Source organism: Durio zibethinus, chromosome 16 (genome assembly GCF_047325235.1).
Source record: "Durio zibethinus cultivar Kanyao isolate XHJ-2024 chromosome 16, ASM4732523v1, whole genome shotgun sequence".
Taxonomy (NCBI): domain Eukaryota; kingdom Viridiplantae; phylum Streptophyta; class Magnoliopsida; order Malvales; family Malvaceae; genus Durio; species Durio zibethinus.
In genome coordinates, this window is record NC_143177.1 from 5,413,194 (window position 1) to 5,485,282 (window position 72,089).

Here is a 72,089-nt window from a genome sequence, read left to right on the forward strand (position 1 = left end):
ATAGATAAGGAATTGGAGAATGGTTTTGTAGCTTTTTGGAAAAATGATGGACACTTCATTTGGTGTTACAAAAAGGTAGATTGGTTTAAAATAAAAAATATGCCTCTTTTATTTCCTTTTTCACTTCTATATTAGACATACGTATGAACTTCATGACTTGTATGAAAGTTGCATTTGAATGCTAATTGAGAAAGCCTTTTTTTTCTTTTTTTGTACCAAGTTATTTTTAAAATAATTTTTTTTCTTTTCGTAATAAAAAGTCTAAAAAAAAAATTGGTGGTCGTTATTATGAATCTATCCAAATAAACTATTTTCGTGTTCTTTTCATGTCTCAAAATCACTTGAAAAACCTTAATGATTCAAAGGATACAAGTTTGAACTTTGTGATACCTCTTATCAAGGCAATAAACACTAAAATGATCTATTTAAAAAAAAAACTTCTGAGTTCCTTGAAAATCAGACAAATATGATGTTTTTTTATCTAGATGTTCATGATTTGATAGGTGTTAAAACTATGCTTCAAACAAAAAATCATTTAGATAGCCATGAATACATAAACACATCATTTTTTCATCTAAGGGGCATACTGACAGAAGAACATATTTTTTAGTTGCCCCAAGATTACCTAGTTTAGGGTACTAGGAAATTTCATGATGATGTGTGCAATTAGGACCCAAATACACCCTTTCAACATCATTTTCATTGTCTAATAAACCTTGTTGACTTATCAAGATAAGATAAAGATTAGTTGTCATATAAGTTGTGAAAACAAAAAAAAAACAGAGAAAAAAAAAAACAAAAGGAAAAAATGTCAATGGTTATATCGTGTACTCTAGATATTCAAACAATCCCAAAAAGAGAAAGTGAAACAAAAACAAAACAAAAAAAAAAAGAGAGGTGATAAAAACAAAATTCTAGGTTATTTAAGGAATCACTCTTCAACACAAGTGATCAGGCTTGAAATGACAAGCAGCCATCTTTTTTCATCCTTTCATAAACAAAAAATTATCCATTTGCTATCCCTTTGAGCCTAGTGAATTCTTCATAAATGAACCTTGATCAAGGATCATATTCTACATAAGAGAAAAATACAAAACAAGATCTATTTAATGAAGTCATGCTTCAATAATAAAAGAAGAATGCCTTAAGTTATAAGAGCAAATGTCAAACAAATTGAGTTTTAAAAGTTTTAAACATATTATAGCAAATGTTGAAATGTACAAGAAAGAGCAAAAGCAAAAGCAATATAAAAAAAAAAGTAAAAAAAAAGAGACAAAAAAAAGAGAAAAAAATAGATGATTGGATGTTACGACTGAAGAAATAAAAAGGATGAATGCCCAAAAAAAAGTCCTTCAAGTAATGTGAAATGATCCTTAGTCTGATCACCTTCAAACACATGTTTTGGGCCTATTTATCCATTCCTTCATAACTCTAAACCCTGACCTATGTTATATACATTGAAAAGTTCATTTCAATCAAACATGGATACTTGAACTAAAGAGTTTGTTTATTGTAGAATCATTCATGACCAACATCGCTTTTGTCCATTTTCTTTTTCATAAGAGCATGATGAAATCATAAAAAATAAAAAAATAAAGAACAAAAAAAAGAGAAAGATGAAAAAATGAAGCTCTAGGGTGAAAACTCGAAAATGAACAATCCAAAGCGAAAATAGGATTACAACATGAAAACTCATCGCAACCAATGATTGAAATGTGTGCAAGGGAAAGGTTATCATAAAAATTCTTGACCTTTTCCAATATGATTTTGAATTTACCACAGCTAGTCTTAACATCTATTAAAATCTCACATTGTGATACTAAAATGGGTGTTAAATATGATTTAACCACAAAAAAACCTCCCAAAAGAATTTGTTGTTGAGCCTAGATAAAAATTAAATTTTTCATCTTAATTTGACAATTAATCATCCAAACCATTTGAAAAGATAAAATTTTCATTTTATTCAAATATATGCATAATAATGATTATCATTTTTTTAGAGACTTAAGAGTCACATTATTTTATAAAGGTTGACTAAGGCAAATTTTTTTGTAAGAATTTTATCATTAAAATAAAATGTTTTTAGGGAAGAAAAATAAAATTTTGAAAAAAAAAACTTTGAGAAAAATAAGGGGCACTATGGAAAACACCTTTTAATATAAAAGTATGTTTAATCAATTGAGTTTTACCATAATTTGATGGCTTATTTTCTTTAATTCCCTTTCAGCAAGCTCGAGTTGATCATATGCATGTTTGATTAAAATATGAAAAAATTAAAAAAAAGTCGAGAAATCCAAATTGTAAAGAAAGAAAGCAAAATTGATGAAAATTGAATAGCAAAGAAAGGATTTGAAAAAGAGATAAAAGATTCAAGTTTGAAAGAAAAAAAACTTTGAAAATTTAAAAAAAAAAAAGATTTTGAGTAGTTTCATATCTTGACTTGGCTATTTTTAAAAAGAAAATTTTGAAAATTTGAATCTTTTAACTTTGCATTTTCATCATTAGCTTGTCCTTCATTGATAAAGCATGTGTGCATTGGCATTTTAAGAAAAGACATTTGCATTTCATGTGCCTCATCACAAGAAAAACATTTACATTTGCATAATGGCATATGCATCATAGAAGAAGTATTTGTAGGGGCATTTACATAAAAAGAATATTGGCATTTGCATTACAAAAAGTCACATATATCTATATCAAGCATTCGCATAGACATTAGACATTTGTATCATAGTTGTTTTTATCAACTTTGTAAATATTAGAAAAAAAAAAAGAGGTACAAACATATTCAAACAATCAAGAATTTTTAGAAATTTCAATGAGACAAAATAAGAGCTTTAAACCCAATCTAGCTGGCAAGAAAGTTGTTAACTTAATGAAATCGATATTAGTCAAAAAATATTGTGATAAATTATTTTCAAAGTTCTTAATGGTGATATTTGAGTATTAAAGTATGAATTTCATTTTCTTGGTGGTGATATCCAAGACATTTTCAAAATCCCTCGATGGTGATATCCGAGTTTAAAGTTTGAATTTGCATTCTTTCTCTACATTTACATTTTTTTCAGTGGTGATATCCAAAGTCATTTGCATCTTCTCAGTGGTGATATCTAGGTGTTAAAACTTGAATTACACTTTCTCAATGATGATATTCAAGTTCTTTTAGTAGCGATATCTGAAGTCAATTACATCGTCTTAATGGTGATATTTGAGTGTTAAAGCTTGAATTACATTTTTTTCTTGATGGTGATATTTGAGTTTTCTTCAGTAGCAATATTCAAAGTCATTTACATTTTTTTGATAGTGATATCGAAGTTTAAAGTTTGAATTTGCATTCTTTCTCTACATTTGCATTATCTTGATAGTGATATCCGAGTGTTAAAAAGTCATTTGCATCTTCTTAGTGGTGATATTCGAGTGTTAAAGCTTGAATTGATTTTCTTGAAAGTGATATTCAAGTTTCCTCCAATGGCGATATCCAAAGTTATTTGCACCTTCTCGGTGGTGATATCCGAGTTGTTAAGGCTTGAATTATATTTTCTCGATGGTGATATTCGAGTGTTCTTGATGGTGATATCCAAGTGTTGAAGCTTGAATTGCATTTTCTCGATGGTGATATTCAAGTTTCCTTTAGTGGCGATATTCGAAGTCAATTGCATCTTCTCGATAGTGATATTCAAGTTTTCTTTGATGGAGATATCCAAAGTTATTTGCATATTCTTGGTGGTGATATTCGAGTGTTAAAACTTGAATTGCATTTTCTTAATGGTGATATTCAAGTTTTCTTCGGTGGCAATATATAAAAGTCATTTGCATATTTTTGATGGTGATATCCAAGTGTTAAAACTTGAATTGCATTTTCTCGATGGTGATATTCGAGTTTTGTTCCGTGGTGATATCTGAAGTCATATGTATTTTCTCGATGTGATATCTGAGTGTTAAAAATCATTTGCATTTTCTCGATGGTGATTTCGAGTGTTAAAAAAATCATTTGCATTTTCTTCAATGGCGATATCCGAAGTCATTCACATCTTCTTGGTGGCGATATCAAGATCATTTATTCTTTAATGGTGATATTCGAAGTTATTTCTTTATGGTTTAATTTATTTTCATTGAGCCTATACCTTTTAAAGTTATTGAGCCTTTGCTTAGATGAGCCTTTTCAAGATTAAATTTTTAAAGTTATTAATCCTCTAATTAAATGAGCCTTTTCAAGATGAAACTTTTAAAATTATTGAACCTCTGCTTAGAAAAGCTTTTTTCAATAAGAAAATTTTTTTAAAAATTGTTAAGCCTCTGCTTAGAAGAGCTTTTTCGAGATGAAAATTTTTTTAAAGTTGTTGACTTTCTACTTAGAGGAGCATTTTCAAGATAAAAATTTTTTTTTTAAAGTTGTTAAGCCTTTACTTAGAGGAGAATTTTAAAAAAAAATTTATTGAATCTCTACTTAGATGAGCTTTTTCAATATAAGAATTTTTAAAATTGTTGAGCCTCTGCTTAGATGAGCTTTTTTTAAGATGAGATTTTTTAAGTTGTTGAACCTCTACCTAAATGAGCCTTTTTAAGATAAGAATTTTCAAAGTTATTGAACCTCAACTTAGATGAGTTTTTTCAAGATGATAATTTTTTATAAGTTGTTAAACCTCTGCTTGGATGACCCTTTTCCAAGATTAAAATTTTTAAAGTTGTTGAGCATCTACTTAGAGAAGCTTTTTCAATATGAGAATTTCCAATATGAGCCTTTCTTTTTCAAATTTTAATTGTTTAAAAGTTGTTAAGCCTCAAGTAAAAAGAGTATTTCAATTTGATAAGAAAAGTCTTTTGATTAGTTTAAATCCAAAAAAAAAAAAGATCTCTTCAGATTTCGAACAAAATTGTTGTTTTTATCTTTACCTTATTCTTGATTCTCAGCAATGCGTAAAAAGGGACAGTTGTAGACACTAAATTTGTCTGAATTTTTAATTAGGTCTCAGTTTAATGTTTGCCAAATATCGGGTTCTCAGACTGAGGCCCTATTTGGATTAGGCTCGAGGTCCATTTTCATTCTTTAAGCCCAAAGCCTACCTTTTTTTTATTTTATTCTTACATTAATATTAATTTATTAATTAAACAAAAAATTCAAAAAAATATAAAAAAATGAAAGCTAAAAAAAAAAAAAAAAAAAAAAAAAAAAACAAAAGGGGTGGTGGCAGTGGGTGCCATGCATGGCACTATTGCCACCCTCTGTTCACCCCTATTCACCACCTACCCTAACTGACCCTATAAAGCTACCCAACATCTCATCAGAAAAAAAGAGAAAGCCCTCAGAACCTGGATCCTATCTCAGCTCAACCCTAGCACCCCGTGCCTAGCCTCAGTTTCTAGCCTTCGTGAACAAGGCTCTTGGAAATCACACCCACACACACCCATCCTCCTTGAGAGACTTAGAGACCACAACCGTTCTAGACCTCTTCATCTGCGCATCTAAACCAAGCCCAAGCATAACCCGTGCATGATCCCAACCATAGTACCCACTACCTGCAAGCACCTGCATCAGACTTACCCTTTTTTCAACTTCATCAAAACCTAGCCCCTCCTCTAAGATGGTCCCAAACCTATATACCCACCAATCCTAAAACCTATACCCCTTCTAAACTGACAACCACCAAAAAAAAAAGCAAAAAGACAATCTTTGCTGAATCGACAGCACCAAAGAGCTACTTACAAAAAAAGTAAATATATATCAATTTTGGTTTATATTTATATATATAAAAAAAAAAAAAACACTGAAACTTTCATTCTCGATCTATGTCGATCAAGGTTATTACTGGATCTAAAAAGAATGCGTTGAGGAGAATTTTTTGAAAGTTTTTGACATTTTTTTACCACCGACGATAAATGTTGACAGGGACACTGAACGATGGCTAGCACGATGACATGGCGATTGGAGGTTGGATACCGGATGTTGGTGGAACACTCGGAGCTCTCCCTAGAGCTCTAAAATTTTTTATGCTAAAAAGGATAAAATGAGCTGAAAAAAATTTAGTTTTATATAGAAGAGTAAAGCCCAAAACGACGTTATTTAAAGCCAAGAGGATCCGTGCATGGATCCGGACCCAACCCAAGATTCACACGACCCATCCCAGTGACCCATCCTTCAACCAACCCTGAACCAGTTCAACTAAACCACTCACTAAACTGTCTCTCAGTCAATTCAACCGAAATGAATAGTAAAACTAACCAAATCGACGTTGATTGGATCGTTGACTAGTCCGATTCAGTTATTTTTATTTTTGTATTTTTTAAAATTTTTTAATTTTTTATATTATTATTTTTATTATTTTGGGTTTTTTTTTACTATTTATGCATGATAAATTTTTAAATTTGTTAGAATAAATATTTGATTGTTTTTAATAATAATAAAAATGGAAACAATAAAAAATAAATAAATAAAAATAAAGTATATATATAGTTAAAATTTTTGATAATTTTGTTAATTTTAAAATAAACTTTATAATAATAATACAAAAATAAAAAATATAAGAAAAAAAATTTTTATCCAATGATGAGATTCAAAGATATTTTAAGTAATGATACCTATGAAATATCTAGTTGAGAAGATTTTTTTAAAATACTACCAGTATATTGGAATATTTATAAAAAAATTTTAATATAATAAAAAATTTTCTTTTTTGTTATAAAATAGTAAATAAAAATTAACTAATAAATTAAAAATAAAGTGACAAAAAATGAGGAAAAAAAATTATCCAATGACAGGATTCTAATAGTATTTCAAATAGAGATGCTTTAAGAAATTCTTAGGTGAGAAGATTTTTTTTTTAATATTACCAATGTATTGAAATATTTATCGAAAATCTTCATTATAATAAAAATTCTTCTTTTCTTCAAAAATTTTAAATAATAAAAATCAATAAAATAAATAAATTTTTTAAAAGAGTAAAATAAAAATGCACATCGACATATTATCATTCACATTGCATGCATAACATAACTTTTATGAAAAAGTAAATTTGAGCCTTCGACGATGAGATTCTAAGGTATTTCAAAAAGTGATACCTAAAAAATTTCTAGGTGAGAAAGAGTTATTCTAATGTTACCAACGTACTGAAACAGTTTAAGAATTATTTCAATAAAAAGGTTATAATTTATTTTTCTCGAATAAAATTTGAACAATAATAAAATAAAAATAAAGAAAAAACCAAAATTGTAGTAAACAAAAGAAGAGAAGGAAATTACTTTTTAAACAATGAAATTAAGACTATTTTTGTCGGGATTAATGGATAACATGTAATTAATTTGTACCAATTTAAATGGGTATTGTGGGGGTGCTAATCATTCCTTACGCGTAATCGACTCCCAAACCTAAACTATTTCACAAACTATAAAATTCTCTTTTTAATAAATTTTAATTAATTTTAAAATCTTATTAAAATGATGTATTTTAATTGGTGTCCAATCACACCTAACCAAAAAAGATTGGTGGCGACTCTATTTTTTGTTTTTTTTATTTTTGTTTTCAAATTCATCATGCAGCCCCAAAATCGTTACAACAAATAAAATTAAAAAGTCACAACCTTAGAATTAAATCTTTATAAATAGATTGTTGTGAACTCATTTAAGACATTCAAAATTTTCATTTTCATCTTATCTTTTCTCCCATTTATTTCAAGATAAAGGCTTGTTTTTGTGGCATTATTTGTTGTAGAAATTCTTGTTCAAAACAAGATACTTTTGTCTTTCATCAGTAGGCTTTTAGTGACTCGATTTTTCTAATACAAAGTAAAACAAATATAGGTTTAATTGTATTTTAAAGGCTATTTGATACAACCCTTTTTGGGTACCATTATTGAAGAGGTGAAATAAACCTTAAAGACAATGACATTAGTTGCATCCCTTGAAATCATATTTTGGTCGTGATTAAAATTCCATTTGCTCTACTCAATTTGCAAAAGAGAGGCTAAAAAAAATCAGAAGTTCTACAACATAGTACTAACAAGAACCATATTAACACCCTTTTAAAAAGGTTTGAGATTATATTTGTACAATTTAAAAATAAACAATAGGCCATGGATATTTGTCTACTTTCGCATCTTCATATTTGTCATTCTATTTCATCTGCACAAGAAAAGGAGAGTATTCATTTTCTATTCATCCAAAATAAATAAATAAAGAAAGCATGTGGCACGATCACTACAACTATGCTTCAATATTGCTCAAAAGAATACATTTTAAATTCAAGATTATGATTTAATTTTTAAAAAACATGAGAGAAATTAAGATATTCGAATTAATACAAGCTAAAAGCACCTTTAGTTAAAAGGAAGTATTTGAAACTCTAGGTAAATCGAAGTAGTCAGTTACTAATACTAATAGCAGGTCAACTTGTTTGTAATTCTGAATTATTACTATAAGTAGCATAAAAAATCGAAATAACAAAGAGTAATACCATTAAATTTTGCATTGGAACATAGATGTTTTTAGCCGGTTACTAATTGCAGGGCAACAAAGAGTAACTACATCGAGGCAGCCCACAAACATCTTATTTATTTATTATTTTAATAAATAAAATTTGCTACGACAACAAAGAATAATAATTCCAAATCCATCACTTTAATTTGTAATTCACTTTTATTTTTATGCAAAATTTAATGGAAGAATTGTTTAAAATATTTTCAAAATAAAAAAAATAATATGATTAAGTTTAATAAAAAAATCATATTAAGTTATTAAATAACTTAAGGTACGATTGCAAGATGAATAATATGATTCTAGAGGTAAAAGATTTAAATAAAGAAGATTGATCATATAGATGCACATAGAAATTGATTGCCTTAAAGCTTTTAGGAAAAGCAGTCTAATGCTTTTACAAACAGAAGCTAAATATAGTTTCTGTATAAAATAGCAATCCATTGCCAACATAAAGCAAACGACTACTATAGTTGGATATGAGTGGAATCTGTTTCAAACTCTAATGGTATCAAATGCTATTGATTGATAGTTTTTTGAAAAATTGTTTGAGATTATGGCAGATGACTGCTAATTAAGAGAAGTCAATTGCCCTAGAAGATATTATAATTGGAACCATTTTGGAAATTGATATGAGTCGACTATTATATGAAGCAGTTTATTGTTCATGTATCAAATGCATCGGTAAGTTGTAAAGAGTTAACTACTTTGATTAGGGATGGCATCAGGTCGGGTTCGACTCGTCTCGAACCTGACCCGAAATTTTTTAATACCTGAACCTGACCCGATCCGACTCGAAATTAATAAAATATTATTTTTTAAAATATAAAATATTATTTTTTAAATATAAATATTTAAAAATATCATTAAATAAATATATATAATTAATTAATTAAAAAATAATTTTTTAATAATGTTGGGTCGGATAGGGTCGGTTTTAGGCATACTCGAACTTGACCCGACCCCAATTGTTACCTAATTTTACTCGATCCGACTCCGACCCGAAACCCGAAATTCAAAAAAAAAACCCGACCCTATAGGGTCGGGTCGGGCCGAAATCTGTCGGGGACGGGCTTGATTGCCGTCCCTAACTTTGATGAGGAGTTGATTACCCTGCTCCAGATTGCATTATGGAAATTGAAAATATAAAGGGGTAGTCGGTTGCTTTCTTGGTGGAATCAACTGCTCTGTATGAAAAATTAGAATTTCCTAAAACGTGAAAAATAGTCTATTTCGATATGAAAGTTTAATCAATTTAATAAATCAATTTATCCTTAATTATTCAAAAAGACATTTTCTTAATAAAAGAAAGTGATCTTTAATTGAAACAATATAATCAAAGTCGCAACCTTAAAATTAAATCTCTATAAATAAATATTGTTGTGAGCTCATTTAAGACATTCAAAAAATTCAATTTCTTCTTATCTTTTCTCCCATTTATTTCAAGATAAAAGCTTGTTTTTTTGACATGATTTGCTACAGAAAATCTTGTTAAAGACAAGGTATTTCTATCTTTCATAGACTTTTAATGGTTTGGTTTTTCTAGTGCAAAGTAAACCAAAAATAAATTTTATTATATCTTAAAAACTATTTGATACAACTTTTTTTGCATACTATTATTGTTAAGGTGAAAAAAACTTGAACCAAATGCTCCCCAAGAACAATGATCTTAGTAGCACCCCTTGAAATCATTTTTATTCGTGATTGAAGTTCCGTTTGCTCTACTAAATTTGCCAAAGATAGGCTAAAAACAATCACAAGTTGTGCATCACAGTACATATTATTGTTTGAATTCTCAAAGCCTTGATTTACTATATTTGTTCAATTTAAAAATTAAAGATCAAAATAAATTCCATATAAAAAGATTAGGTCTACAAATGCACTTTACTTCCCTTCTAATATCATATTACTGGTATTGAGATTTAGTAGCCAGTGGCCTTTTATTAGTAAAATCAGGAAAATGGACATACACGGGAAATCAAGGAACCAACTCAAAATTTGTTCATACTATTAGCAGCCAGTGGCCTACATCCCAAACAAGGAATCCACCATTCAATAAACTCCAAAAAATTTTGGTGGCAAACCTTAGAAGTGGAGTGGAGAATTAATAGCTTCTTGAAATATGATTCCCAAGTCAAAAAGTTTAAAAATAATTGAGGGAAATTGCTCAACAATTAATTAGATTTTAAGATTCAAACATGAAAATTTTAGGTTTCAATCTTGAAATTAGTGACATGAAAGTGAAATTTTATGAATTTAACCAATAATTTAATAAAATCAATTACTAAACGGAGTTTATATAATTTAATATATTACTCACAACATCGTTTTTTCCTTTTTCTACATTACTGGTAGTTTTAGAGTGTATTTATTGAATAGCCATTGACCATAAATATATCAACGGAAGTGAAATCTGCATCAGCAGCCAAAGTAGAAAATTTTTCTACTGGGCGGTATGGGATGACACAATTGAGGATTAGTTGTTGCCTTGGATGTGGTAATTATTCATTGTAGTTTTTTTTTTCAACACCTGTTTCTTTTTCTAGCACGAGGAACGAAGGATCTACGACAACAATTGCAAACAATTACATTCTTTGTTTTGAAATTTTGAAAAGGTTTTCACCATGTTGCTTATCTCAAGCATTTCAGCGGCCTTGGCAATTGCTAATGTCGGCAAGAAAGGAAATCCTAATGCAGGTTGGTTACCCATCTTGACCAAGTCACCAAGTACTGCAACCAAGTAAAAGGGGCATTAGATGTTGGCTTCATCACTGTCATTATCAACATTTTGGCTCCTCCTCTATTCTGTTGAAAAGTCTTAATTACACACAGGTTCAAGTATGGGCTTTCTTGTTCTATCTTTTGGATTATTTTTATTTCAAATATCTTTTTGTTAATTATACTAAGCCTGTTGTGCATCCTCAACCGAATATCAGAATGTGTCAGAATTTAGATGATATGCCCTATTCACTAGCTAGGAAAAGACAGGTCTTTGATCCCCTTATTAACACCATAATTCTTCATCATCCATATGTTGAGCAAAGGATCCTGTGATTTATCAGATATAAGTAAACAGTTCTCTGACACCCCTAATTGCATGCAACCATGATAGTAGTAGCTGTTTACGTCGATCAATAAATCCCAAACCAGGAATTTCAAGCAGAGATAGTGCAGGAGAATTGGATCCCAATTCTCATATTCAATTTTAAAAGCACAAATCCATATAGGGAATTTCTCATCGTTCATTTTAAAAAAGCAAATCTAGTTAAGAGCTTCACTGCAAGGCATCTTTGCAAATCAAGCGTTCATAATGTGCGACTGGTACATCTTCTGTTGTTCTCCAAGAGTTATTCCAAGCGTATTAAACCTCACATATTGCTTTATTTCAAATATCCATACTACTATATGTAACCATTCTAATCCCTTGGACAAAACCTAAACCCTGATAAAGAGCTATAATCGATTTGCTGCCTTTATATTTGGCATTGAGAGAGTAAAAATCTTCTGGATAATTGATTGACAAACAAAGCAAGCCAATGAATGAAGCCACCACCAGGGATGGTACACCAACAGTACCATGCATATTTTATCAGCATTGAACCTTGACATTTTCCTCTTGCTGAAGTCTTTTTCAAATTCAATCAACTAATAGCGAGGGAATCTGCAAAGCATTAGGTTTACTGACAATTGGCAAGGTGAATTTGAGTAAAACAAGGGTCTAAGAGTACATTGCGCCATTCATTGCAAACGTGCAGTTTTACAATGGATTTGTTTTTGACAGGAAACCTTGAAAGTATGTTGACAGTGATATGAGATGGTAGTTTCAAAATATTTTCATCAGCTTTTGATGGCTTGTGTCACTTGCCTCCTATTCCCATTAGTATAATTCCCTCTTAAATTTAGCAGGCAAAAGGAGGAAAAAAATCTGATTAAAAAGGGTAGTTATTTTATTTCTACAATGTGGCAGATCAACAACAAGGAGGACATCATACAAACCATTACAACTGTTACTGCCGCTAGCTGAACCGTCAAAGACAAAATAAAACCTAGTCTTTTTTGGTTGACCTTTGTAAACGTAAGGAAGCATTGCAAATAAGTAGAACAAGATGTGTCAAAAGACGACAAGAGAAAGATTGAATAACCTTGAAGTATTGAGTGCAACAGCAAATGGTGGTAGATGATCAAGCAAGATTGAATAGGAAAGAGAATAAGGCCAAGGAAAAGATTTAGGAATAGAGATTTGCAGAGAGAATTGAGTGATTTTGCCAAAAGTCTCAAAAAATCTCTTAATAAACTTTGAAAACTCTTATTTATAAGTTCAAGAATGACAGTTATAAAATGTGTTAATGTATTAAATATGAATAATAGTCAATAATGAAGGAATTGATTGTTACAAAAAGTGTTAATATATTGGTTCGTAAGAGTTTAATTAACTTTTTGATGATAAATATAGTAAATATAGAAGTTTATTATCTGTTTTAAAAGAAAAGCAAGAGTGCTCATATTTCAAAGAAAAATTAAAAAAAAACATTTTAACTATCTCCATATCTAATCATCAAATCAAACTCTTTAGAACATTCAAATAGTAAAAATAAGCTAAGGACCTTGTCATATTTAGGAATGATTTTCACTTTTTCTTTTTGTAGAGTAACAGTGAGTAAAGTATATTTTGAGGAATAACTCTTAGTAAAACAACTTTTGATGAAAGAGTTTTTAATAAAAGTGTTGATGTTGTTTATTAAAAAAGTTGTTCTAAAAATAATTGTTCTATGAAAGTGTTGTTTCGTGAAAAAATTATTCTTTAAATAATTATTTCGTAAATAGTTATTATATAAAAGAATTATTTCATAAATAATTGTTCGTAAAATAATTTTCATTAAAATAACGTTATCACTAATTTTGATTTATTCTTAATTTTAACAACTTTAAAAAAATTTTAAAAAATAAAATATTAATAATCAAAATCAAGTATTTACGTCCTTTAAGAAAATAATCTAGTGTTACAGGTATGATAGGGTATCTCATTCAGCCTATCAAAAGTATTACTCAAACTTAAATACATTTACATAACTTGAATTGGACAGTGAATTAATGATCATGATGTTTCAACTTATTCAACCTCTTCACAGTACTTATTATATCATACACATAGACTGACCAACATTGATATGGCCCTACTTCTATCATTGCTTCTATTCACCAAAAATTTACATCTAAAACGGATTTAAACGTCTTCTCAATCTCTCTACTCCTTTAAACCCATGGCAAAATTCAAAAAGCTTAAACAGAAAGAGGAATCAAAACTATACGAAACAACTAATCCACCGTCCAGCAAACCAAAACTACATATTGGTAGTATGCAGTAAGTCAAGTACTTATCAAATTCAAAACATTGAAATAACTTATCTGGGTATTGCTGAAACCATATCAACAAACCAAAAGAGCAAATCAACACCTAAAATCATTGAAACAAAACAAAACTACATGAAAACCCAATACAAAAGAAAAATGAAATAATCGAATAGAAAACAGAACCATAAGTATACTAATATAGTTGAAAACAACAACAGGAAATAGGAAAAACAAATGAAAGAAGATAAATTGAAATTATCAAAAAAAAAAAAAAAAAAACCAAACAATTTCAATTCAATGTCAATGTCAACAAATTATACACCAATTGTTCAAATCCTAAAGATTACATTCTATTATTGTAATAGATTTTTTTTTTGGTGTGATTGGAGTAGGAGAGAGGATGGTTTGAAAGAGATAACTAATTTAATATGAGATACAACCATAAACAAATAGAAATAAAAAATAAAACGTCATAAAAACAAATGTGAAAGATAATATTAAAAAATGAGAACAGAAACAAAATGGAGGGCTAAATGTGCAAAAAATAATAATACAAATATGAAAATAGAAACAAAATGGAGGGGTACATGTGAAAAAAGAAGAAAATGGTCGGCGAAGGCTCATCCTTATCTAATTCCAACACAAAAATCCCCTATTTCGGCAACGTTTCTCGACTCCCGCATATAAAAATTAAAGGAAGTTTACAAAAGTGAAAAAACTTGAAGGAAATTTCCTTTTATTTGCTTCGCGGACAAGCTAGCTAAAACAGTAATCTTTCTCTTTGTTATCATTTTGTTTTTCTTCACCTCTTCTCGAAATAGAAATAAAGGGCGAAAATCTTTACTTCTTCTTTCTGTCTTGAGAAAACTAATTTTACTGTTTCGATCTGTGATAAGTCTGTTTTGGGGAAAATGGCTTCTGGATCATCGGGTCGGGCCAACTTGGGTGGTTCCAAAGGGTTCGATTTCGGGTCCGATGATATTCTTTGCTCGTATGAGGACTATGGGATCCAGGAATCGTCTAATGGTAGCCACGCCGAATCCGTAATCGGTACCAACAGCTCCACCAAGGTATATGTTGACGCTTTAACTGGGATATTTGTAGGACTTTCCTCTCTTTTTTGGAGGGGGATTTGATCTGATTAGGGTTTAATCGAGAGGTTGATATATATATATATATATATATATATATTCAAAGTAAAAGAGCTTTGTTTCTGTGGCAAATTTAAAAGAGCTTTGTTTCTGTGGCAAATTTAGGATTTTTTTAATCAGAGATCTGGTTGATCGATTGTTGACCTTAAATTACTAAAGTTTGGGATTTTCCATTTTTTATTGAAAATAATTGTAATTTTACGGGAAGATATAAGTGTATAAAATGAATTTTGACATTCTATATTCCTTTCTCTTTTATTGCTTTAGCTTATTTATGTTTGCTGGGGTGTTGGTGGTTGTAGGGATTTTCTTTATTTTAGAAACAGAAAAAAATATTGACAACTTGTCTCATTAAATTTGATTGTGACATATTGAGCTGAGATTAATTAGAGATGAAGTTAGGCAAATAGTTATAATTTTATCAGGGTATTTGTTCTTGGGGTTACAAAGCTTTTACATGATATGGTTCCATAAACTTCCTCCCTTTTGGTGAGAAATAGAAAACGTTGGTTCTATGGTATTGCTTACATGATTTTATAACGGGTACAAGAAAATGAAGAAATTGTTTCCCACTTGCAGAAAGCAAAACCTTGTGATGGCTCAAGCTTAATATAAATAGAATGGAGAGAAACTTCATTGTACGCATCCATGCATGTTACAAGTTATATCACATTTTCACGTGGTATATTGTAGTATTTCTAAGTTTGAATTTGGGAGAACATATTTTGATCCAACAGTTAACTACGTTGGTTTTTACTCAAATAAATACTCGTACCTTAATGACATTCTAGAGTTATTGAAAAATCAGCTATGGATATGTGGTTTGGCTAATGTTGTTGGAGAGGGAGGTCAAATATACCGTTTTTGGGTTTTTATTATTGTCTTTACGGTTGCATTACATATTCTATCTATTCTGGGGAAAAATGAGGCAAGCTTTTTTTTCTTGTACAAATTTTTTCCCCATTGTGTTCCCAGCCAAGTGGTGTTTATTGGTGCCTTTTGCTTCAAGAGTAAATAATTAATCGTTTTTGTCATACCGACCTCTGCAGGATTTTCACAAAGGCAGAGGGGCACGATCAATATTTCCACCTAATGCATACAGCCAGCCAGAAGATTCTTTGGCTGATGTGACTGCTACTGTTGAAAAAACCATGAAAAAATATGCAGACAACCTCATGCGCTTTCTTGAGGGAATAAGTTCAAGATTGTCACAGTTGGAGTTATATTGCTACAATCTCGATAAATCGATCGGAGAAATGCGATCTGATTTAGTTCGTGATCATGGAGATGCAGATTCAAAGCTTAAATCTATTGAGAAACATCTCCAAGAGGTCAGTTCCCCTAGAACTTTCTACAGTTTCTGGTAAGGTGGATTTTCAGCAATTAGTGGCTCTAAGATACACCACATCTATACCCTCAGTCCTGACTTTTTGGTTTTTTTTTTTTTAACCCTTTGAAACCTTGAGATGCTTTATGGTCCTTATTTTACTTTACAGCAACATGTATTTACCTTTGGCTATCTATCATCTAACATAGAGCAATAGAATGCATAAGAAGTACATTAATATGGATCAGAAAAAGTGCTAGTATTGAGTCCCAAGTGTTATATCAAATGGATTTAAAACTTCAGTTTCTGTTGTTGTTAACAGTAAAATTTGCTTCATAAAAATTTTTCTTGAAACAATGAATATTTTAGGCTCAGATGCAGGTTCATTATGCAAGGATCTGCATGTTTTCAAATTTCTAAAAGCAAATGCCCTGCAGAGAAACCACTCTGGGATTACATACATGATCTATTTTCATGGCCTATTTAAGAAAGACTAGATATGTATTACAGAATTGAGCTCAGATTTTCTGCCAGCTGGGCTTCAGTCCCATTATCTTGCTTGTTTTTTTTTTCTTGATGATTACATTAATAATAGTGTGTTGGAACCATTCTATTTCGTGCAAGTTATTTACTTCTTAAGCATTCAATGCACATTATAGGTCCACAGGTCTGTGCAGATCCTCAGAGATAAGCAGGAGTTAGCTGATACTCAGAAGCAGTTGGCTAAATTACAACTTGTGCAGAAGGAGTCTTCTTCCAGTCATTCACAATCCACTGAGGAGAGGGCATCACCACCTGCCTCTGATTCTAAAAAGACTGATCACATATCTGAGATGCGAAACCAGCAATTAGCTCTGGCTCTGCCTCATCAAGTAGCACCACCACAAAACCCGGTGGTGCCACACTCTCAAGCCCCACCTCAGAATTTGACCCAACAAACCTACTATATACCTTCAAACCAATTATCCAACGCCCAAGCTGCAGCCCCTAACCAACCTCCACTTCCAGCACAAGCCCCAGCACCAGCACCAGCACCAACCCAACACCCTCAGAGTCAATATATAGCTTCTGATCCTCAATACCGAACTCCTCAGATACAAGACATCTCTAGGATGCTACCACAGCCTACACAGTCCCAAGTAAATCAGGTACCACCTGTCCAATCATTCCCTCAGTATCAACAGCAATGGTCACAGCAATTGCCACAGCAAGTATTGCCGCAGCAGCAGTCCTCCATGCAACCACAGATGAGGCCCCCATCAACACTGGCTTACCCACCTTACCCACCTTCTCAATCAACAAACCCATCTACGCCAGAGGCATTACCAAACAGCATGCCTATGCAAGTTCCATATTCTTCTGGAGTTCCTCAACCTGTGTCTAGCCGTGCTGATACCATTCCTTATGGATATGGAGTGCCTGGCAGAACAGCTCCCCAGCAACCTCCTCAGCAAATGAAGGGCACTTTTGGAGCACAACCAGCTGATGTGTACATGTCTACTGGCTCCCACCCTCCCCTTCCTCCAGGAAGTGCATATATGATGTATGGTAGTGAAGGTGGTAGAACGCATCACCCACCCCAACAGCCTCACTTCTCACAGGGTGGGTATCCCCAAGCAAACGTCTCTATTCAGACGCAACCTGGCACTGGCCCCAATGTTATGATTAGGAACACCAGCCATTCACAGTTAATTCGCAACCCTCCCTACAATGATTTGATTGAAAATTTGGTGAGCATGGGTTTCAGGGGTGATCATGTTGCCAGTGTGATTCAGAGGATGGAGGAGAGTGGCCTGCCGGTGGATCATAATGCTGTGCTTGATAGGTTGAATGTGCATTCCTCTGGAGGTTCTCAAAGAGGAGGATGGTAAAGGCGATTGCATACTTGAATCGACCTTGAATATTGTTTGAATAAAGGGTCGTTTTTCTCCTTGTATATCCTGGGAGGAATATGAGTATTTGTATGTTACCTCCTAATGCAACTTCTGGTGGAAAGTGTTACGTTATTTGGGTTAATTGCAGTATATCACTCTGCCCTTTTACCCTGTTTATCTTAATGCTTGTGGTGATGCTGTTGAATGTAAATTTTGTAGTACTTTCTCCACTCTTCAATCTGCAGAAACGGCAGTCACTCAATCATCAACAGCTTTGCAAATATCGTCGGAGTACATATCTATTTGCATATATAGAAATAAAGACACCCGTGGGCAATATCATTAGAGTGAACGTGATAAAGTAATTGGTTGATGTTTATGTATATATTTCGCGAATTGCCGGAACTTGAACTCCGATCTCTGGGGTGAAAGCCGACTAACCAACTAGACTAAAGAATGTCAATCATTCAGAAAAATGAAAACAAATGATATTAAAGGATTAAACTCTTTGTAAAACTTTTGTTAGAAATTAAACCCAAATTTCTGTTTTTGATCGGACAATTACTCTTAATTGTAAAGCTGGAGATAACATGACAATTCTACTTGTGTGCTAGTGGGTTGTTGGGTACAAGTTTTTTTGCAGATATCTGAGTGCTTTAAAAAGGTTTTTTTTTTTTTTAATAAACAAGTCTAAAAATAGCGAGAATCCTGCCATCTTAGACTAAAGCTGGAACAAGTGTATTAAGCAAGAAAGAATAATGAATCAATCAAAGCAGGCCAGGTTCTGATCACCTAATAATAAAGGACCTAACCTTCGACTTTTTCTAATTGGAAAGCTCCCCGATCCTAGTGCCGTTTATTAGATTTTTTTTGAAGTACAGTAATTTGAGGATATAAAAAAGACAATAAATAGAGGGATAAATATAAAAATGTTTTGAATTATACACTTTCTGGTTAGTTGATAGATAAAAAAATAAAAATTTTTAATTTAGTATTTGAATTTTTGTTTCTTCATCAATTTAGTACCTTAGATTAATATGTTTAATTCACTTATTGATGTGACATAAATATTTAATTAAATCTTGATATATTTTCAAAAAATTTAATTAACATTATATTATCAATTATCATATTAGTATTAAATAAAAAATTCAAAAAAATATTTAAAAATTCAAAGAAAATTTTTAAAATTTTTTAAAAAATCTAAAATATTTTAAAAAATTATAAAAAATTAAAAAATGAAATATATTTCAAATTGTAAAATTTAAAAATATATATATATGACAACTTAAAAAGTTTTTAAAAATCTCAAAATTTTAATAAAAATTTTTAAAAAATTCAAAAAAATCTAAAATTAAAAAAATAAAAATTTTAATAGGAATAAATTTTTGTTAAAATAAAATATTCAAAAAAACTTAAAAAATAAAAAATAATGTAATTTTTTTAAAAAAATCTAAAAATTCATCAAATAAATTCTTAAAAATTTTAAAAAATTAAAAAAATAAAAAATTTCAAAAAATTGAAATATTCTAAAAAATTATAAAAAAAAATTTCTTGAAAAATAAAGAATTAAAGAAATTAAATTTTTAGTAAAAAATTAATAAAAATTCATAACCTACATTAAAAAAATTAAAATTATAAGATAAAAAAAGAAAAACTTTCATAATTTTTAATTTTTTTAAAATTTTTGCTTTTTGAAAAAAAATAGATTTTTTATTTTAAAATTGTTTAATGTTTTTTGTGAATTTTTTTCAATTTGAAGAAAAATTTATTTTTATTATTTTATTTTTGAAATTTGCAGATTTTTTTGCATTTTTTGAATTTTTCATTAAAATTTTGAGTTTTTTTAGTTTTCATAAAATTTTAAATTCTTTTAAATATTTCAATTTTTCATTTTTTTTATAATTTTTTAAAAAAATTTTAAAAAAATTTTTAAAAATTTTCTTCTTAGCATTGACCTTATAATTGATGATGTGATGTTGATTGAAATTTTTTATGTTTATTAATATTTTATTAAATGCTTATATCACGTTAGTAAGTTGATTGAATATATTAATTTTAAATACCAAAATAATTAATGAATGAAAGTAAAAATATTAAATAGATAATATTATTTTTTGAGATATTAAACTGATAAAAAAATATATAATTTAGGAGTCAATTTTATATTTAATTTATAAATACAAAATTTAAAATTTATTAAATATTATTTTTTAAAAATAATCGAATATATATTTTTTGAACTAAACTAAATCTGAATCTCTTATGAATTGGATTTCAATTCTAATAATATTATTAATTATAATAATAATAATAATAATAATGTTAGTAGCGTGTGATTTGGTGCCTTGACAAACTTGTAATTGGGTTGTGAAGGAATCAAATATATCTTTCTCACCTAAATCATAAAAATCCGCTATTAATAAGAAAATGAAGAAAAGTAAGGTGATGACTTTATTGCACAAACCAGTTTAGCTGGCACCTTCTTTAATAGTATTTTATTAATTCTTAATTGAAATAAAAAAATAATTTATTACTTCTACGAAATGTTGATAGGAAAAGGTAATCATTTCTTCTAAGTAACACCATGTGTTAGTGGGGGTACCATTTGCATATTTACCTAACATTATGCCTTCTCTTTCTCCAAGGCCTTGAGCCTTAACTACTAAAAATGGCGTATTATAATTATAGGTTGACTCAATTAATTAAAATATATATTTTTTTGATAAAAAATTTTAAGTTTAAGTTTTATTAGCGATTATTTATTAAAATTATTTTAAATATATGATTTATAATTATTTATTTTAAATTATTAAATATGACATATTTTATTTTAATTTAAAAGAATTAAATAATTTATCTATTTCAAATTTTTTCTTTAAAAAAAATCTTATTATTTATTCTTTTATTATTGTTTTCTTCTTTTTATTCTAATTTCAATTACAATTACTTATATAATAATAACAATAATAATAATAATAATAATAATTATTATTATTATTATAACACTCATTTCGTCTCATCTTATACGTTATTTTGTTTTCAAATTTTCACTTTTATTAAAATTTTAATTTTTCATAAAATTAACTTTCAATAATTTAAAATACACTAAAAATAAAAAATTATACTAATATAAACTCTAATATCAAATTTTTGGTACATTCAAACAAATGAACCAAAAATAAAAATATATAAGAAATATTACTTTTCATGTCAGTAAAAGGAATAAATGTTACAATAGTACTCATAAGCTATACAGGTTTAACTTAAATAAAACTTAAATTAGATTCGATTATTATTCAATCAAGCTTGAACTTTAGTAGTTTGATTTATTGATCAAATCGAATTTGAGTTTTTTTATACTAGACTCAAGTAGCTCGCGAACTTAATCGAGCTTTTATATTTTTAATATATTTTTATTATTTTAATAAATAAAAATATTTCACACTCAAATTCAAATTTGAGCATAAATAATCGAACTTTTATTGAATATAAGAATTAAATTTATTTTTATATATTAATCGAACTTAATCAAATGAGCTTGATTTCTATCTCGAGTTAAGTTTCAACTAAAAAAATAAAATTTGATCATATTTAAACCGAGTTTCAAATTTCAAATTTCGAGTTGAACTCAAACTCAAACTTAATACTATATCAATTTAAATTCGACTGATTACACCCCTAATGTCAATGAGTCTTTTAACTTAGTGGCAACGAAGAAGCCTTAAAAATATGAAATTTTAAGTTTTTGTTTGTCTCGAAAATTGACTTCTAAATTTATATTTTTTGAGAAAATAGAGATTTTATATTATTTAGATGGGTAAAAAAATTTTGTTTTTTTTATTTGATTGTTTTATAAAAAATTTATTTTTTAAATAATATTGACATAAAATATTAAAAAAAATTATGATTAAAATATATTGAAATTATTTACTATAAAAATTATTAATATTCAAAAAATTTATATTTTAATAATAATATTTAATATTAAAATATTATACTAATATAAAACACTTAAAATTAATTTAGTTATTATTTGTTTTAAAATTTTAAAATATTTAAAATAATATAATTATTCTTAAAATATTATTTTATTAATATAATAATAGTAATATTTATTATTTAATATTAATTATTAAAACAATATAATATATTATTATTTATTATTAAAATAATAAAATAATACTATTTATTATTGAAATATTAAAAATATTTATGTTTAATAATATAAATATTTAAAACATTTAAAATTAAAATATCAAAAAACTTTTAATGTAAATATTTTAATGGTCTTCTTGCCAATATTCTTGTAATGTTCTTGTAGATGACAAAACAACAAGATATAGGCCTGAACTCAATAATATTAGTTAGAGACTAGCTTTTAGGCACCAATACAATAATGATTAAATTAAAAGCAGGTAGCAATTCCTCTTGTTCAAAAAAGTATGCTATAGCTTCAATGACATCTTCTCCACTATTGTCCATGCTGTTTTAAAAAAAATGTGCATTATATCCATCAGGCCCTGGTGTTTTATCGTTGTGCTAAGCAAAGATTGCCTGCTTTATTTCTTCTATAGTAACATTTTGTGATAATGCTACTTGCTACATTTTAGTTAATAAAAACTTGTAAAATACTAGCCAGTAGTTTCTTTGTACATCCTTCCACGTCTGTGTCAGTTGTACCCAACAATTTCTTGAAAAACCCTATTTCGTCATATGAGATTTGTGAAAATGTCTCCAACCTATTTCTTTCACTATCATATAATATCTTTGTTTCACTTTTCCTCTACTTAGTAACTATTAACTTATGAAAAAAGTTTGTATTCTGATCACTTTCTTAAATCCATCTAATCCTAAAATTTTGCCTCCATAAACTTTCTTCATCTGCTAGTAATTCATAAAGCTCTTGTGAAAGTTTCTTTTCTTTATTAACAATAGCTGCATGTAAATATGTGAGTGCAGCTATTTATGCTTTTGCCAACTCTTTCCTCTTTGTTTTCACTCTTTCTACAAGATCTCCGTATTGTGAGAAATTAAATTTCTGAGTTCCTATTTCAACCTTTTTAATTTCTAGTTTAGGATGGCCATAAGCTTACCATTCACAAGTATTTTCCAAGATTCCTCCACTATCTTTAGGAAATAAGGGTGCTTTGTCCAAAAATTGAAGAACTTAAATGGCTTTGGTGGGGATTGCTTTGGCACATTTGTGTTTATCAAGCTAAACAATGATCAAAAAGCTCTGGTGGTAGAAATTATACAACTAAATCTGGCAACTTTGTGAGCCATATGTCATTGATTAAGACTTGGTAAAGAGAGTATGATTAATCCATGTAAATAAAGACCTTGTGTCAAGGTGGTCCATGACATCCAACATCTGCAAGCAGTCCCAAAATTACCTCATGCCTGTACTCACAACTTGAAAGCCATCAAAATCAGAGCTTTCAGAAGAAGTGGTCTACAATAATCACCAACCAAGATCCACAAGCTCATAACAACCATGCTTTGTAGTGTAATTAAGTTAGTCCATAACCTCCTACAGTCTCATTTATTATCATTTATTATTACTACAATATATAGCTGTAACATAAATCTTTTGTGTCCCATATAAAATGCTGCATGTAATACTTTAATTTGTAGCCTCCATTAGGTCCACTTTCATTTTAGACTTTCATATCATCCAAAATTTACCATTATAGGCATATTAGGAGTTATGTGTAATTGTTACGCTCTCAGATTAAGACGTAATACGGTCGTATTACCTTAAAAAAAATATTAAAGTAATACGAAACCTTCTTTTTTAAATATTCTAAAATTCCTCAATAAAACAATCTACCAAGTAAAATATATATCTTTAATCCAACTGATAATACATCTTTATATATCCAAATACAAACTATATAAAATACAACATTATTTCTTAAGATCTTATTGGCCAACATATTCTCCGACGACTAAGTAATCTTTTTCATTTCATCTTCTAGCTTCATACAAGACTAATCAAACTTATCACTTAGTCATCTGTAAAGAAAAAGTAAAAAGGGAATGAGCAAACTATAGCTCAGTAAGTATAGGCTCACACACCTTACCAGATCAAACATCATTTTTTTACACACACCTTACCAGATCAAGCATCATTTTCTTACACATCATATAGATCATTCAAAACATTCATCAAATCATAATATCAAAACATTTTAAGATCATTGTTTTGTCAAATATTTTATAAATTCATAAATCAATGTCAAAATATGTCACTTCATAAATCATTACAAAATATGCTATCATTCAAATATCATAATCAAACCAAATCATGGATCAATTATTAAAATCATTATAAATCATCATTATCATTCATTTATCATTAGCTACGGTCACTGCTATAACCCGTGACATTGACCGTATCGACAATTTCATTCTCATGATCATTGCTAACTATTATAACCCGTTAGCCAAAGCTTACACTAACTACTATTACCCATTAGCCAGGGCTTACACTAACTACTATTACCCGTTAGCTAGGATCGTATGATCATGTCTTTGCTAACTACTATTACCCATTAGTCAGGGTTGTAGAACTAGTTCTGGTATCGATGATCCCACTTATCAGCGATATAAAAACGTAGCTATCACAAAATCATTCTTTAAACATGAATAATTTTTTTATTTTATTCATAAGTATGATCCATCATTTACATAGCGAAAACACAAAATAATCATATGCTTGATCCTATTTTCATATATCGAAAATAAAGAAATAAAACATTTATTCATTTGGAAACATACATATATACATAGATTCAAAAATAGGTAAAGTATGTGAGATTCTACTTACCTCCATTCGATTCCACCATGTAGTTTTTTTTCTAAAATAATTAATGGTCTATCCAAGATCATTTCAATATATCAGAATTTAATTAACCCTTTTTGAGATCATTTATACAAAAATTAACTAAGTTACACAAAGGGTTAACTTAACTAATTAATATTGGTAGCCTGACCTCTTTTAATTAAAATAGTCATATCTCAATATATCCAAATCAGAATTATGATCTCTTTAATGCGTTAGATACTAGACTTGATAAGCTTTCTAACCATATATGGCACACCTCTTAATTCCTTGTAGATTAATTATAACAAATTTTGAAATCCACGTCATATACTGCTGCCAAACAACCTGTATACCTTCTAATAGAAATTATATATTTATTCACAGGAAACTCCAAATTTAATTCCGCTTATTTCATTGGAAAGTAGACTCAATAAACTTTCCAAACGTATATGGCTTAATCTATAAATCCTTGTATACAAATTAAGAAGAATTTCGTAATTCAACCCTAATGCTGCTATCTTACAGCCTACATATCCTTAAGTTAAAATTAGACAAGTCTTCATAAAAAACTCGGATTTGACTTTCGTTTGTTTAATTAGAAACTAGGTTCAACATGCTTTTCCAATGATATATAATAATCATAGCAATAATCTATCCATTAATACAAAATTCTATTTTAATTCATTATTACAGATTATAACATCTAATCTAAAAATAAAATTTCTCCTTCAATTTAAAAACTCAAATCCTTACTTTCAACCTTCAAACTCCATTCAATAATCATCAATAAATCTTAAGAACATGAAATAAAATAAAGCCCAGTAATTTACCCAAATAGATCATGAAGATTAATGAAAGATTTCATGATTTTTCTTGGTTTTGCTCTCAAAACTTCAACTTCAAATAATAGCAATCAACTTGATATTTCTTTTTAAATAAAAAGAGGGTATGTACTCACCTTTAAAGGATTAACTTGATTGTATCCTCTAATTGTGAATCTCCAACTTGATTTTTTATATTCTCTAACCCTAAGAAAGATGAGGAAGAAGAACTCTATTTCCTTTCTGTTTCACGATAGTTAGGTTTTCTTTGATCTAATACTTCAGTCTTTTTTTTTTTGTTAAATAATGTCTTAATAAACTGATGGGGTTTAGTATTAGTCTAGCCTAATTATTATTTAAACTGAGGTATTACAGTAATAACCCAACCAACGAAATGTTTACTCAGTACTTGTTGCATGTTATTTTGTTTTACTCTAGTTTCTAGTAAACATGCCACAGTTACTTGTAATCTTCTAACCCTACCTATCATCTCACTCTACTTCAGAAAGAGCATTAAGCCCTCTAATATTCAAACTTAGTAATTTTATGAAAAAAAAAAAGAAAGGGTTACCTGCCATGGTAGCTTGGTCTACTTTTACTTGCTTATTCTTGCCTTTGTCAATTAGGTCTTTCTTTTTTATCTTTAGTTGCTTTATCAATTTTACAACCCCACTGAAGGTTGCTTAAGTTTTCCTTGGTGAGTTAGGAACATGATTAGCCATCATTTTCTCTTGAGAAATAAACATAGCATTCTCAACCTTATTTGTTTCATTTCTTTTTTCATTCTCATTTGCTAACTCTAATATAGCAAAATGGTTATTGAAGACAGCTTTTGCACTTTGCTTTGTCTCAAATCTAGACTAATCTTTCCATGCATATTCTTTGTCCTAGTCTCTTTCACCTTTTTAATGGATTCAACTTTTTAGTATTTGGTTGCTTTATCCTCTAGCTTCTGCTTAGGCTTTCACATCTTTACACTTCACCCGAGTCTTTATTCAAGCATGCCTTTTCTATATGGCCAAATATATTACATTGCTGACATTTTGGTGGCCTCAATGGAACTTCTACAGAATTAGAAGTAATAGTTCCATTGGTGGCCTCCACATTCACCTCAACTTCTACACAAATCTTTGCCTAGGCTAGCCTTTCTTAAGTTGTTGTCTTATCAATGTACAATGGATTGCCTAAAGCGCTGGCAATGTAGCTCAGTTCCTTCTTCGTGTGTAGCTCTAATGTAACATTTCCCAAGTGTATCCAAAAGGGCAGCCTATTCATCTTAAATTCTAAAGTTTTGAAACCTTGCTCCCACTTCCATACTATAATAGGTTTGTTTTGTTTTTCAAATCAAATCAATGTTACATTTGTTTATTTTCAAATCAGATCAGTTTTATATTGTATTATTTATTTTTATTTTATACTCCATTCGTCTATTTTTTTATCTATATTTTCTTATAAAGATGTTAATGAGTAGAATATGTGACGAGTAACGTATTTTTCATCCTTATTTTTTTATTTTTATATTTGACTTATTTTCGTATTCATATTCAACGAATATTTTAAATTTATTTTCATCCCAATCATCATGGGTTTTTAATGGGCATAATAAGTAATCTTTATATTCATAACTTTTTCTTTTAAAAATAAAAATAAAAATAAAAAATATATTTTTATTTTTATTTTTATCTTGTATATTTATGTAATTTTTTATAAGTGGAGAGATCAATTTACATAATGTAAAACGTTTTTAGTTTTACACATATTTTTAACAATTGATTTCAATATATCCAAAGGATGAGATTAAATTATTTTTACTTATTTTTATTTATATCTCTCATTCTTTGGATCTATTAAATTCAATCGCTAAAATAAATGTAAAATTTTTTTTAATTTTATACTATGTAAGTTGATCACTCTTTTTTTTTTATATAAATATATATTAGTATATATATTTTTAAATAAAATTATTTTAATTTTAATTACCCTAAAATAATAATTTATATTATTTAATAAAAAATCTATTTACTAAATATATATAAATATATATAAAGTACAGGTACAAAATGAATGTTATATTACCTGTTCTTATTATTATATTAGATAAAAATTTAAAATCATATTTATCTCTATAATAAAATATATATCATATTTTCATTCAGATAAAAAATAAATTTTTTTATTGTATATAGATAAGATTGATATTTTTATTTTTTGAAATATTTTAAAATTTTGTTCTTTTTTTAAGAAAACATTTAAAAATCTTATTTTTTATATTTTAAAGTTAGTTTTATGATTTAAAAAAAAAATTTACATTTAAAATTATGAAATATTAATTTTATAAAATTTTTTTTAAAAATTTAATATTAAATATATTAAAATTAAAACTTTTTTCTTAAATCCTATAAAAATTAATAACACTCAATAATTTAAAAAAAAAATAGAGCACGAGATAGAATTTATGAAAGCCATGAATTGACAAATTGTAAGTAATACTTTTAAATAATAAAAGAAAGAAATTAGATATGAATATTTCCAAATTCAAATATTATTTTCAATTTTCAAATACAAAGTTATTTACACCTTTGAATTCTGATTTGCATATATATGAATTTTGCGGGGAATGGAATTGAATAGAATAGAAGAAATGGTCAAATTTGGAGGAACAGTCGTTTATGTTTATTGCAGAGTTAACAAAAATCGGCTTTAAGCTTTCTGGTCATTCGTCACATCGATGTTTGTTTCGTTTTGTCTTGTCTCCATTTTACTTGGTTTATTTTTTTTTAAAAATCCATTTAAAACAGAACATCAAGGTGGGCCCTTGTCAAATGCGGACTACCCACCTGAAAGCGCTTTTCTCCCTCTCCGCCGTTCAAATTGAAAACTTCTCAATCCCTTTCCCTTACCCTTTCCCTCTTTCCCTCTTTCCCTCACGTTAAGAAAGCGCGTTTCACTTTAAACGCCCGAAATTCAGAATGGGAATCTTAAACGCCATTACTATAAACAGAACGCTATGTTTCTAGAAGCCACAAATTTATTTTGAAAAATTTATTGCAAATTAAAAAAGCGCGTTTCAGTTTAAACGCCCGAAATTCAGAATGGGAATCGTAAACGCCATTACTATAAACAGAACGCTATGTTTCTAGAAGCCACAAATTTATTTTGAAAAATTTATTGCAAAGTAGAAGATTCAAGATCATACTGCATGTCAATGGCCATACGATTTATTAATAAGTTATTAAAATTTTAATTTCAATAATTAAATTTTTAATTTTTATAATATCAAATATAAAAATACCAAAAAGCGGCAGGTAAATCAATCAAATAGCAAGTATTACTGATATTTTATTTTCTCACTCCATGAGAAAAATTCTTAATTTGTTTTTTGGCCAAACGAGAAAGTTTAATTAGGTTATCTAATTTCACAAGTCATGTTTTTTCTTTTCGGTATTAAGTTTTCATAATTTTTTAATTCTTACCTTAAGTGGCTGTCTCCCCTAACTCTATATGTACAGGGAATATAATAAATTAGATTGAGATAAAATTTTATTTATTTTAAATTTGATTTGATTTGAAAATTTTTTTTATTTTATTATATATAAATATGATTTGATTAGATATTATATAAATTATATTTAATTTTACGTGATTTGAAATTAATAAAATATTATTTTTAATATAATTATAAAAATAAATAAATATATATAAATAAAAATTAATAATTAATTAAAAAATAAATATTTTTATATATATTAAATCAAATTTATCTAAAATTTAACTTTAACTTGATCTTAATTTTTTTTAATATTATCTACTCAAACTCAAAATTTAATTTAAAAAAAAATTAATTTTATAATATTTGATTAAATCGAAGTGAATTGAGTTGCCAATCCTACTATGTATTTTTTTTTTTTTTTTGAAATTCAAATGACATGAAAATTTGAGAAGAGAAAGATGACAAATGGCAAAAAGAAAAGAAAAAATAATTATAAAATCAATAAATTAGGGAAAAAATAAACATAAAAAATTAAACGCGTAATAAACCTGCTCAATACTCCTATTGGCACCTTCTTCTCTTCTACAAAAATATGAAAGCACTTACAGCTGCAAATCCCTCATTTCTTTTCCTCGTTTTTGTTATTTAATGCGATGTCTCTCCGTTACCGTCACGGTCCTCACTCGGGCCAGCCGCAAGCTGCTCCGCCTGAAGATGAACCCTACAATATAATTCCCGTCCACAACCTCCTCGCCGACCACCCTTCCCTCCGTTTCCCCGAAGTTCGCGCCGCCTCTGCCGCTCTACGCGCCGTCGGAGATCTACGAAAGCCGCCTTACGCGCAATGGCACCCTGCCATGGACCTCCTGGACTGGTTGGCTCTTTTCTTCGGCTTCCAACACGGCAACGTCAAGAATCAAAGGGAACACCTTGTCCTTCACCTGGCCAACGCTCAGATGCGGCTCTCCCCTCCGCCAGACAACATTGACACCCTCGACGCTGGCGTCCTCCGTAAATTCCGCAAAAAGCTCCTCAAAAACTACACTAACTGGTGCTCTTATTTAGGCAAGAAATCAAACATATGGATCTCCGATAGCAGCCGATCTAACTCTGATCACCGGCGTGAGTTACTCTACGTAGGGCTTTACTTGTTGATCTGGGGCGAATCTGCGAATCTCCGTTTCATGCCTGAATGCATCTGCTACATCTTCCACCACATGGCCATGGAATTAAACAAGATTCTGGAAGATTACATCGACGAAAACACCGGTCAGCCTGTTATGCCATCGATATCAGGACAAAACGCGTTTTTGAACTGTGTTGTGAAGCCGATATACGAGACTGTAAATGCGGAAGTTGAGAGTAGCAAGAACGGGACGGCGCCGCATAGTGCTTGGAGGAATTATGATGATTTGAATGAGTATTTTTGGAGTAGGAGATGTTTTCAAAAACTCAAATGGCCGATTGATGTGAGCAGTAATTTTTTTGTTACATCCAATAAGAGTAAGCATGTTGGGAAAACTGGTTTTGTTGAGCAAAGGTCGTTTTGGAATCTTTACAGGAGTTTTGATAGGCTTTGGGTGATGCTGTTTTTGTTTCTTCAGGCGGCTATTATTGTGGCTTGGGAAGAGAGGGAATATCCGTGGCAAGCGTTGAAAATTAGGAATGTTCAGGCTAAGGTTTTGACAGTGTTTATTACTTGGAGTGGGATGAGGTTTTTGCAGTCTTTATTAGATGCAGGGATGCAGTATAGCCGTGTTTCCAGAGAAACCTCGGTGCTAGGAATCAGGATGGTGTTAAAGGCGGTGGTTGCTGCTGCCTGGATCGTGATTTTTGCGGTTTGTTATGGAAGGATCTGGACGCAGAGGAACCGTGATAGAGGGTGGTCTGCTGAGGCTGACAAGAGGGTGGTCCTTTTTCTACAAATTGCATTTGTTTATGTGTTACCTGAGTTATTGGCGGTGGCTTTATTTGTGCTTCCTTGGATTAGGAATTTTATTGAGAAGACGAATTGGAAAATATTTTACCTGTTGTCTTGGTGGTTTCAGAGTAAGAGTTTTGTTGGTCGGGGATTGACGGAAGGGCTAGTTGATAATGTTAGGTATACTCTGTTTTGGGCACTGGTGTTAGCTACGAAATTTGCATTTAGTTATTTCTTGCAGATTAAACCAATGATTAAACCAACAAGACAATTGTTGGATCTTAAGGATGTCAAGTATGAGTTTTTTGGTGGCAGTAACAAATTGGCAGTTGGTTTGTTGTGGTTGCCTGTGGTGTTTATTTACTTGATGGATATTCAGATTTGGTATTCAATTTATTCCTCGTTTGTGGGGGCTGGAGTGGGGTTATTCCAGCACTTAGGTGAGATTAGAAACATCCAGCAGTTGAGGCTGAGGTTTCAGTTCTTTGCCAGTGCAATTCAGTTCAATCTGATGCCAGAAGAGCAGTTGTTAAATGCCAGAGGAACGTTTAGGAGCAAGTTTAATGATGCTATCCACCGGTTAAAGCTGAGATATGGGCTTGGGCGACCTTACCGGAAGCTTGAATCAAACCAGGTTGAAGCTCACAAGTTTGCTTTGATATGGAATGAGATAATTACCATTTTTAGGGAAGAAGATATTATCTCTGATCGTGAAGTTGAGCTGCTAGAGTTGCCCCCGAATTCTTGGAATGTCAGGGTTATTCGCTGGCCATGTTTTTTGCTATGCAATGAGCTGTTGCTTGCTCTCAGCCAGGCAAAAGAGCTGGTGGATGCTCCTGATAAGTGGCTTTGGCATAAAATATGCAAGAATGAGTACAGACGTTGTGCTGTGATTGAGGTTTATGACAGTATCAAGCACATGATGCTTGAAATGCTCAATGTCCGGTCTGAGGAGCACTCCATTCTCACCGTTTTGTTTCAAGAAATTAACCAATCTATTGAGATCGAGAAGTTCACCAAGACATTTAAAATGACTGCACTACCCCAGATTCATATGAAGTTGATAAAACTTGTTGAGATATTAACTAAGCCCGAGAAGGATGTGAACCGGGTGGTGAATACTTTGCAGGCCCTTTATGAGATTGCTGTCCGTGATTTTATCAAAGACAAGAGGACCATTGAACAGCTGAGGGAGGATGGATTGGCACCTCGTAATCCTGCTGCCTTGGCAGGACTGCTGTTTGAAAATGCTGTTAAGTTGCCTGACCCCAGTGATGAGAAGTTCTATCGGCAGGTTAGGCGCTTGCATACAATTCTTACCTCCAGGGATTCTATGCAGAATATTCCAGTTAATCTTGAGGCAAGACGTCGAATTGCATTCTTTAGCAACTCGCTCTTTATGAATATGCCTCATGCTCCCCAAGTAGAGAAAATGATGGCTTTTAGTGTCCTCACCCCTTATTATAATGAAGAGGTGCTCTATAACAAAGAACAGCTCCGAACTGAGAACGAAGATGGGATTTCTATCCTATATTATTTGCAGACCATATATGATGATGAGTGGAAAAATTTCATGGAAAGAATGCGAAGAGAGGGAATGGTAAATGATGATGAAATATGGACAACCAAGATGAGAGATCTGAGGCTCTGGGCATCATACAGAGGCCAGACTCTTTCACGCACTGTCAGAGGAATGATGTACTATTATAGAGCTCTGAAGATGCTGGCTTTCCTTGATTCTGCATCAGAGATGGATATTAGAGAAGGAGCACGAGAACTTGGTTCTATGAGGAGAGATGGTGATTTGGATAGTTTCAACTCTGAGAAGTCACCTTCTTCCAGGAGTTTAAGTAGGGCAAATAGTTCTCTGGGTCTGCTATTCAAAGGCCATGAGCAGGGCACCTCTTTGATGAAATACACATATGTGGTTGCCTGCCAGATATATGGGGCTCAGAAGGCTAAAAAGGATCCACATGCTGAGGAAATCTTGTATTTGCTGAAACACAATGAAGCCCTTCGAGTTGCCTATGTTGATGAGGTGTTGACTGGGAGGGATGAGAAGGAGTATTACTCTGTTCTTGTGAAGTATGATCAGCAATTACAGAAGGAGGTGGAAATCTTTCGTGTCCGGTTGCCTGGTCCATTGAAGCTTGGAGAGGGCAAACCAGAGAATCAAAACCACGCACTTATCTTCACCCGTGGTGATGCTGTTCAAACTATTGATATGAACCAAGACAACTATTTTGAGGAGGCACTGAAAATGCGCAATCTGTTGGAGGAATACAGGCACTACTATGGTATACGAAAGCCCAGCATCTTAGGAGTCAGGGAGCACATTTTTACTGGTTCTGTTTCATCACTTGCCTGGTTTATGTCAGCTCAAGAAACAAGTTTTGTCACTTTGGGGCAGCGTGTCTTGGCAAATCCTCTGAAAATACGAATGCATTATGGCCATCCAGATGTCTTTGACAGGTTTTGGTTCTTGACTCGGGGTGGGATCAGTAAAGCTTCCAGAGTCATTAATATAAGTGAGGACATTTTTGCTGGCTTTAATTGTACTTTGCGAGGAGGCAATGTCACACATCATGAATACATCCAGGTTGGCAAAGGGAGGGATGTTGGGTTGAATCAAATATCAATGTTTGAAGCCAAGGTTGCTAGTGGGAATGGTGAGCAAGTTCTCAGCAGAGATGTCTATAGGCTGGGTCATAGACTGGACTTCTTCCGGATGTTATCATTCTTTTATACGACTGTGGGATTTTTTTTCAATACTATGTTGGTCGTTCTTACTGTATATGCTTTTCTATGGGGCCGACTTTATCTGGCTCTTAGTGGTGTTGAGGAGGCTGCCCTGGCTAACAACAGCAGCAACAATAAAGCACTTAGTGCCATCTTAAATCAACAGTTCATCATCCAACTTGGCCTTTTCACTGCCCTTCCAATGATAGTGGAGAATTCCCTTGAGCATGGGTTCCTTCAAGCTATCTGGGATTTCTTGACAATGCAGCTTCAGCTTTCATCTGTTTTCTACACATTCTCCATGGGAACCCGAACTCACTTCTTTGGCCGGACTGTCCTTCATGGTGGTGCGAAGTATCGGGCAACTGGCCGTGGTTTTGTTGTGCAGCACAAGAGTTTTGCAGAAAATTACAGACTGTATGCACGTAGCCATTTTATAAAGGCTATTGAGCTTGGTCTCATACTTACAGTTTATGCATCTCACAGCCCTGTAGCTAAAGACACATTTGTTTACATAGCTATGACTATCTCGAGTTGGTTTCTGGTTGTATCATGGATTATGGCCCCTTTTGTATTCAACCCTTCTGGTTTTGATTGGTTAAAGACTGTTTATGATTTTGACGAGTTTATGAACTGGATTTGGTACCATGGTGGTGTGTTTGTAAAGGCTGAACAGAGCTGGGAGAGATGGTGGTATGAGGAGCAGGATCATCTAAGAACAACTGGCCTCTGGGGAAAGCTACTGGAGATAATTTTAGACCTTCGATTTTTCTTTTTCCAGTATGGGATTGTATACCAGCTGGGTATTGCTGCTGATAGTACCAGTATTGCCGTTTACTTGCTGTCTTGGATCTATATTTTTGTGGCATTTGGAATTTATCTGGTAATCTCATATGCTCGGGACAAATATGCAGCTAAGGAACATATATATTTTCGGATGGTTCAGTTCCTGGTCATCATTCTTGGAATACTTGTTATAATTGCTCTGCTTGAGTTTACAGCCTTTAAATTTATTGACATTTTCACCAGTTTATTGGCTTTTATTCCCACCGGTTGGGGACTTATATTGATCGCCCAAGTACTTCGGCCCATTCTGCAGTCTACCAGGCTTTGGGATTCTGTGGTTTCAGTGGCTCGGCTGTATGACATACTGTTTGGAGTTATTGTTATGGCCCCTGTGGCATTTTTGTCGTGGATGCCTGGATTTCAGTCAATGCAGACAAGGATCTTATTTAATGAAGCATTTAGCAGGGGTCTACGGATCTTCCAGATTGTTACAGGGAAAAAATCTAGCGACTTGTAATTTGAGGTAATTTATCAGCACTTCCTAGTTGGTTCATCGTTTCTTTTGTCCAGAGATATATTATAATTATTTGGTGCCTGATTATTTATTATTTACTAGTTCAAATGCTAATTGGCTACTTGACCAGTGAGTAGAGTTATACTTTTGCATAATGCCGTTTGACAATGTTCAATTATGGTTTCTTTTTCTTTTCCGAAGTTTTGATTTTTTATTTCATAAATGAGAAACAAAGAATGGCTTTTGTCAGTTCATATTTGTGGCTTCCTTGTTCATGACTATGCATCTTGAAATTTTATGTTTCTGCTATTGCATAGGCTGTTCTTTTTTTTTTCCTTTCTCTTTTTGGTCTTGCTGGTTCATACTCATGTTCTTAGTTTCATATATTGGAATAGGTTGGGGCTTTGTTGGTTCATGCTGTATCCTAAGCTCTGTTAGTTGGGTTATGTTTTGAATTTGACATACTATGCTGCAGGCTGCAGATAATGTTTAATTGGATGGTGGAAATTGGAGGGTAGGAGGTTTTGAGTTTTTTTTTTTTTTTTTTCGATGAATGCTAAAGTTTTTGTAGCTTTTTGCTACTAAACCTTTACTGTCTGCTGAAAATATGTCTTTTGTTTAATCATGATTTATGGCCATGCATTGTCTTTCTAAAATGTCCCTCCTTGCCTTCAATCTGTTCTGTTTTGGGTCCAATGTCATCTATTTAAGGTGTTACTTTATTTCTTCATGAAGAATAATCTTTGTCAACGGCTAGGTTGCCCTTAAGATACCTTGAACTATTGTGTTCTAAATACTCAACACAAAAATTGAGTGTAGCACATTGAGCGTTATTTGAATACGTGATTGCTGTATTCATTCCATTTTGATAGGTATTTTGTCCTTCATGACTTTGACTTGGTAGTAGTTCTATCCATGTTTATAACAGTTTGTTGAAGCTCAGAGTCCAAACCATGACAAGCTTGAGATGTAATGATACTCCTCCCATTATTATCAGTTCAGTGTCAGGATGGAAACATAGATAAAATTGCATTCATAACTTGTCTACTATCTGCTTATTATAAGTTTCTACTTTCTAAAATGACAATTAAAAGGTAGCTACGAGGCAAATATGCAAGGGTACTTGGTGAAGCTTTTCTCACTGTTTTTTCAATTCATTTCAAACTAATGAATGCTGTCTAATACCCTTGAAACCTGTTTCTTGTCTAACTTAACATGGAATATGGGAGAAGTACCTTTAGTTTCTGATCTAAATATTGTTAAACTTTAAATACTAAACAACAGAAAAGTCTAAAACCAGACTGCTTGTTCGTCATTATGTGTCATTTCACGCCCTGATCTAGAATGTCAGTGTCTTTCAAGTTTCTCGGGCCATTGTCTATTCATGGGATGGTTGACCTGTTAAAAAATAAAAAGTGTAGTTTAAGAAATAGTCATGGCTTAGAATTAGGGGATTTTGGCAGATCACTTGTGTGCTTGTTGAAGCTGTTAACTGCGAATGCGATGTCCTTAATAGACATACTAGTCAGCTGCAAACTAGGCCATTTATTTGAAAAACTTGTTAATGGTTTACTTTGAACATTAACTGATGTTATTGCTTGCTCAATTTGTTATTAAGAGCATCGGATTACATTTTTGCAGGTTTGAATTCAGCATGAGGCTATCTGTACAAGTTAATGGGCTAGATAGATGTCTTTTTGGCGTCATGGATATTCTTCTTGTCAGACAGAAGACATGGCTGCTATTAGTTGGATTTTGAACTTGGTGGTGGATTCTTAATTGACAGCTTCAGCTATGATTATTATTGTAATTAAGCTTTTCCCACGTACTAATTTTTAGTAGGGAGCTTATTATACGTGCTTTTTAGTTTTCCCCACATTTGCAGAGGTAAAGCTGATTGTGCAGTGTTCACAGTGAGAGTATAGTTTAGGTTGCTGATAATTGTCATTCTTTTGTCAGAAATGCAGCTATTTGTTAACTCGTACTACTTTGGCTTATTCTTTTTCATTTCATATATATTTTTTTTATAGATAACATAGAAAATTGATTACTGAAATTAAGATTCCAACGATGTTTTATCAATTAAGAGTTTATTCAATAGATCACGTGCCTGTTTTGGAAATTTGGTTCAGTCTAACTTAATACTTTCTCACTTTGTTTGCTGATTTCAGAACATATGGAGAAAATGTTCTTGTGTTTTTCATCATCCCAGTGTCTCTTTCCAGGTTGATTTCCACCCGATGTCTATCTCAGTTTTAACAAGTGAAAATCTCAAAAAAAAAAAAAAAAGAAAATCAAAATCCTTTCAATGTCAACATAACAAAAGTACAAAACCAAGTAAGAGAAATTCCAGCCCAGGGCAATAAAAGGACAAAAGAGGAATAGAAATGGGTTGGGGTTGATATTCATCCATTTAAAAAGAGATTTTAAATCGAAGTCCAGCTCATGGCCGAAAAAGAATATCAACATTCGAACCGTTCAGCACGATGCGTTATTCAGTTACAGAAGAAGAAGAAAAATGGTGTTATATCCATTTAATTTTGATTATGGTTTATGTATGTACTCTTTACGTTGCAATTAGCAACAAAATTCTTTATTTATCCTTTTATGAAAATAATGAAAAAAAAAAGAATACTCATTTGGTTAGCATGATTTTACAGGCTGAGGATAGTGTTGGTCTATCTGAGCAAATCCTTGATAAATCAAACTTGGTAAGTGCTGGAAACTCCTACTTCATCTTTATTAAATTTGATCTCATTTGGATCTTCCTAAAATTTTTTGAGGTCAGCATAACCTTTTGTTTTGTTCTTGGCTGCTATTGCTTGAAATTTCAATGCAGCGGTACAAGGACTTTTTAGCTATAATTGACAATCCAAGTTTTTGTGTATGATTATTTTGTAGTAGCAGCGAGAGAGGAGGCATTGGCTTACTAAAGGAGAGGAGTGAAGCTCAGTCATATACCCCTCTCCTCGATCTATCTTCCGGTTAAGGTAAAGAAAGCGGGGAATCCACTAAACGAATAAGTGCAGTATTGAATTCTTCTCTGTACTTTTTTAAAGCATCAAGCTTGTCAACTGTCTTTTCTTTGCAAGGCAATGTACTTGCTTAAGATTCCTTTTTGGATAATTACATATCCCTACTCTCTCTCTCTCTCTCTCTCTCTCTCTCTCTTGTATAATGAAGGTACTGCATTTGGATAAAAATAAAATTCTTTTATGGGTGAATTTTTTGAATGTAAGAAAAAAGGTTGACGATAGAAATAGTGACAAGAATACCATTCCAAAACCATATTACTATGACTCTTCAATTTACATTATTTATCCATGTTAGACCCGTTCTGGGCTCCTCAAATGGACTTGGGTATTTAGGCATGATACTCCAAATAGTGTTAGACATGGGTATTGTCTGACAACATAGCCTAAATCCAAAATAATGTTCATGCTTTGTTGAATTCTGTCACATATTTCCATTAGCAATTAGAGTATATATGTTAGTAGCCTTTCAAGCGATATGGACTTTGAATAGAATTTATTGCTTCAAAGCTAATCAATGCAGTCCAAGTCTTATTGTTTTTTTAAAAAATTGTAGTCTTCTATTCTTTTATTGCCATAATGTAAACAATTTGCTAGTAAGTGCTCCTTATGAATGATGTTAGTCACTGATCATTGCTTGATGAGTTGGCTTATGCATGGTTTGTTTTGACATTTTTATTCTTGTCTTTCAGGACTAAAGCTGTATCTTTTGTTCCTGCAATTCTATGAATAGAATTTACTGTTTCCCCCTGATACGAGTCTCCTAGTTCTCTTCAGGATTTAACGTTACTGTGCTCTCCTGATTTTCTTATGATGTAGCCTACAATGCATGTTTTGATTCGACTTCCAGGTTATTTGCCTCATAATTCTGGTTGCAGATTTACTGATTTATGCTCTCTATCTGTCTCCAATGGCCTTGAATTCTCTTCCATTGAGGGTTGCACCTTATGTCAGAGTTATTATTTTCATCCTAAACATTAGGTAGGGAGTGAAAAAAATCCATACTTTCTATTTCTATAAAATCCTTTTGTAAATGTATGTAATGTATTTGTCTTACTGGCATCTGTTTGTTCATTTGCATGCCCAGAATTGAGCTGTTAATTTGTCTGCAGAGTGTATGTGTCACGGGTCGAGACTTAAGTTCCGAACCCGCGCGGCTCGGGGACTCGGGCATTCACCCTTCCGGCGTCCTGGATCAGCCTACCTGCCACGGTTCACACCTTGTGAGGTATTGTCCGCTCTGACCCCCCTGGCCTCACGGTTTTGTCCTACAAAAGGCGCCTCACAAGGCGGAGATGGTGTGAACCCTTTTATACCCCAGTGACCCTTCTATTATGTTCGATGTGGGATTCAGGACTCCCCCTTAGGTCCGTGACATATGCACGTGGCTTATCAGATGTATGCTGTTAATTTATGCATCACAAAACATAATTTGGAACAACATTTGCTCGTTCCAACATCTTTATCTCCGTTAATTCATCTGATCAGAGTATCACATAGATCTACAAGAAAATCATAGAGAGTTTGAGTATAATTTTAGATTGGGAAATCTATGGTGTTTCTATGCCTGCTCAGATGCACAGCAGATAAAAATGACAAGCTAGTTTTAGACGAGTTATCAATCTTAATATCAATATTTAATCTGGAGTAAGAATGATTTTACAAATCACCAACTGCTTTGTGCTTCCATGAGATAGAGCATGGCATGTACTTTAGTAGAATCAGATGTATTTAGATTTTAAAAATTTGAAGGGACTGAAATCTCCTACTGTCTTTTATGCTAACTCTATTGGTTTGTGGGAGGTTATGGATAGGCCAAGTCTCCTTGTTAGTCCTTTTTCAGGAACAAGGGAAAAAGAAATAATGTTCTTTTGGGCTGATGGCACTCTTTACTTGAAAATCATTTTTGTTCTTTGCATAATGTATATTGATGTTTCTCTCTAGTATATGTTTCCATAAATTGGACTGCAGGACCCATATGAAAGACGGGAATTTTGAAGTCCTTTTCATTTCCACTATTTTGGTGCATATGGTGAAAATAAAGTGGCAGGGAGAAAATATGTTCTTTTTCCCTCTTATATGCACTCTGCTTCATTTTTATCCTACAGAAAGCAAATCAGATAAAAAAGGTTTGATAATTTTAGGTCAAGTTAAGCTTAGGCAAATATGGTCTACTTGGGCAGCATAAATTAGTCATTTGTAGATTGTTATGCCCGTAATTGAACTTAATTCATTGATTTTTTCTGTCTCTTATATTTTTGACATATGGAGTGACCTATATTAAACATTAGTCTATAAATCTTTATTGAAAATCCCATTTTCATTCTAAAGTTTACATATATTACCTATCATTTTTTAATTTCCATGTTTTATGGAAGTTCTGCCTTTTGCTCCCGATGATTTCAGCCTTGGTTCATTTAATGTTTTTACTCCACTTTGTTTTGGCTTAGGGAATTACGAGTGAACTTCCTCATTTTGGCTGGAATGATTAGAACATACTTGAATGTCTTGGTTTGTATACTCTCTTAGCATCATGCTGGTATACATGCATGCTGTTGTTTAATTTTAAAAAATATCTATTTACCTTCTGATCTGGTTCAATTTATTGGTCATAAGTATACACAGCTTGCATTTTTCCTAGCACACTATTGCTTTCTCATCTGCCTTTATTGCAGGCTCTGTGGCCGTTATTTCTTCTGTTTGCTAGTTGGGCACCATATGTTATGTTTGAAGATACACAAGACCCTTCTTACCCTGAAAAAGCAGGGGCACCTTGTGTCCTTGAACCGATAACCATCTTTCAGCTAACCTAGCCTCCTCTGTCCTTCGGGACCAACAAGGGTTAGTACAGGAATGTTCACCTGTTGTCTTTCGATTATGCCTTTCGGCCTGATCTTAGGCCCTGACTCACCCTCTGTGGACGAACCTTGTGGAGGAACCCTTGGGTTTTTGGGGCATTGGATTCTCACCAATGTTTGTGATTTTTCTTTTGGTGGTGGTTATCGTAAACTCATTTGGAGCATTTTTAGCTTTATTTATACATTTTCTGAATTATAATAGGTAACCAGCATTTCTTAAGAATTCAAGTTGTTTTCAGTCTGTTCTATACTTGGATCACGTTACAGCTTAATTTCTTTTTGTTAATTCCTTTGATTTTTTATATCTATCAATCTTTGGCTACAGGCCTTCACGTTGGTATTGCCCTTTTTATTTTGTTCTGTATGTCCTGATTGGGGTTTACTTTGTCACAAATTTGATCCTTGCTGTTGTATATAACAACTTCAAAATCGAGGTATGTTGTGAATTCATATTTACTTTTACTCTAGTAACTGTTAAGACCGAAGAAAGATGCAACTTAATTTATAGTGTTGCTTTTATTTTTTGTCGCTGATGCATGATCAGTTATTATTTGAATCTTGCTACCAATGAGTGCTACTTCAGGAAAAAAAAAAAAAGAGATTAGACATATATGCTTAAATCTCCTTTTTCTTGTAGCTTGTGAAACAAGTCTCTGAGATGGATCGAATGAGGAGAAGTATATTGTGTGAAGCCTTTGATCTTATTGATGATTATGTAAGTACACTATGCACTTGTTGGTCAAGTAACCTTTTGACAAGCTAAACCGCTCTGTGCTTGAGCATTGTTATCTTGTGTACAACATATGGTTGCTAGAAATCTTTGCATGTGCAAGTCATGCAAAACTTCTTCTCCGTGTTAGTCCTTGCTCACATTGTGATCTGGTTGTGGGAGAGTTTTGCAAAGTCAAGTATGTAGGATTTGTTAAGTTGGATCTTTTTAAAGAGTCCTGTAACATAAGATATGATTATATGCAGATGCCTAGGTGGTAAGAAGGAAAGAGGAGAGGAGTCGCTGAAAGAGTAAGATTAATAATAAAGAAGGGAGTTGTATGATATTGTCTAAGCATCTTAGTAGAAAGAGAATGGGGACAGTTCTAGTGACTGAGCATCTCAAAGATACAAAATAGATTACCACCGTCAATCCGTCATGTTTCTTTTAGCAAGATCTATCATGGTTTCAGATGGTTGAATTATTTATGTAAAGTTGATATAGAAAGTTTTTATGTTCTTGAGTTGCTAACATGTTATTGGTGGTTGGATTATTTTGTTTCATGTTTATAAAGGAGAGAGACTTTACAGTGGAAAACACTTTTTCTCCAACTAGTTTTCCCACTTGATATAGCAATCAATAGGATCTAGGTGGCCAACCCCCCATTGCAGGAAAAGGCTTAGTATGGGGTGATGTTGTTTTGGTTAACATTTCTTGAATGTCGTATGAGGGTTCCATTTCTATATGCAGAAAGTTGGGTTCCTCAACAAGGAAGCAATGTATTCATCTGTGAAGAACTGAATAAGTACAGGTACTAATTATATCACCATCTTTAATGTTTTTCAAGAAGAAAAATGACTTCTTATCTCTTGCATTAGTACATATGGTTGGTCTGTTTTCCAATAGGATATTTAGAGGTGGAAATTTGGATGGTTCAGTTGGGTTTGAGTCATTTCAAGTTTTGACTTTTTGGGGTTGAAAAGAAAATGAATTATGTTCCAAAAGAATGAAGAAAGGAAAAGTAATAACTGTGTCAAATAAGGGGATTTTTTTAGCATTATTATCAAGTTGTGTCTCTTGTTATCTTGTTATTGCTAAATGACTTAGGTAGTCTCAAAGCTTTCTGAACCAGAAGAAATCGAATCGCTGCTGACTAATATTTTCTAATCTCCAATGAGAAAGGGGGGAGGGGGGGTATAGTGTGTCTGTAACCATTCGCAAAATTTTTACTTACTAAGAATAAATGAATATAGATTTTCCTAAAAAAGGTATAAAAGATCCTTGACTAAGTCATACAGAACAAGTAGTAAGAATGGGAAGGAAACAGATGCCTGAGCTAAGATTCTCTCTAGGTTTGATGCTATGAAAAGTAAAATAGAGAGAAATCAAAATCAAAGTCATATGATTCTCATTCATAATAAAATGTTGTTTACATGCTTAATATTTATAGGATATGCAGAGGAGAAAAAGCAAGGAAAGAAATAACTGAAAAGCTAATTTACAGGAAAATCCAATCTCCTAAATTTACAAAATATGAGAAAGGACTATATCAAACACATGTCAGTATATTTATATTTTCATTCAAATCATGCCACATAATCACATTATTGGAAAAAGTTAACCATTTATCATATATTACATGTGATAATTAAATGGTAAATATTTATTTCAATAGATTAATTAATTATTTTATAATAAATAATCGATTTTTTCAATGATGTAATTATATGACATTATTTGAATGGAAGAGACATATGTTGACATGGTGTAACTGTTTCATACAATCTTTTCTCTACAAAATATATAGCATTCCCTTTGAATCTCGGCCATATCTTAGAAGATTTGACCAAATATTCAAAACTTTCCAACATTTGCCATGCTTTTTTGTTGGCCAGAAACCAACTTCCGATGTTAACTCAGAGCAGGAATGCTATCAGGACATGCATCTAATTGCTTGATGCCTAGTTTAGATTGATGAAACTTTTGCATTCAAAAACTGCTTTTGACTCAACCTCAATGTGAAATAATAAAAAAGTCTCGCTTTTCAATCTAAAAATCTAGTTTTCAAACCCAAACCAAAAAGTTATGCTTTTTCTGTGAAAAAGTGTGTTCGGAGTAGAAAATCATTATATATATCCCTATATTTCTAATAGTTACTTATTATATAAATATCTTTTTAGACATTTTAATTATTCACAACACTTTTTCACAGCAATACCAAACATTTAAAATTTCTTACCGCATTTTTTAAACACATTTTTTCCAATGGCAACAGCAATGCTAAACCAGCCTTGAGTCTATGAACCGTGAGTCTTTATAGTGACCAGTGTTGGGATCATCTGCAATTATGTTCTCCTTGAGTTTGAGGGACAGAATCTGTATTGGGTGAGAAACTACATATTGGAGGGGAGGATGAAAATACCATTCTTTAATGACTCGGCTTCATCAATAAATGCCTGTGAAACCTTCTGCGTAGATGGAAAGAATAATATCTTAGGATGTAACATGTGGTGTGTTAGTGTATGAGTGTGTGTGAGTTGGAATATTATGGGAATATTTCATGGGAGACAGTTTAGGAGGGATTAAATGGGAGCATTAATGTGTAATTTGTAATTGATTCTCTTTTCTTAGTAATGTCTATATAATGAAAGGCTAATCCAAGGGATTAGCAAGTTGTTCTCTAAGCCTTAATTTGCCAGCAGCACAACCTTAGCCACTGCCATCCCTCTCTTTCTTTCCTCAAACCCTTTTGTGATAGCCCCTGCATCGTCACCTAAGCTGTCGCTACTATAGAATTTGATCTCATAGTCCTAAAGCTATGTACTTAAAACTTTTCTTCCTCTTCAGCAGTTCCTCATTAGTTGAAAGGGGCCACCCCTTTATTCTCAAAGGCTGCAAGAAGAAGGGGTTGCAACCTTTTTGTGATTGATAGATTAAGGGAGATAAGTTATTCTCGGTGTAGAGCATAGCTGCAGAACTAGGAACGGAGTTCTTGGTTGTTGATTAGGGGTTGTGTTACGCTATTGAATGATTAGCAATTGTGTTTCAAAGGAAGAAGGTTCTATGGCCATGGCAAAGGAAGAGACAACTACATCAAAGGTGATAACTCGAGTTTATCATGGGCTCACGGTTTTTGGATGAAAAGCTTGATTGCTTCTACTACTTGTCATGGAGCAAGACTATATTGGTGACCTTGCAAGATCTTAAAAGGCTCGATTTCTAACAAGTGAGCCACCAGTAAAGGAAAGTTTGAAATATGCAATGTGGGAGTAAGAGGACAATTGAGTACTTGGACAATTATTCAACTCAATGGAACGACGAGTCAAGGTGATGTTCAATCAATACTTTACAAGAAAGGAACTTTGGGATGCTTTAAAAATTGTTTATGTAAATTCTGAGAATTGGCAGATGATCTCAGATGTTACCAAGGCATGGATTAGAATGGAGCAGTCTGATAGGAGCCTGAGAGAATATTTTGTTGCATTCAAGGAGGTATATGATGAGTTTAATGAGTGCATGCCCTTGTGTACCAATCTGAAGACAAACCAAGAGCAACAAGAGGCTCTAATGGTAGTGTTTTTCTTAGTAGGATTGAGGAAGGAATACGGCAATGCTATTACTCAGATGTTAGCAACCAGAGATCCACTTTCTTTACTAGATGCTTATAAGTGCCTGAGCAGAGTTATTCAGCATGATCCTTTACAGGAAGACATGGTAGTATTTGTTCCCTATAGCATGAAAGGCAAACACCATGCGAAGAATGTGCTGGACAAGGTAGAGGACATGGAAGTGGTAAAGGAGACCCATGGTCCTGCTATCATTGTGGATAGCAAGGACACTTATGGAATGTTTGTCTGCAGCTTTGGGGCAATTTTGGCCCACTAGCAGCATATATGACTGATGCTGTGTTTCAGCCCCGGCAGCAAAAGGAGAAAGGAGTTCAATTATCTCAAGATGAGTATGACAGGCCTATTCAGATGCTTTAGAATCAGACTTCGATCTCCTCTCCAACAGCAATTTTTATACAAGGTAAATCTACTGCATGCCTGGCTACCCCATCCAGGACTTGGGTGATTGATTTAGGAGCTTCAAATCACGTGATGGGTACTACAGGTACTCTTTATTCATCTACTCTTATGACGAGGAAACATTCTATTTTGGTTGCTGATGGAAACTCTATAGATATTGTGGGAAGTGGCAAGGCTCGACCTATATCCATGTTACCTTTACATTTTGTGCTACATATCCTTTCTTCTCCTTTTAACTTACTTTCAGTTAGTCAGATTACAAGGAATTTAAATTGCAGTGTTTCCTTCTTGCCTACTTATTATGTTTTTCAAAATCTATTGACGAAGTAGACTATTGGTAGGGGAAAGATCGAAGAAGGTTTTTATGTGCTTGATGGCGTACAGAAGATACAATTTGGATTAATGACATGCTCAGGAGAGTTGTCATTAGCTTATGAGTCTCATCGTCATTTTGGTCATCCATCTATGTCGACTTTACGAGCTATGTGTCATCATTTATCATCTTTTAGTTTTGTTTGTGACTCGTGCAAGTTTGCTAAATTGCATAGAGTAACCTATCGACATCAATTTAATAAAAGAGAAAAGTTTCCTTTTACTGTGATTCATTCTAATGTATAGGGCCCATGTCCTATTATTTCGAAATCTGGTTATAGATACTTTTTGACATTTGTTGATGATTATTCACAAGTTTGTTGGTTGTATTTGTTGTGAAGCCACTCCAAATTATTCTCTATCTTCATTACCTTTCATTCACAACTAGAGAATCAATTCGGTAAGTTTATCAAAATTTTACGGAGTGACAATGGGGGAGAGTATTTTTCTACAGAGTTTCTTCAATTCCTAAATGCAAAAGGTACTGTTTGTCAGTTCTTGTGTATAGATACCCTATAGCAAAATAAGGTTACTGAAAGGAAGAATCACCATTTGTTGGAATTGGCTAGAGCTCTTTTGTTTCAAATGAAGGTCCCTAAGGTGTAAAGCTGTCTTCACAGCATGCTATCTTATAAATTGTTTGCTGTTCTTGGTTCTTAAAGGAAAATTTTCTTTTCAAGTATTGTGTCGTGATCATCCCTTATTACCAATCTCCCTTAAGGTGTTTAGGTGCACATGTTTACATGTTTCATTTGTGACACTTGTTCAGGTTGCACTAAATTAGACCCACGTTGTCTTAAATGTATCTTCCTAGGTTATTCACATGTCCAAAAAGGGTATCGATGCTACTTTCCAAACCTGGGTCACTTTATTATTTCGGCAGATGTCGCTTTTCATGAGTCGGTTCCTTTTTCTTTGTTACTATAGTCTCATCCATCACCTATCATATCAGAAAAAGAAGATTTTCTCATCTATTAGATACATAGTACACCGGTCAATGTATTTCCTTTTAAGGCATGCCTAGATACTCAATTTGGTCATATGTACACTAGAAGAACCTTCGTAGATTCGCCTACAGAAATTTCTCCCATCAAGACAGTTTCTCCGTCAATGGATCCACTTCGAGACACTATGGCTGAAGATGTACCAATTGCTTTACGGAAAGGTATGCGAACTTGTAGAAATTTTCCTTTATACGTGCCCTCGTACAAAGGACTTTCTGCTCAACTTCAAACTTGTATTGCCACAATGGATGCTATTAATGTGCCGCATACTTTTCGTGATGCTTTTGCAGATTCAGGATGACGTAAAGCTATGGAGGATAATATGATGGTCCCAAAGGCCAACCATACAGGGGCCTTGGTTTCTTTACCAAAAGGGTGCAAGCTATTGGGTGCAAGTGGGTTTACACCACAAAATTGAATCCTGATGGTTCATTGGCTAGATTGAAGGCAAGACTAGTAGTAAAGGGATATGCGCAGACATATGGAATAGATTATTTTAATACCTTTTCACCAGTGGCAAAAATGACATCTATTCGCCTATTCCTTAGTTTTGCTACTACATATAAATGGGCATTACATCAGTTGGATGTGAAGAATGCTTTCCTACATGGTGACTTGACTGTGGAGGTAAATATGGAGCAACCACTTGGGTTTGTTGCTTAGGGGGAGTCTGGGAAGGTGTGCCATTTGCGTAGGTCTCTATATGGTCTGAAGCAATCTCCACGCCCATGGTTGGGCAAATTTAGTGTAGCTCTTGTTTGGTATGGCATGCGACAGAGTGAGAAGGATCATTCAGCATTTTATATGCGGTAGAGTTCTGGCCTTATATTGTTGGGAGTGTATGTAGATAATATCATCATTACTGGCAATGATAGTGTAGGGATTGACAGACTTAAGATGTATCTTAAGTCCTAGTTTAAGACCAAGGATCTTGGTCAATTGAAATATTTTTTGGGTATAGAAGTGGCAAAGTGTAAAAAGGGAATCTTTGTATCTCAGAGGAAGTATGTGCTGGATATTTTGAGAGATGCAGGCTTGTTCCATGCCAAGCCAAGTGACACACCAATGGATTTAGGTATCAAGCTTTCTCCAGAAGATGGCGCTTTACTTGATAATCCCATACCTTATAGGAGATTAGTGGGAAAACTAAATTACTTGACCATGAGTTTTGATATATCTTTTCTAGTCAGTGTGATAAGCCAATTCATGGCAGCTCCCAAAGATACTCACTAAAGAGCAGTGGTGCACATCTTCCAATATATGTTGAGAAATCCTGGAAAGGAAATACTATACAGTTCTACTAGTGATGGGGGTATTCGGGCCTATGTAGATGTAGATTGGGTAGGCTCTCATATAGATAGGAAGTCTACATCTCATTATGCTATCTTCCTTAGGAGTAATCTGGTATCCTGGAAAAGCAAAAAGCAGCAAGTAGTTGCTAGGTCTAGCGCAGAAGCAGAGTATAGAGCCATGGCTTTGGCTACAATAGAGGTATTATGGATGGTTCAATTCTTAGATGAAATTGGACTTTCAGTTCAGACCTCTACAGAGTTATGGTGTGATAATTCGGTGGTGATTCATATTGCTTCCAATCCAGTATTTCATGAAAGAACCAAGCATATAGAAGTTGATTGCCATTTCATAAGGGAAAAGTTACAGAGTGGAACAATATTATTGAAGCATGTGCACACAGGAGAATAACTAGCTGATACTCTTACAAAATCACCTCGAGGAGTTCGAGTTGACTATATATGTAATAAGCTGAGCGTGACTGATATATATGCTCCAGCTTGAGGGGGAGTGTTAGTGTATGCGTGTGTGTGAGTTGGAATATTATGGGAATATTCCATGGGAGACAGTTTAGGAGGGATTAATTGGGAGCATTAATGTGTAATTTGTAATTGATTCTCTTTCCTTAGTGTTGTTTATATAATGAAAGGCTAATTCAAGGGATTAGCAAGTTGTTCTCTAAAGCCTTGATTCTAACAGGGTGAAGCTGCTTATGTTTAGTGAAGGTGGCTCATTTGAAAGGGAAAGAGGCTGAGATATGGTTGGTGACCAATGAAGACAGGTTCTAGATCAGTAGTCCACTCAGTAACATCTCTCACCATCTACAGGCCATGCTTTTTCAAATCTTTGTAAGAATTTAGTTCCAAACAGGATTCATAAGCCAAAGCAGCTTCTTGAGCCTAGGAAAATGCAAGTTATTTGGGGCATTGAAGGAGCTTGAAGGACCGTGGCTGTAATCTTGAATTGTTGTTTATTACAAGGTCCTGTGCTTTAAGAAATTGCTCTGCTTCCTTGTAGATGGATGGAACTGTTCAGTTTTAAAATTTCAGACAATGATCATGCAACATCTTTCTCCCTTTGTGTTGATATCATAGGAAATTATATGGGAATCATTGGAGGAGCTTTCAATATATTTCTTCAGATCATAGAGCAAATTGACTCTATAATGCTATTTTAATGTTTGAAATTATTAGTTTGTTGTTTTGAACGTCTTCTTGTGTGCATGCTCTGCCTTAAATATTTATTCTGGTCATCATATTGCGTTTGTACGATATCTTTATTCTTTACTCTGCATTTAATGTAATTATTGCCGGATACGATCTTTTTCTATCTATAGATCAACTTGGATGAATTTACTGATCTTTGCAATGCTATTGCTCTAAGATTCCAAAAGGAGGATTCTGTAAGTCCAATTTGCTATTAACCTTCTCAAAACGTGTTCATTATAACTGATGAAATATTTATGACAGCAGAATCTATATGTGTTGTGCAGCCATCTTTGTTTGAAAGTGTTCCAATCTACCATTCACCTTTCTCTGGAAATTTGAAAGTCTTTGTTCGGAGCCCCAAATTTGGATATGTTGTATCCTTCATTCTCATACTTAATCTTTTTGCAGTTATTGTTGAGACCTTAACACATTTCATTTAGATGAACATATAATGGTTAACTTGCTTTAACAATTAAGGTTCTTCTGTAATTTCCTTGTTTGATGCAATTAGTTTTATGATTTTACAAAACAAATATACTTGCATTTATCTGATGCTGATACTGTCAGTTCTAGACTACATCCTTTAAAGTTCTTGCTCACCGGAGTAAAATTACTTTATGACTCAAATTTAAGAGTTTGGAAACTTCGTAGAACTTTGCTGTGTTGTTAGCTTCTAGCCTTTTCTTATGCCCACAGTTTGGGGGCTCCACGAACTTTTTTAAGCACATAATGAGATAGGGTTACAAACTGACAAAACATCTGCATCAGTTCCCCATGAGAAATTGCTTAAAAATTTCTCTTTCCTTGCTAAATGATTAAATCTTATCCGTTAATCATTCCATTTCTTATGGAGGCATGCCATGCAGTTAAAGCAATAGGAAACTACTTGGTTTAGTAGATATGCATCTAAATTACATATAATTTCCCTGATATATATATATATGTATATGTATATGTATATTATATGTGTAGATTCTAGTTTGTTAACTGAGGAAAAAGATGTAAATTCAATTTCCAGGATGATGTTATTGCATTAAATTCATTGTCTCCCTAACAAAATGATATAAGAATGATCAAAAAAGCCCCCATCCATTGCTTTATTACTACCATCTAGAGCCCGGACATGTGATTCCCAACTTTAACATTGTTTTCTGCTCTTTCTGACGTGGACTCATGGTTCCACCTACATCTGATATGGAACTAAAGCTAAAAATAAATAAACAAGAAAATATAAGATTAAATTAGAAGTTTTTTAAGTTTATGCACTGGTCTGAGGACCATGGAGGGGCAAGGAAGCGGCACTGCTAATGCTCGAAGAAACAATAGAGAGAAAATTTCTTGTGCATTATTGATTACTGTTACGTGCATCATTTTGGCTAATCTTTTTTCAGTTTCTACAATAAATCACTAGTTCAGGAAGCAGTGTGTTATATCAAGGCTAGGTCCCCGGAGGACTAGCCCATTATTGGCTAATGAATCAACAGAAGACCATCCTGATCTGCTTTTACCATTTCCTTTTCTTGTGTTGGATGGATTGCCAAGTGGAGTGAATTTTTTCCCCTTTTTTGTCTCAGATTATTTGATTTCTAGGATACGTATTTCCAAAATGTAAATACTGAGTTACAGTCTTGGACTAATTTATGTGATATAAATTGCTTGCAGCTTGATATTGAAAACAACTCGGTTAAGAAGGTTGAACAGGAGGTTGAGTTTATCTTTGGTAAGTACTAGCTAATTAATGCATGTTCATGATTTTTAAGCTTGTTAATTAACTCCCTGATTTCACTTACTCAAAATTTTAACTTAATAAATTTGCATTATTCATTTAATGTTTGTTGCTTTAGATGTATGCAACATAGTGTAACATGCTATGCTTACTTTCTCATGGTGGTTCATGAGTTGCCTATCATCTGACAGGGTGGATATATGTACTGCAAATGGTACTGAAAGTATATTCATTTGGATTTGAAAATTATTGGAACGGTGGGCAGAATTGCTTTGATTTTCTAATATCGTGGATAATAGATAGTTACTCAAGTTAAATCCTCGGTATTTTACCCTAGATCTACTAAAGTAAAAGCAACCAATTTTATCATATTTTTTGAAATTCTAATAATAATTTCAGAAATTATTTTGTGCCGCTTATGTTCAAATATTGGATGATCACCTTAATTTAGTTACTGTTTCAACTAGAGGTGTAATCGATCGAGTTCGAGTCGATACAGTGCTAAGTTCGAGTCGATACAGTACTAAGTTTGAGCTTGAGCTTGACTTCAAATTCGATGCTTGAAACTCGGTTTGAATTCGATTGAGTTTTATTTTTTTAGCTCGAATTCAACTCGATATAGAAATTGAGTTACTCGAACTCACTCAATTAGGCTCGATTAACATGTAAAAATAAGCTCGATTCTTATATTCAACAAAAGCTCGATTATTTGTGCTTGAGCTCGAACTCGAGTTCGAAATGTTTTATCAACTAAAATAATTAAAATATAAAAGCTTGATTAGGCTCACGAACAACTCAAGCCGGGTATAAAAATATTCAAATTCGATTCGATCAATAAGTCAAACTGCTTAAGCTTAACTCTATAATAACTGAGCCGAATTCGAATTTTATTCGAATTAAACTTGAGTAGCTTGTGAGTACTAATATATCATTTACACCACTAGCTTCAACCAAAGGTGGAAGCTTTTAGAATTAAACTGACTTATCAAGCAAATCCCTTTAATTACTTCATACCCTAGAGTTTCCTAGGTGACTGCTAACATGAAAACATAGATAGAAAAACAATATTCTCTGAGTATTATTTTATTCAAAAAAATCTCCAAATATATAGAGGAATTGATATTTACAAAAAAACCCATAAAATCAGGACACAACCATCCAAATATAGAAACAAGTAAAAGACCAAAAGTACAAATCCCAACAAATCAAGAAAATAATCTTGATTTGATATCTCAACAAATTAGGAAATTGATCCTAATCTGATACATAATCTGTCAACACTCCCCTCAAGCTAAAGAATAGATATTTGTCATTCTCAGCTTGTCAACAAGATTCTTAAAGCTTGCTTTATGTAGTCCTTTTGTTAGGATATCTATTTCTTGTTGCTTTGTATGAACATAGGTCAATTTCCACATGCTTTTTTCGATCATAATGCACCGGTTTATAAGCAATACTTATAGCAGCCTTGTTATCCCAATACAGTTTCATAAGGTTTTCAGCTATCATTTTCAATTCTCTTTAAAGTCCCTTCAGCCAGATAAGTTCACAATTTCCTTGTGCAAGAGCTTTAAATTCTGCTTCTACACTACTTTGAGCAACAACAAACTATTTCTTGCTCCTTTATGTGACAGGATTACCCCAAACCTTCGAACAATACCCAAAGGTGGATTTTCGGTCCTCAAGTGATCCTATCCAATCTGCATCTGTAAATACTTCTACATTTTTTTGTTCATTTTTCTCAAACAATAGGGTGTGGCCTTCAAATGCCTTAAGTTTCGATACACAACTTCAAGATGCTCTTCAAATGAAAAGTGCATGTACTGACTTACTACACTAACTGTAAAGGCAATATCAGGTCTCGTATGAGACAAGTAGATCAATTTTTCAACCACTCGTTGATACTCTCCCTATCTACTAGAATTTTTTTTTTCAAGTTTCACATTAAGATCTATAGGTTTATCAGCTAGTTTACAGCCAAGCATACTGGTTTCCTTTAAGAGATCAAGTGTGTATTTCTTTTGAGAAACAATAATGTTGTTCTTGCTCCTTTCAACTTCTATCCCTTAAAAGTATTTTAGTTGTTTAAGATCCTTAAGCTTAAATTTTTTTCCAATAATTTTTAACCTCTTTGTTTCTTCAATATTATCACCTATCAATATAATATCATCAACATAACCAATCAAAATAGTCTTTTTTCCATGTGGTGAGTGTTTGAAAAAAAGAGTATGATCAGTTTTTCCTTGGCTAAATCCGTATCTCTTTACTGACTTTGCGAAGCAATTAAACCAAGACTTTTGTGGTTGTTTTAAACCATAGAGAGACTTCTTTAATTTGCATACTTTTGTGTCATTGTTTCCCTTTTCAAAATCAGGAGGCAAATCCATATAATCTTTTTCATTCATCTCCCCATTAAGAAAGGCATTCTTGATTTTTTGAGTAGGAGAGTACTCAATAAAGATACATTTTATGACTTTAGGTTCTAGTTTCCCATGAGATGGACTTTTGTTGTGAGCAAAAGATATGCAACCAAAGACTTCTGGGGGTAAAAAAGTAAACAACCTAGTTTGTGGATATGATTCAAGTAATATGTTTATGCTGCTTTGAAATTGAAACTCTACTAGAAAGTCAATTGATCAAGTAAGAGGTTGTTAAAATAGCATCCCAAAAAAACTTAGGAACATTATTGGTAAACATGATAGCACGAGCAAGTTCTAATAGATGATGATTTTTACATCTGTAACCCATTTTTTGTTGGAAGGTGTTAACACAAGAACTTTGGTGAAAAATCTTATTTTCTTTTAGATAACCACCAAGAATTGAATTGAAATGTTCCTTTCCATTGTCTGCGAAAAATTTAGATTTAAGTTTGAAATTGTGTTTGTGAAATAGTTGAAAAATTATCTTAGCATCAAACTTGTCTTTTAATAAGTAAACCCAACAGGCTCATGTGTGATCATCTATAAAAGTCATGAGTCACCTAGTTCCATTTATATTGTTTTCCTGTGAAGGTCCCCAAATATCACTATGAACTAAAGAAAAAGGTTTAAAAAATCTATATGGATGATTAGAATAAGGCACATGAATGTGTTTGGCAAGTTGACAAGTTTCACAACGAAATGAATAGACATCTTTTTTCTTAAAAAGAGAAGGAAAAAAAGTTTTTAGATATGAAAAACTAGGATGTCCTCATCTTTTATACCATAACATAATTTCGGTAGAAACAAAAATAGATTCACCACTTGGAGCCAATGTTTATTTATTCACTTATTGAAGATCCCTAAGGTAGTACAAGCCTTTATGCTTCTTAGCATTGCCAATTATCCTCCTTAAAAGTAAATCCTGAAACTCACAATACGAAGGATAGAACTTAGCCACACAATTCAAGTCATTTATTAATTTACTAATAGACACTAAATTACATGCTAAATTAGGAACTTACAAAACTGAAAATAGTTTCATATTAGAAACTTTAATGTTTTTTTTACCAGCAAAGAGGATAGTGATCCATTAGTAATAAGAATCTTAAGGTTTTTAAAACATGGATTATATGTTGATAACAATTCATGGCATACAGTCATATGATCAGATGCCTCAAAATTTATAATCTAAGACTTTTTAAAATATGATTTTGCACCCAAAGCAGAGAGATAGTTACCTTTTTGTGTAATTGTGCACTTTGGAGTAAGTTCAGTAATTGATACAGAAGTTACCTCTAATCTATTCTCTTAAAAGACACCGGTTATGTCTATTTTAGCCATTAGAAAAAAAAAAACAAGAGCAAACCTCGTTCTAATATCATGAAAACAGAGATAAAAAATAATGTTCTATGAGTATTATTTTATTAAAAAGAATCCCTAAATATATAGAGGAATTGATATGTACAAAGAAACCTACAAAATCATGACACAATCATCCAAACATAGAAATAAATAAAAGACCAAATATATAAATCCCAACAAATAAGGAAATTGATCCTAATTTGATATCCCAACAAAGTAAGAAATTGCTCTTGATTTGATACATAATTTGTCAACATAATATAGTTCTAGAAGAGGGCATGCTTTGGAAAACAACTTTTATTGATGTTATTGCAATTTTGTAAATATTAAATGCTCTAAAATTTTATAGGTAACCTATAAAAACTGCAAGTATGAATTGATTTTCATTATGATTGAAATATGAAGCATTATGCTGCTACATTATGTGTTTCTCCAGCGAATTGAACTCCTGTATTTGTAAATTGCAAACAAGTAGATCACAAGTTGGATAATAACCATGTTATTAATAGTGTAATAAAGTAATAATGTGCAACAATTAGGTATTTGAGGATTTTTCAAAAATTTCTTTCAATGTTACAATAAATAATATATTGTTCTTTCAAATTTATTTTGCATTTAGGGTTATAAGAAATGGCATGTGGCACTCTTGTAAGCTTACATTCACAATATTTATTAATTCAACTTGAATTTATTTGAAATGAAACTTTTATTTTTGCATTGGGTTAATATCATTTTTTTTTTATTCTAAGAGTTTTATGCTGTTTAGATACTGTTTATCAAATCATGATAAATTTCTTGATTTGTTAGGACTTATATTTCTAGTCTTTTATTTGTTTTTATGTTTGGATGATTGTATCCTGATTTTGTGGGTTTCTTTGTACATATAAGTTCTTTTATACATTTGGGGATTTTTTTTAGTAAAATAACACTCGTAGAACATTATTTTTTATCTCTGTTTTTATGGTATTTGAGCAAAGTCTGCTTTTGTTTTTTCTTTTCTAATGGCCAAAACTACCATAATTGATGCATCTCGAAATAGTGGATTAGAGGTGACTTTTGAACCAATTATTGCACTTACTCCAAAGTTCACAATTGCACAAAAAGGTAATGATCTCTTTACTTTGGGTGCAAAATCAAATTCTAAGAAATCTTGGATTATAGATTTTAAGGCGTCTGACCATATGACTAGATGGCATGAATTATTTTCAATATATAATCTATGTTTTGAAAACCTTAAGATTCATATTGCTGATGGATCACTATCCTCTGTTGCTGGAAAAAAATAAAAACATTAAAGTTTGTAGTATGACAATATTCTCAATTTTGCATATTCCTAATTTGGCATGTTGAAGAAATCTCTTGTAAAACTATTTTATTCTTTTATATTTTTCTTGTTACAATGCTAGAATTGAATGAAAATATATAGGCTAAAGACTGAATATTCTCAATCTTAAAACCTAAGATTTTCATGCATTAAAAACAAGTAATCAAAAAAATAATTTACTCTTTACACATAATGGGAAAATATCTAATGGATTTGGTGTAATTACCCAAATCATTTCTTATTCTAAAAACAAAAGACTTAACTAAAATAAACAAATTCAATTAATCAGTAATAATAAAGATAGATTTTCACATTCCCCCTCAAGCTAAGTGGTAGATGTCAATCATGCCTAGCTTGGACTTCAGATTCTCGAAGTTGTTTTAAGAGAGAGCTTTAGTGAGCATGTTTGTAGTTTGGAGGTATGTGGGAGTATAAGCTAATTTAACAATTCCTTCATCTATTTTCCCTTTGATGAAGTGATGATCAATCTCTACATGTTTAGTCCTATCATGATGAACATGATTCTTTGCTATACTTATAACAGCTTTGTTGTCACAAAATATCTTCATGGATTCTTTTACAGAGACTTTTAACTCCCGCAGCAACCTTTTCAGCCAATTCCCTCACATATGCCATAAGACATAACTCTAAACTCAGCTTCCGCACTACTTCTAACCACTTCAAATTGCTTGTTTCACCAAGTAACCAAAATTTTCCACACGTAGGTACAATAAGCAATAGTTGATCTTTGGTCAGTAACGGATCCAGTCCAATCAACATCAATATAAATTTCAACATTTTGATGTGATATCTTCTTAAAAAATAATCTTTTGCTAGCACTCTTCTTTAGGTACTGTAAGATTCAATACACAGGCCTAAAGTGTTCCTCAATTGGGTTGTTCATGAATTTGCTTACCTTGCTAACCGAAAAACTGATATCTGGTCTTGTATGAGAAAGGCAGATGAGGTTCCCTACAAGTCTTTGATATCTACCCTTATTTGTTGATGAACTTTCTTCTTACATTTTTACCTTATTCATTGTGTCCATAAGGGTGTTAGCAGGTTTGCATTCAAGCATTCCAATTTCCTTTAGTAAGTATAGGAAATACTTATGCTATGAAACAAAGATGCCATTCCTTAAGCAAGCTATCTTCATGCCAAGAAAATATTTTGGCTATCTCAAATCTTTAATTTCAAATTCTTTGGCTATCAGGGTTTTTAGGTTGCTAATTTCTTCCACATAATCTCTAATAAGAATAACATCATCCACATAGACAATAAGAATGGTTATTTTTCCTTTAGGTGAATATTTGACAAACATGGTGTGATGGTCTGGCATTATGAAAAATCATACTTCTTTACCACTTTTGTTAGTCTATCAAACAATGCATGTGGGGATTGTTTAAGATCATATAAAGACTTTTGAAGTTTACATATCTTACCAATAAGATCATGTAAACTTATTCTTCTAGGTCACTATTAAGAAATGCATTTTTGACATCTAGTTGGTGGAGAGGCCAATCTAGATTTGCTGCCAATGATAACATTACCCGAATTGAATTAAGTTTAGCAACCGGAGCAAATGTCTCTTTATAGTTAACACCATAAGATTGAGTAAATCATTTTACAACAAGGCAAGCTTTAAATCTGTTAATACTTTCATTTGTACTGTACTTGATAGTAAAAATCCACTTATACCTAACTACATTTTTTCCTTTGGGTAGTTTTGAAATCTCTCAGGTTTTGTTCTTTTTTAGGGCCCTGATTTCTTTCAAAATAGCCATATTCTATTTTGGTTGCATGATGCTTCATGAATATTATTAAAAATCTACATATTATTTAGTGTGATAATAAAAGCCTGATAACTGGGTGATAAACCTTCATAAGAAACCATATTACATATTAGATATTGAGTACATGATATCACACATTTTTTTAGAGCAATTAGTTGATCAAAATCATTAAAAGATTCAATTAAATCAGATTCAGTAAGAGTGTTACCTATGTTGCTTTTAGTATTTTTAGAACTGGTTTAGATTTTTAGTTTTGCTTTGAAGGTGTACATTCGGTTAGATCCTTTTGAGTTTTATATCTTCTTAAATAGACAATCAATTCTTTATTTGTTTTCTCTTATATAGACTTCGAGCTTGGAGGATTAGGTTGGATATCTTGGACTTAAAAAGGAGTTAGAGGCTCTGGTTGGATATTTTGGACTTAAAATGGAGTTAAAAGATCTGGTTGAATGTTTGGATGTCTAAGGGAGTTTGAGAAGTGTTTGGTGGTTAGGTAATAGGTTCTTCCCAAAGCTTATATTCCCGTGTGATTAGACTCTCCCCTTGAATGGTAGTTTTGAGAAAGTAAGGTTAATTTTCAAAAAATATAACATTCATAAAATGGTAAAATTTCTTTGCTACTTGTAAGTAACACTTGTATCCTTTTTTAATCCAGAAGTATTAGAGAAATATGCATTTGATGGATTTGGGATCTAGTTTGATTTGGTTTTATTGGCTGGTAAGAACAAATACAGTGCATCTAAATACTTTAATAGGAATAGACAAGATGATTCGAAGGTGAGGATAGGAACTGACAAGGGATTTGCAAGGGCTTTGAAATTTTAGAACTTGAAAAGGCATTTTATTTATAAGATAAGAAGCAATAAGAATAGCCTCACCCCAAAAAAAACCTAAAAAAAATGCTTAAATACATGGGTAGCCATGTAAGTGATCTTACAACTTCCAACAAATGTCGATTCTTTCTTTCAGCTTTTATTAAAGAGTGTCAATACATGAACTTTGATGAATTATACCATACTTTATTAGATATGATCTAAAGATTGAACTGTAATATTCTCTCCCATTGTCGATTTTTTATACTTGGATTTTGGTTTTAAATTGAGTTTGGATCATATTGTTGAAGTTTTGGAATAGCTTGCCCATTTCTGATTTTTTCTTCATAAGGAATATGCAAGTAACTTTGGTGTGATTATCAATAAATGTGACAAATCATCTGGAGCTAGTAATGTTATTTACTCTAAAAGGACCCTAAATGTCACTGTATATCATGGAAAAAAGATGAGATGATTTGTAAGACTAATAGGATATATGGAACAGGTATGTTTGGATAGTTAGCAGACTTCACACTGAAAGTTATTAGGATTTTTATTAAATGAGGGAAACAACCTTTTGAGGTACAAAAAATTTGGATGACCTAATCGATAGTACCACAACATGATAGTATTATCTTTATTATTACTAAAGGATGAAGCCACAAAAGAGTTATTCTAATTTTGTCTTTCAGAATCATTAGCTCTTAGGATATAGAGTCCTACATTCATCTTTGCACTACCAACTATCTTCCTTAAGACCAAATACTGAAATTCACACATATTTGAAAAAAATTTAGTAACATACTTAAGGTTTCTTGTAAGTGTGCTTATAGACAGTAGATTGCAACTTAGATTTGGCACAAATAGAATAGAATCAAGTATTGTCTCTTTTGAAATAATAACAAAACCTATACGGGCTACTTTTGAAAGTGACCCATTAGCAATTCGAATTGTGAACTTTTTATAGCATGGGTTGTATTTATTAAATATAGATGCATCCCTAGTCATATGGTCTAAAACTCTTGAATCAACAATCCATGAATTTGATTTCTCTAGTTTTACGCTCAAAGGCACTTAGAAAATTACATTTTTGTGCTAAAGAACCTATATGAATAGAAGTAGTAATGTTTTACAATAATTGAGAAACGTTAGCTCTAGGGTTAGAGGTAACCTCCGACGTTAAGCTCTCCCTTTTGCTGGCCATGTTAGATTACGAGTGACAATTTTCAAAGGTTCATATTGTGCTCTGATACCATGAAGAAATCTCTTGAATAAAACTATTATTCTTCTATATATATTTTTTATTACAACGCTAGAATTGCATGAAAATATATAGGCTAAAGATTGAATATTCTAAGCTTAAAACCTAAGATTTTCATGCATTAAAACAACTAATCCAAAGAGTAATTTACTTTTTACACATAATGGGAAAATATCTAATGGATTTGGTGTAATTACTCAAATCACTCTTTATTTGAAAAATAAGAGACTTAACTAAAATACACAAAGTCAATTAATCAAGTAATAATAAAGATTAGATTTTCACACATGCAATTTAATGTCTATTAGTAAATTGAAAAAGGACTTGAATTATGAGGCTAAGTTCTATCCTTCATATTATGAGTTTCAAGATTTATTTTTGAAGAGAATAATTGGCATTGTTAAGGAGCATGAAAGCTGGTACTACCTTGAGGATCCTCAACAAGTGAATAAACAAACTTTGGTGTGAATCTGTTTCTAGTGAAATTATGTTATGGTACAATAGATTAAGACATCCTAGTTTTCATTATCTAAAAACTCTTTTTCCTTCTCTTTATAAGAATAAAGATGTCCATTATTTTTGTTGTGACACTTGTCAACTTGTCAAACACACTCATGTTCCATATTTCAGTCATCCATATAGATTTTCTAAACTTTTTTCTTTAGTTCATAGTGATATTTAGGGACCTTCAAAGGAAAATAATATAACTAGAACTAGGTGGTTCATGACTTTTATAGACGATCACTTACGAGGTTGTTGGATTTACTTATTAAAAGACAAGTCCAATGCTAAGGCAAATTTTTGGCAATTTCATAAAATGATTCAAACACAATTTCAAGCTCAAATCCAAATTTTTCGCATAGATAATGGGAATAAATACTTTAATTCAATTCTTGGTGATTATCTAATTCTTAGTGCTTATTTAAAAGAAAATGAAAATTTTCACCAAAGTTCTTATGTTAACACCTTCCAACAAAATGGGGTTGTAGAATGTAAAAATTTTCATCTATTAGAAGTTGCTTGTACTATCATGTTCACCAATAATGTTCCTAAGTTTTTTTAGGAAGATGCTATTTTAACAGTCTCATACTTGATCAATAAACTTCCTAGTAGAGTTTTTCATTTCAAAACACCATTGAATATGTTACTTAAATCATATCCATAAACTAAATTGTTTTTTTTTTCTCCCAAAAGTCTTTAGTTGCACATCTTTTGTTCACCACAAAAGTCCATATCGTAGGAAACTAGAACCTAAAGCTATAAAATGTATCTTTAATGGGCACTCTCCTACTAAAAAAGGGTGTATGTGTTATTGTCCATCCACGAAACAAACTATTAAGATTCTTGAAATTATTCCTAAGTTTCCTATTTCAAATAACTAGAATTTAGGGATCTAATAGCTAGAATTTAGGGATCTAATCTTTTGACTTGATTGATTTGATTATGTTTTATTTTCATTTATTCACTATATTTGTTTTTCCTTAAATAGATACTTTCCTATAATTAAAATTTTATCCTCTATCTATATATATTGTTTAGCTCTCTTGTAAATAATACAAGAAGAAATTTATATAGAATTTCTACATGGTATCAAAGCCTTTCCTCTAGTATCTTTTTTTTTTGTGGCCTTAATTACCTTATACCTTTCTTTTTGCCTTCATTGCATTGTCTCATTTCCTTAAAAAAAAAAATTTTGACTTAAAGATGTCAACAACCTCCATTGCCTCTTTACCTGATATGCCATCTGTAGCTATAGGTGAACCTACCGTTGTTTCGTTGTCCAACGTGAATGATCATCACTTGATCGGTTCAAACAATGAACTACAGAATGAATCCATCTTATCTTCTTGATGGAACGAATTACCTACAATGGAGTCAAATTGTCTAAACTTTTTTCAAGGGGCGAGAGAAGATAGATCACTTAACTAGTGATGGCCCAATCTTTGAAGACCCAAGTTTTAATACATGTGATGCAAAAGATTCTATGATTATATCATGGTTGTGGAACTCTAATAAACCAGATATTAGTCAAAATGTGATGTTTCTCTCTATTGTAAGAGCTATATGAGAGACATTATAACAGACTTATTCTAAAAAGAAGGGCATTGCACTAGTCTATGAGTTAGAGGTGTAGGCTGTTCCACTAAACAAGGAAACATGTCCATCACTAACTACTACAATAAGATGATAGGTTTATGGCTAGAAATTGATCACTACTATGACCTAAAGATGAAAATAGTGAAGATATTCAGATCTTCTAAGAGTTTTTGGAGCATGATAAAATGTTTGAATTCCTAGTAAGGTTAAATGCTGAATATGATTAAATCAAAGTGTAAATCTTGGTAAGGACTCGGCCCTAACATTCTGTAAAATTTTTTCCATTGTTTAGGCTAAAGAGAGTCAACGAGGAGTTATGTTGGAACCCTATACCTCTAAAGCTATTGTTATGGTATCTTGAAAGATTGGAGATGAAGGAAATAAAGTAATTAAGCTAGGTGACAGTACTTAGCCAAACTTGAAAAAACGTCTAATAGAGATGGGCTATGGTGTCTATACTATAACAAACCACGTCATATTCGAGATATTTATTTTAAACCACATAGTAAAGCATAAGTTTTGGCACGAACTATAAGGTTTAAGGGTTATACATAAAGCCAAGCCAACCTCACCAACAATAAAGAGGCAAATCTAGAAACAGGCACTCAAAATAAAGAAGAGTTAAAGGAATTTAATCGGGAGGGGATGGAAAAGCTGAGGCGTCTTCTGGAATCACTCAAAAAATCTTCGAGTTCTTACTTCCTTGCCCAAGTTGGTATGTGTCTCTTAACTAAAACTTCTAAAGCTTTAAGTACTACAAATTTGAGTTTATGGGTTGTTGATTATGGTACAACCAATCCCATGACCTATAATGCTACTTTTTGAATCTTATAAATCCATTTTTGGAAATAAAAAAAATTAGAATAGTAGATAGATTTCCTATTGTTATTGCTGGCTAGGGAACTATTCACTTAACACTTTCAATTTCTTTTAAAAATGTCTAACATATCCTTAAATTATTCATTAATCTCATTTCCATTCATAAGATTACCAAAGAACTTCATAGTAAAATAACTTTTTTTCCTTCTCATTGTGTTTTTTAGGACCTAGTCTTGGGGAAGATGATTGGATTTTCTAGAGAACATGATGGGATGTACTACCTTAAAAACTTGCAAAGCTATGGAATAGAGTACCAACCGTCTTCCTCTTTTTTGGCTTTTTCAAATAAATTTCAAGTCTGGGCATATCATCTTTTTTGGCCCCTTGGATATCCTCATTTTCTTTTGTTAAAATCCATGTTTCCTTCTTTGTTTGAAAATGTTCCTATTACTGATTTTCATTATGAATTTTGTCAATTTGCAAAACATCATCGTGTTTTTTTTCCTACAAAATCAATAAAGAGCAATAAACATTTCCTTTTAATCCACTTTGATATTTAGGGTCCTTCAAAAATTCCTAATGTTAATGGGGCACGGTGGTTTGTCTCTTTTATTGATGATTGCACTCACACAACTTGGTTGTTTCTCATGAAAAAAAATTAAAACTTAGTACCATATTTTTTCAATTCCCAAAAATGATTTCTATAGAATTTAGGGAACAAATCAAAAGAATTTGATCTGATAATGCCAAAGATTATTGTAATCAAACTCTTTCCTCAATTTTAAAAAAGACTCATGAATCATTTTGTGTTGACTTATCCCAACAAATTAAGATTGTTGAACGAAAAAATCGCTACCTTTTAGGAGTAACTCGTGCCTTTTTATTCCAATAAAATGTCCTAAAATTTCTTTGGGGTGAAGAAGTCCTTACCACTGCTCATCTCATCAATCTACTTCTTTTAAAAGTTTTGGGAAATAAGAGCCCTTTGTCCACCCTATTCAATCACTTTCCTAATTTTGTCTCCCTTCAAAGTCTTTCCCCAAAAGTTTTTGGTTGCATAGCCTACTTTAACATTCCCAAAACCAACCAGTCCAAGTTAGATCCTCATTCAAAAAAATGTGTCTTTATTGGTTACTCCTCCACTCAAAAGGGATACAAATGTTATAATCCTTCTACTCGTCAAATCTTTTTGTATCCATGGATGTTACATTCCAAGAAAGTGAACCATTCAACAAGCCCCTTCCTACTCATTTTCAGGTGGAGAATTTAGTCAAGGAAGATGTGTGCTCAAGTTCTACATCTTTGTTGGAAAGTTTCTCATATCCCTTTTTTGATGAAAAATCAAATGTCAAACCTATAGTAGCTATTGAAAACTTTGAAACTAAGACCATCCAGTAGAAGTTCTAACCTTAGTAGATGAAACCAAGACCATTCCTATAGAATGTTCAAGCTTACAGAGCCTTGAACCTAGTGTGGATCCAAAAAACCAACTTTCAGAAGCTCTCATGAAGTAGCTACAACAATATTCAAAAATAGTAAAGCCCTCACAAGTATCGAAACAAATCCATGAGCCTAACTTGAGTACAGGTAATGAAGGCACTTTAAATATACTTGTTTTTAAGGCTAATGATTCTATTTCATGTGATAACCAGCCTATCCTAGAGAGTGACCTTGACTTTTCCATAGCCTTGAGAAAAGGGAAATAAAAGTGCACCCAACACATCATATCCAACTTTATTTTCTCGCATCATCTCTCTACACAACATAAAAGCTTTCTCTCTACCTTGAACTCATTTGAAATTCCAAAAACAATACAAGAAGCTTTAGGAGACAAAAATTGGACATGTGCGATAAGAAAAGAGATAAGGGCCTTGGGAAAGAATAAGACTTGGGACATTGTCTCACATCCTAAAACTAAGAGAACAATTGGTTGTAGTGGGTTTAAACTGTGAAATTTAAAGCAAATGGAATTCTTAAGAGATATAAAGCAAGGTTAGTTGCAAAAGGCTATACGTAACCTATGGGGTAAATACCAAGAGACATTTGCTTCAATAGCAAAGATGAATACAGTAAGAATTCTATTATCCCTTGCTGTTTATTTTAAATGGAAACTCTAACAATTTGATGTGAAAAATACATCTCTTTGGAAATTTGGAAGAAAAAATGTACATAAAACCTCCATCAAGATTTGATGACGAGTTAGGTCTTAATAAAGTCTGTAAGTTAAAAAAAAAAAAGGCTTGCACAGGGTAAAACAATCACCAAGGGCATGGTTTGGAAGGTTTACTAAAGCAATGGTGAGATTTGACTAGAGATAGAGTCAAAATGATCACATTTTATTTATCAAACACTTGAAAGAAGAAAAAATTACTGTGCTCCTAGTGTATGTTGATGACATTATTGTTACTAGGAATGATGAAGGGGAGAAGAAAGGACTAAAAACCCAACTAGTTCGAGAGTTCAAAATCAAAGACTTGGGCAAACTCAAGTACTTTATTAAGATTGAAGTGGCATATTCCAAACAATGGATATTCTTGTCTCAACTGAAATAGGTCTTAGACTTGCTAAAAGAAACAAGCACTTTAGGGAGTAAAGCTACAAGTATTCCTATTGATCCAAATCACATTCTAGGTCAAGAAAACAAAGGGGGAGCATTTGATAAAGAGTGCTACCAAAGATTGGTTGGGAGATTAATCTACTTGTCACATACTCGACCTAACATAGCTTATGTAGTGACTATGGTTAGTCGGTTTATGCATGATCCAAAAGAGTAACATCTATAGTGGTTCACAAAATTCTACAATATTTGAAGGGTATTCTTGAAAAAAGAATTTTATTTTAGAAAAGAAATAACTACAAGTTGAGGCATACACTAATATAGATTATGCAGGATCTCTACCAAATAGGAGGTCTACATCTGGCTATTGCATTTTTATAGTTAGAAATTTAGTTACTTAGAGAAGCAAAAAGCAAAGTGTTATAGTGAAATCAAGTGTTAAAGTGGAATTTTGAGCCATGGCACATGGAATTTGCGAGCTTTTATGGCTTATGATTATTCTAAAATGCCTAAGAGTAAAAGTGGATGGACTGATGAGATCGTTTTGTAACAAGAAGTCAATTATTAGGATAGTTTATAACCTTATTCAACAAGACTGCACCAAACACATTGAGGTTGATAGACATTTTATTAAAGAAAAGTTGGATAGTGGACTCATCATAACTCCCTTATATGCAATTAGGAATTCAACTAATAGATGTTATGAGTAAAGGGTTATCTATCTCCAAATTTTAGGAGATCAGAAACAAGCTAGGAATGGAAGATATTCACTCACGAATTTGAGAGGAAATGTTAAGATTCCTAAAATTATTCCTAAGTTTCTTATTTCAAATAGCTAGAGATTAGGGATTTGATAGCTAGAAATTAGGGATTTATTCCTTTAACTTGATTTGATTTGATTGCGTTTTATTTTCATTTATGTACTTTATTTGTTGTTCCTTAGATAAATACTTTCCTTTAATTAGAGTTTTATCCTCTGTCTATATATATTGTATAGCTCTCTTATAAATAATACAAGAAGGAATTTACATAGAATTTCTACATAAACATTTCTCTCATTAGATGTCACATTTTTTTAAAATCAACCAACTTTTCAGAGGGAGATATTAGGTGAAGATAAGTTTTAGGATTTTTCCATTTCACTTCTTGTAACATCTGTTATTCCTATTATGTTACCAATAGAATTAAGTTAGAAACAAAGACAGATTCATCTATGCTTAATTCTTAACAAAAAACAGAGCTCTGTATTTATTTATAACGTAAACCATAGCATCAAAAAGTACAAACTTTTGTACCCCAACCATGGATTCAAATGACGGTGCAATAGTGGTATAGCAACTGCTATTTAACGAAATTAGCACCCACCGCCATTGCTATTCAATCGATATTAGGTGCGAAAAAAATTTACGCCTTTAACGATTTATTGTGGCAGCAAAAAAAGGCCATAGTGGCTAATAGCAACAATAGTGGAACGCAATTGGTGCTATTTCTATTATTTTTTTTCATAATTTAATAAAGAAGAATTTTTTTTCATCATCAAGCATTAAAATTTCAAATTTTCAATGAAAATTAACAAAGTAAAGCCCTAAACACAAAAAAGAAATCTTAGATTTACAATGACTCAATAAGAAAACAAGTTCAATAAAAAATCAAGAAAATTTTATTGAAATCAAGTAATAATAAAACACTTAAAATTACTTTTTCTTCCCTATTTAAGTGTCTGTAATTTGTGTTGTATAAGACGTAGAAAAACTTAGATTTTAAATAGATTTGCTTGAAACTTTAAAATTTCAAAAACCCATTTATAAGCACTCCGTAGGTGTGGGTTTGGGACTATGCTGGTTAGATCGAAGAAGAAATCAGTTGAGTCATGACATTGATTGGGTGGAAAGTTGGATGAGGGTGGAAGCTTGTAGGCTAGTTGGCTGCCATGGCTAGTGGATGATTTGCAAGAAAGGTAGAAAGCAGGGGTTGAGAAAAAAATGAAAAAAGTTTGAATTGAAATATTTGGAGGATGCAGGGTAATTTTGCACTTTTAATTGAAAGAAATATATGAGTGTAATGGGGAAATGGTAGGCATTAAGTTCAATCAATGCTTGACCAAACAAAAATTAGTTTTTTTTTTATAAATTTAGGGGAAAATTTTTGGGGAGAAATAATTGGTTAAAATTGAAAAGTTTTGAGAATTAATTTTGACTGAGAAATTTGAGATGAAAGAGTTTAATGTAAATTTGAAAGGTATATTATATTATAATTTAGATAAAAAAATAAAATATTAAATGATTAATATATTAATTTGATTTTTTATTTCTATTTTTATTTGGATTTTATGAATGATTTTATGGTTTTAATATTTGTATGTTGTTAATTTTCTAAATGTGAATATTTTACTATAATATTAAAAAATTGTAAATAATTTTTTTATATAAATAAAATAAGATAAGGTGTCATTAATTACTTTAAAAATCAAGAAAAAAATTTTATGATTATAATTATAATTATAATTACTATGTTTTATAACAAGTTGTGCAAATTTTAAAAAAGGTTCACAACTACAATAACCGTAATGACTACGATGATATCCTTTATATCTGTAATAGCAATAAACGCAATGTGATCAAATAGGTGTTTGCGATCGTAATTTAAATCCTTGACCCAACCACATTATCTAGATTTTGATCTACAAGTAAATTTTGAATAAAAAAATACTGAGCCTACAACACCATCACCAGTGAATATCAATTTCGCAAGTAAATTCTAAATTAGAAAAGGTTGTGCCTATTGCACCATCACCAATGAATATTCCACCTGACAATCTAAACATACTTATAGCACTCAAAAAGGTGTAAAGTTGTGCACTCAACACCTATTATTCAATTATCTATCCTACAATCGTTTATCTACTGCATTTCATGCCATGATAGAAAAGATTAAGGTAACTAAAATCTCACAAAATATTCATAAAGCTCTAAAAATCCCAAAATGGGAAGCTACTGTACTTGAAGAGATGAGAGCATTGAAATGGAATGAGACTTAAGATATTGTGGAGTTACCTAGAAGAAAAATACTAGTTAGTTGTAAGTGGGTGTTTACTATTAAGTATAATTTGGATGGTGGAATAGAGAGATACAAGGCCCGCTTAGTTGCTAAAGAATTTACTTAAAATTTTAGAGTAGATTACACTGAAGCCTTACTCCAATTGCTAAATTGAATAATATAAGGGTACTGCTTTCACTAGCTGCTAAACTTGACTAGCCATTACACCAAATGGATTTAAGCATGCCTTTCTTAATGGGGAGCTGGATAAAGGGATCTGCCTCTTAGTTTTGAAGTCGGGAACAATGATAAGAAGGTATGCAAATTGAAAAAGTCTCTCTATGGTTTAAAATAATCACCAAAGGCTTGGTTTAATCACTTTGCAAAGTCAGTAAGAAAACATAAATTTAGCCAAAGATAAACTGATCATACTCTTTTTTTCAAGCATTCACAACATGAAAAAAATAGATTATTTTGATAATTTATGTTGATAATATTATATTGATAGGTGATGACACTGAAGAAATAAAGAGCCTAAAGAAAACTATTAGAAAAGAATTTGAACTTAAAGATCTTGAACAACTAAAATACATTTTAAAGATGAAAGTTGCAAGGAGCAAGAACAGCATTATTGTTTCCCAAAAGAAATAAAGTACATCAAGATTTACATAGAAAACCCTCAATATAGAGAAAAAAAATCATGGACCACTACAAAAAATCTTCACTATCAAATAATAAATATACAAAGTTTTTTTCTAGCTAAAACTAGAGCTAATCAATAACTAGAGAGACAATTGGAGAAATATCATCAAATAGGTGACTCAACAAATACACCTTGGATTTGTTCCTGAGAGCTTCAAACCCGATCTTCATTATTTAGAATGTAGAACTTTGAATCATAAATCTATCGATAAAAATTTGGTTCAATCGGACCATGGATCGACTTCCATTCAACCAAATCTCTCTCTTTTTTTTTTTTTTTCCCCTTTCTTTTCTTGATTTGTAGTGCCACCTTGTTTTTCATTTTGAAACAGCCTCACCCTTTTTATTAAGTAGCTAGGGCTCTATGTAAAAAGAAAGACTAAGGCCTATGGCCTTTGATTGATCCAAACCTAATTACATGGGTTGGACCCTACTTTCCTAACAATCTCCTCCAGCCCCATTAGGAGAAGATTCATCACTATAACAATTTCATATAAAATTTACCTTAGCCAAGGAACCCATTCTGACCAAGTTACTGCAGAGCTTAAGCTTCTTCCTAGGAAATGTCTTAGTCAACAAATCTATTACATTCTCATCAATATGAACTATCTTCAAAAACATCTACCATTTTTCAATCACCGAATGTAACCAATGATACCTAACTTCAATGTGTTTCGTTTTAGCATGGTACATGACATCCTTACTTAAATCTAAAGCATTTTAACTGTCACAAATTACTACATACTTTTTTTATTTAACCCTAATTCAATAAGAAAATATTTCATCCAAAGTATTTTTTTATCTGCTTTGGTTGCTGCAATATACTCAGCCTTTGTATTGGACAAAGCAACACACTTCTACAACTTAGACTGTAAAGACATAACTTCTCCTACAAAAGTGAATAAATACCTTAAAGTAAATTTTCTACCATCAAGATCACCTGTCATATCAACATCAGTAAACTCTTTTAGAATTGGTTGTAAAACTCTATAACTGAAGCATATTTTTGAAGTGCCATTCAAATATCTGAAAATCTATTTCACTACTTCTCAATAAATTTTTTCTGGATTAGAAAGAAATCTACTCACTACAACTACATAAGCAATGTCAGGTCGTATACAAACCATAAGATATATTAAAGAATCGACTGCAGAAGAATAAGGAATGTTAGACATAGCTAGTTACTCTTTTTTAGTCACCGGACAAGGTTTTTTACTCAAATGAAAATGTTGGCAAGTAGACTGCTAACTGATTTAACATGTTGCATGTTAAATCTATTAAGCACCCATTCGACATACTTTTTCTGTGACAACCACATGTTTCTAGCTCTCCTATCCTAAATAATATCCATACCGAGAATTTGCTTTGCTGCACCTAAATCTTTCATGTCAAAGGACTTAGATAATTATTCTTTTAACATGTAAACCATACCAGCATCTTGTCCCACAATCAAAATATCATCAATATATAATAAAAGAATAATAAAGTTACCATCAGAGAATTTTTTGACATACATATGGATCCGCTATCATTTTTTATAGCTATGGCTCACCATAAAAGAATTAAACTTTTTGTACCATTGTCATGGAGCTTATTTCAAGCCATATAAGCTTTTCTTCTATTTGCAAACTAAGTGCTATTTTTCTTTGACTTTAAAACCCTTAGGTTGATTCATATACATGTCCTCTTATAAGTCACCATGTAAGAATGTAGTCTTTAAATCAAGTTACTCAAGCTCAAGATTCAAACTAACTGCTAATCTTAGTACCACTCGAATGAAACTCAACTTCACAACTGAAGAAAAGATCTCATCAAAATCGATGCTCGATTTTTGAAAAAAATCTACCACTAATCGAGCTTTGTACCTCACTAGCTTGTCAACATCTTTTTTCAACTTGAACACCCATTTTACTTTTCAATGGCCTCTTCTTTTTTAGAAGTTTAACAAGATCATGTATACCATTTTTTCGTAATGGCTCAATCTCTTCTTTCATTGCTTTTAACTAGTGTTCTCTATTCAGAGTAGCTTGCACATCTTAAAAGCTTTTTGGCTCTCCCTTATTAGTAACTAAAATAAAATCTGAATTTGGATACCTAGTAGATGACCTATGCTCTTTAGTAGATCTCATAGTCTGAAACTTTATACCACTTGATCTCGAAGGTAGCTCTCTCTACTCAACACTTTTAGATAAAGAGGATTGCTCTCCCTTCTGAAAACTTATTGCATTGGCTCATCACTAACTGTGGTTAGCTTATTCATATCCTCAAGTTTTATTTCCTGTTCATTTTCACCATCTATGGCTCTTTCTTGTGGAACCCCTATCAATGTTAGAAACATTACACTTAACAGTAACCCATATAGTCTTTTTATTTTTCTTAAAGTTTACTATAGTTTCTTTTTTCATGAAAAGA

General features: G+C 32.0%; 3 protein-coding genes and 1 non-coding gene across 12 annotated transcripts; all 4 read left to right on the forward strand.

Moving 5' to 3' along the window:
* Positions 1-14,539: 14,539 nt before the first annotated feature.
* Positions 14,540-18,347, forward strand: LOC111291140 (uncharacterized). Its single transcript, XM_022882752.2, has 3 exons — positions 14,540-14,888; positions 16,019-16,300; positions 16,956-18,347. The coding sequence occupies exons 1-3, from the start codon at positions 14,730-14,732 to the stop codon at positions 18,165-18,167; spliced, it is 1,653 nt and encodes a 550-aa protein (XP_022738487.2). The 5' UTR covers positions 14,540-14,729; the 3' UTR covers positions 18,168-18,347.
* An 11,360-nt stretch (positions 18,348-29,707) lies between these two features.
* Positions 29,708-37,254, forward strand: LOC111291135 (callose synthase 12-like). Its single transcript, XM_022882738.2, has 2 exons — positions 29,708-35,279; positions 36,912-37,254. Exon 1 carries the CDS (start codon positions 29,964-29,966, stop codon positions 35,271-35,273), a length of 5,310 nt encoding a protein of 1,769 aa, XP_022738473.1. The 5' UTR covers positions 29,708-29,963; the 3' UTR covers positions 35,274-35,279; positions 36,912-37,254.
* LOC149514240 (small nucleolar RNA J33) lies at positions 32,914-32,994 on the forward strand. Its single transcript, XR_016328892.1, has one exon. It is a non-coding gene; the product is annotated as a small nucleolar RNA J33 (small nucleolar RNA).
* A 135-nt stretch (positions 37,255-37,389) lies between the features above and the next one.
* LOC149514241 (two pore calcium channel protein 1-like) lies at positions 37,390-52,008 on the forward strand. Of its 9 annotated transcripts, XR_016328598.1 has the most exons (10): positions 37,390-37,825; positions 37,931-37,981; positions 38,172-38,260; positions 38,995-39,283; positions 39,415-41,362; positions 41,486-41,594; positions 41,798-41,875; positions 42,620-42,680; positions 49,900-49,965; positions 50,056-52,008. XR_016328598.1 is itself a non-coding variant. In XM_089745227.1 (9 exons), the coding sequence occupies exons 5-8, from the start codon at positions 41,274-41,276 to the stop codon at positions 42,668-42,670; spliced, it is 327 nt and encodes a 108-aa protein (XP_089601353.1). In that variant the 5' UTR covers positions 37,390-37,825; positions 37,931-37,981; positions 38,172-38,260; positions 38,995-39,283; positions 39,415-41,273; the 3' UTR covers positions 42,671-42,680; positions 49,900-52,008. The 9 variants fall into 9 exon arrangements, 8 of the variants coding, with proteins under 8 accessions (XP_089601353.1, XP_089601349.1, XP_089601354.1 ...); XM_089745227.1 differs by having other exon boundaries at positions 49,900-52,008; XM_089745223.1 differs by lacking the exon at positions 42,620-42,680.
* The last annotated feature ends 20,081 nt before the right edge of the window (positions 52,009-72,089 follow it).

Excerpts from the sequence above, each read along its gene's own strand:
- LOC111291140 (XM_022882752.2), top strand. The coding sequence starts at position 14,730 with ATGGCTTCTGGATCATCGGGTCGGGCCAACTTGGGTGGTTCCAAAGGG. Across the intron at positions 14,889-16,018 it reads GTACCAACAGCTCCACCAAG|GATTTTCACAAAGGCAGAGG; the intron begins GTATATGTTGAC and ends CGACCTCTGCAG. Across the intron at positions 16,301-16,955 it reads TTGAGAAACATCTCCAAGAG|GTCCACAGGTCTGTGCAGAT; the intron begins GTCAGTTCCCCT and ends TGCACATTATAG.
- LOC111291135 (XM_022882738.2), top strand. The coding sequence starts at position 29,964 with ATGTCTCTCCGTTACCGTCACGGTCCTCACTCGGGCCAGCCGCAAGCT.
- LOC149514241 (XM_089745222.1), top strand. The coding sequence starts at position 45,179 with ATGGAACGACGAGTCAAGGTGATGTTCAATCAATACTTTACAAGAAAG.